Below are 71,225 nucleotides of genomic sequence, written 5' to 3'. Positions count from 1 at the left end.
ATGATTCTCTCTCATCATTGATGTTTCTATCTCTCTCTCCCTCTCCCTTCCTCTCTGAAATCAACAAAAATATATATGTTTTAAAAAGTCATATTAGTAACGTATTCAGTCCTATAAAGTACATGTGTTATCATGAAAACATGATCTTACCTAATAATAGACAAACATGTAAATTGACCGTACCTCCGCTACACCACAAGCCAATCAAGAGTGATATGCAAATCAACCCAACAAAGATGGTGATTAATTTGCATACATTGGCGCCTATTGACAGGGGTGGGACACTTTCTGCCCCACCCCCAGTCTCTCAGGGCCTCTGGGCAGCATGGGAAGGCGGGGCTGGAGCAGAAAGAGGCAGCTCCGGGGCCTGAGCGGAAAGGGGCGGGGCTGGAGTGGAAAGGCGGTGCCAGCAGGCAGGGAAAGGAAAGCCCATTCTAGCACGAATCTTCGTGCATCGGGCTTCTAGTCATAATATAATGTGAAGGGAAAAGGAACACTCTGGGTTTTATATATTGCACACTGTAATCAATAACAGGGTATACTTTTTAAAACTACATTCATAAGATAAAATTTAGGTAGAAATGACACAAACATGTGAAAATCTTATCTGGAATGATCACGGGTGATTCTCAGGTCTTCCTTTCTGCTTTTTAAATTTTTCACTTTCTGTGTTGTTGTTTTTTTACCTTTACCACATATTGCTTTAGCGCTAAGATAATTGAATCAGACGTGTATCGATTTTATAGAACCTGAATACAAACAATATCGTCTGTTAGAAAATGTACAAAGTATGTTCATAATGTTACGCTTGTAAGATTTTTTGTTTATCACACTTTCCCACAGAATATTGCCTGAGCCTCTCTCACCTGCCTATCATCTCACCAATTTTAAGGATGAGGAAACTAAGTTACTTAAACAAAGCCATCCCACTGATAGGTGACAGGGCCGTGTCTTAAATGCAGCTCTTCTGAGTTCAAGGCCATGACCCTTTCCATTGCGCCAAGCTCTGCCTCCCACTGACTCCCTGCGTGGCGGTGAGAGAAGCCGACCGAGCGTTAAACTACCGTATCGTTTGCGTTTCTATTCCAGGTGCTTCCAGGAGCCAGCCGGCATTTCATTACTTTTCATTTCATCGAGGTGTTGTTTTTTTAATGACGAATTTTGACTGCAAACTCTTTCCAAAGTGGAGAGTTCAAATTAAAATGTCAGTTTGATTCGGGGAAGATGCTTTGCTTTCAAAATATTTAAGGAAAATATTTTCATTAAAACCAAGATGATTGGATGTTAGAGGATAGAAATGTCACGGTAAAAACCACCATTAGTAAAAAGATGTCAGGCCATATTCGACAAATCCTGACACTTTCAAAGGCAGGTAAACATTCGTCTCATTTGAAAATATACCTGTGCGTACGCGTATTTACATAAGTAATTTGAAATGCATGCAAGATGTTCATGATCCTTGTATTGTAGTTTGTCAATGTCTAGGAAAACAATCCAATCCGTTGATAAGCAGTCTCGGACCATCATGGCCAGTGATAGGCTGCCTGAGAGTCTGTACAGGATCTAATGGACTCGTATCCATTCCGTACACTCATATCACTCTCACCGATGACTTGCTCTGCATTTCGCCAAGCCTCATTTCTCACCGTATACCTACGTTAACGGCTCCGCAGTCCTTTTCCTTTACAAGAAATCAGCGTAGACTTGTGAGGTCCACTTGAGGTTGACAGTCTCGAGACAAAACGTAATTTCTACATAACTGTCATTACTCAGAAAAACCTCACAGTTTATGATACCGCCACCAACCTACCCCCAGATGGCTGGGCACTTCACAAATCCTCTTATCAGAGCCAGGTCTCCTAGGCCACCGTAATTTGACTGTACCTCACCCGTAGTTGGGTACAAATCCCTTCAACCACGGTGCACAGACCAGCACCCCGGGCAGAAACAGGGTTCAAGCCCCACAAACAAGCCTGATTCTTGCTGGAGACCTTCGCTTTCCTAGAACTCTTGTGTATGGAGAGGAAAACCGCCAACACAGGGGAGGGGCCGGGAAGAGGAGGGCGGGTTAGGGGATGAGAAACAAGACCAGCCAGGGAGGTTTTGGGGTTCGGCAAAGCTAGGCTGACACCTCACTGCTCTCCCAGTGCTGGCCTCTCTGCCAGGGTCCTTGGAGATTTCTCATTCCTAGGTCATCAACGAACGCAGCTAAATCCGTGATCGGCAAACTGCGGCTCGAGAGCCACAGGCGGCTCTTTGGCCCCTTGAGTGTGGCTCTTCCACAAAATACCACGGCCTGGGCGAGTCTATTTTGAAGAAGTGGCGTTAGAAGAAGTTTAAGTTTAAAAAATGTGGCTCTCCAAAGAAATTTAAATCGTTGTCCTGTTGATATTTGGCTCTGTTGGCTGATGAGTTTGCCGACCACTGGGCTAAATGGACCGACGGATGTCCCACCCTTTTCAGATTCTGCTGAAAGCACATGGCTACCCTTGAAATTGTGGTCATTCTTTGGGGAGAGTCCTTGCCAAATATTTTAAAGTGCCGGAGGTATGTATGGGGTGCCCCTCCCTCAAACATGTGTACACACACACTTTGAACAGTTATAAAGGCGGTGCTCATTAAAATGCATTTCCTTTTCAAAACTGAGCTCTCCACTGTTAAAGGGTGTGTACAGTTTGGGGGACACCCTGTCTGAAAGAGCGGAATATTCAGCGTGCTGCCGACCTTCCTCCAGTCCCAAACCCAGGAGCCCAGCGGCTCTCAGCTACAGGAGGGGGTAGGGCAGCAAGCTATGAAGGGGGTAAGGGGGAGGGGGCAGGAGGAGCTACAGGAGGGCGGGGCAGTGGGCAGAGAGCTACTGGCGCACGGATTTGTGCACAGGGCTACTAGTAAAACATAAACAATAATATTAGAAGGGACACTGCATTGAGACTGTGCAGTGATAACCAATGAGAAACGCTGAAGGGACAACCGATGTACCAAAGCCACTTTCCCAAGATGTTTTTGACTCTGAAAGTGCACATGGGTAATACTTGTTATGGGACATGAAGTAAAAGAAAGAATATTATACACACACATTACAATCATAACTCTGTAAGAATCTGTGCCGTGGCAACTAACATGCAAAGAGAACTGGGTTCAGCAAGGGTGATATGATTTTATTTATTTTATTTTATTTTTTAATCCTTATTGTTGAAAGTATTACCTGGGTCCTCCTTTTCCCAAGTACCTCTTCCAGCCCACTCCCGTCCCCACCCCAGGCCCTCACCACCCCATTGTCTGTGTCCCTGGGTGATGCACACGTGCATACAAGTTCACTGGTTGATCTCTTCCCACCACTCGCCTCCCCTGCCTTCCCTCAGAATATTATACACACACATTACAATCATAACTCTGTAAGAATCTTTTTTCTTTTTTATTGCCGCGTAGTATTCCATTGCGTGATGTACCATAATTTTTTTATCCACTCATCTGCTGGCGGGCATTTAGGCAGTTTCCAAGTCTTAGCTGTGGGAAATTGCGCTGCTATGAACTGTCTTTCAGTTACCTGCGAAAATCTCTTTAATGTTGCATCTACTACTCAGTTAAAGGAAACCATGGAAGTCTGTGTTCGCCAGCATTCTCATGAAGAAAACAGTAACTACAGGAAGGAAAACCAATGTAAGCACATGAAGCATCCCCACCCGCCTAAGACCAAGACACACAGGCAGACTCAGCACCCATCTCAACGGGAACAAAGAAAAAGATGCAAAGAACCAAGTATTTTCATTCAAGAGGATGACACGTTCCCCACACGCTTCTTCACGACAACAAGCCCACATACAGCGTTTGTTAAAAAGTAGGCAGGCAATAAACGAGTCGGACAAGCCTTTCTTCAGCACGTGTTCCCATCCAAGGCGGCCGGAGCCCAGGCCCTTAACCGCTAAGTTGCAGCCCCCCTCACCTCTCTCTCATCATTTTAAGCAAGTTCCAGGAGTCGTCATTCTGAAATAGCCCTCTTCTGCGCTCCCCCCGGGACCCTGAGCCCCTGTGAAGCAGGGCAGCTCTCACCTGCCTATGGTTTACATCCAGAAGGTGAAGAAATGAGGGCCGGCTTGGCATCGTGCTGGTGCTGGGGCTGAGCGCTGAGGAAAACAGACACTCGAGGCTGCACACAGGGGGGACACACACATGCAAGCCGGCAAACGCAGCCTGTTACAGGAGCACCGACTGGAGGCCAGGACCTGGGCCTCCTGACGCACAGGCATGTGCGGTGAGCCATGGAGGTGAGTGGGGTTAGCGGGTGAGTGGTGCACGCTAGGAAATAATCCCTACGGAGCGCCAAGGGGGGGGTAGAATAAAAAGAAGATAAAAACTAAACGAAACAGTGCATTTCAGAACCTGAAAGGAACCGGAGAGCTGGAAGGCAATGGTAGCCATAAGCACCTGGCTGTACCTGGAGCAGTCTCGCTTTTGGAAGACCTGGAGGCGGGGATTTCCAAGGAAAGACGTATTCGCGGTATCAAAAATGCAACACACACGTGTCTAGGTTTTCTCTGGTGGCATGTGAGCAATAAAAACCGCTTTGTGAAGAAGTACATCTAAATGGTGTTGTTATGCAAATCACCCGTGCAATTAATTTAAACGTGATTGTGTCTGTAATCACCAACTCTGTGAGACGTCAGGCAAGGGATCTGGACTGGAGAATGCTCTCCTCTTCTGCAAGATGGGCTACACGCATGCTCCGTGTTCACAGAGGAGAAGGAGGCACAGCGTCAGACCATCGCCCGGGCTGGTGCCTGGGGCGCAGACGGGAGCCATCACATGGTGGCTACGGGAGGGTCTAAAAGCCAAATGCCCAAAACTCTCATGTCAGTGACAAGAAGAACGAAGAACCATGTTCTCATCTGCCTCACACTTGGTTCCTAACCCTGACTGTTCACATGTATGATTATTTTACTAGCAGCAAAGTCCAACTGCATTCATGTCTTTCCCTTGCTTCATAGCTATTCATTCACACCCACTGATATGAGAATATGTACTGCAGAATAAGGCCTCTAGGGACAGTTAGGACTACACTTTTTTTTTAATCCTCACCCAAGGATATGTTTTTTATTGATTTTTTTTTTTAAGAGAGAGAAAAAGAAAGAGGCAAACATTGATGCTAGAGAGAAACATCGAGGTGAGATAGAAATATCAATCAGCTGCCTCCCGTGCGTTCCCCAACGGGGATCCAACTCACAACCTGGGCGTGTGCCCTGACCGGGAATGGAACCCATACCTTTCCGTGTCAGGGAGGATGCTCCAACCACCTGAGCCGCATTGGCCGGGGCGGGACTTGACTAAACCTAAGAGAGAGCGTCACAAAAGCGCTCGTTCACTGCGAGCCCCCAACTGGCTTCGGAGCGGCTCGCTGTAGAGCTCGTTAGCTCAATACCAAGAGGTCTGGGGACTCAGGGTGCCCACCTGTCATGAATTCATCCTGGCCTATTTCTTTCTGAGACAGTTCATCAGTGTGCCTGTGAAACCAGGCCCTTCCTTTTACTCACAGCTCTCCAGAAGATGCTGCTCATGCACTTTCCTAAGCAACCGTGAGGGGCTCAGGCTGCTGTTCTGAGAGAGTGGGTGGGAGGGGAGAAAATGATCCTCATGAACTCTCAAGTATAAAAATAAATTTATCATCATTCAATTCGAAGAAAAATGTATTTTTTTCTCTCTCTAAAAGAAAATCGATTTTCTAAAAACAAATGTAGTTTGGATTGCTGTGGCATTTTTTTTCCCATAAAGACTAACAATCAAGATTTTGTCTTTGAAAAAAATACAACTAATATCAAGTGATATCAAATTAATCTAGGTATAGGAGGCAAATTATGTTTCCATATTAATATAGTTTGTACATGCTACGCATTTTAGAAAGTGTATGGGGTGAACACAATTGATATTTCAGAAAAAAAATCAAAGATTAGATTGGAAAACCTTTTATATGCCAATTGTGGATTCCACAAGACATAGAATAACTGAAACTTTACAATTATGCAAGTGTCTTCAGCGTATTGCTTTATATACTTTAACATAATCCCAAAACTAGAGCTCAGGGAGAAAAGAGATGGGGTTGCTATCATTCTGGGGGAAATAGCATTAAAACACCACCGTGACTAAACATTTTTAAAACGAAGTCTTTCAGCTGTCCTCACAGAAGTCAACTGCTTAGTCTAGACCGTGGTCGGCAAACTGCGGCTCGCGAGCCACATGCGGCTCTTTGGCCTCTTGAGTGTGGCTCTTCCACAAAATACCACGGCCTGAGTGAGTCTATTTTGAAGAAGTGGCGTTAGAAGAAGTTTAAGTTTAAAAAATTTGGCTCTCCAAAGAAATTTCAATCGTTGTCCTGTGGATATTTGGCTCTGTGGACTGATGAGTTTGCCGAGCAACTAATGAGTTTGCTCTAGACCAACTTTTCCACCCTGGACCTCATGCCTTCGCCCGTCAGAGGCCTGTTTCCTTTCCGTTTCTCCCCCTTGGCCCTCAAACCCCCTCCTTCCCCTACTCATTCCTACCTCTTCACCCAAGATGTTGTTTTGTGCTCTCATGTACGCCCCCAAAATATTGGTGGGGATAAGTAATCATTCTGAAGTACAAATCGTAAGTCACATGGTGTGTTTGTATGTGTTACTGGGTTCAGACTTTATCCCCCCGAAAGGACTCACTTTATGGGCACACCTGTAGTTGCATACACCCTACCATTTCGCACAGAGCAAAGCTATGAATTCTTGGCAGGAATCGTTTCAGAAGAGGCAGATACGGCAGACATTATCCCGGCTTCTCTTACTAGGGACACCGCAGTGACACGAGTAGCAGAGCCCCGCCCCCCCCAGGGTTGTCAGGCGGGCAAAGCATCAGCGGGCGATGGGATGTAATGCGAAACATATGAGGACTTCGCCTCTTCCTACCTGAATGTTTGAGGCCTAGCTGATTTTTTTTTCTTTACTTCATGTGGTTTTCAAACATGTTGCTTTTCTTCCCCCTTCCCTCCCCCCCAAAGTCTGTTCGGCTAACTTTTTAATGGTAGGGTAACAAAGAGCCCGAGGTATTGCCTTCTGGTGAGACATCACATAGTTGAGCCCAGTGTCAACAAAGCTAAACAAATTGCTACCCTCTCTAACAGTTTTACAACAGGCTGGCAGGGGCTTTTTCTCTTAGATTTTTGTCTAGATTCTTATAATTACTAGGTAATTACCACTCCCTACTCACTTTCTTTTGACAACTTAGTTGTAGCCTCTGGGATTTTAACATCTACTTGGTTTGTCTGCTAGATTGTATTCTTTTTTTTTTTAATTCTTTATTGTTTAAAGTATTACATATAGTGTTACATATGTCTCCTTTTTCCCCCATTGACCTCTCCCGGGCCACCGCCCCCCCTCCCACCCCCCCACCCCTGCCGGCATGCCCTCACCTCCCCGCCCTGGTGTTGTGTCCATTGGTTATGCTTATATGCATGCATACATGTCCTTTGGTTGATCTTTAACACCGCCCCCCCCACACCCACACCTTCCCTCTGAAATTTGATGGTCTGTTCGATGCTTCTCTGTCTCTGGATCTATTTTTGTTCATCAGTTCATGTTGTTCATTATATTCCACAAACGAGTGAGATCACGTGATATTTATCGTTCTCCGACAGGCTTATTTCGCTCATCATGGATTGTAGATTCTTGAGTCTTTCTGAACTCAGCAAAGCCAGACAGCCAAGGGGATGAGAACCAACGTAGGGACCTGCAGAGCCCACCCAAAGGACGATGGGGGCACCGCCTCTGAGCCTTCCTCGCCCTTCTCCGCAGGCCTCGGCGGGCCTCTGGTTATCAGAGGAGAGCTCCATCGGATCACTGCACCCCATAAATGTCCAAAAGCAATGGTGAGGGTTGGATGGGCCATATTTAAAATAGTCCCCCTAATTCCCCTCCTAAATCTGGCTTCCATCTTTGCCTCTTTATGGTATCCAATGATCTCCATTCAGCCAAGTTCAAAGGCATTTTCTCAGCCCTTATCTTCCTTGATCTTTCTGATGTTTGGGGCACAGCTTTTATACCTGCCCCTCTGCAGGCTGCTGGCTTCAGTTCCTGAGACAGTTCTATTGTCTTTCCTTTTTCTTCAACACCACCCTGATTTCTTCACCTATTTCTCACATTTACATGTCTTTCTTTTTCCCCCTTACACCCTTCCAGTCACTTTCCTTCCAACGGTTCTTCTATAAATTACTGTATTGCTGTTTCCCTGCTTTTTTTATTCTACTCGGATTCTTTTGTTTTCTCTAAGTTATGTAAGTGAACATGGATACTTCTCTACTAACATGGGGCCACTGTTTTTCTAGAGTTATATATACATCAGGGACACATCAGAACGCAAAGATGCAGCTCCAATATCGCTTTGATGCCGTGCACAGGAGTCTCATTTCACTCGGCTAAGGGCTCACCATCTCTTCAAAGTCACTTCCTGGGAGAAGCCTTGCTTGATTATTCTAGCTCAAGTCCTCTATCCCCTTTATCTGCTTGATTTTTCTTTTTAAATTTTATTATTGGAAGTATTACATAGGTCCTCCTTTTCCCATCATAAACCTCTTCCTGTCCCTTCCCATCTCCTCCCCCCCCCCCCCCACCCTCACAGGCCTTCACCACCCCATTGTCTGTGTCCACGGGTGATGCAAATATGCATACAAGTTCACTGGTTGATCTCTTCCTACCGCCCTCCCCTGCCTTCCTTCTGAGGTTCTACAGTCTGTCCATGCTTCCATGACTCTGGGTCTATTTTTGATCATCAGTTTATTTGGTTCATTAGATTCCACATATGACTGAGATCATGTGATACTTATCTTTCTCTGACTGGCTTACTTTGCTCAGCATAATTCTTTTCAGGTTCATCCATGCTGTTGCAAACAGTAAGCATTCTTTCTTTTTTGCTGCATATGACATGTATCACTGCCTTCATTACAGTGTGCATTTATTTGTATGAGATTTGAATGCACCACAAAAAGATAAGCTTCATGAGGGCAAGAACTGTTTCTCTCACTGCGACATCTACAGCCCGCACAGAGAATAGTGCATGGCATGGCATGGCATGGCCAGCGTGGCTCAGTGGTAGAGCGTCGACCTATGAAGCAGGAGGTCATGGTTCCATTCCTGGTCAGGGCACATGCCCAGGTATCAGGCTCAATCCCCAGTGTAGGGCGTGCATCAGGCAGCTGAAAAATGATTCTCTCTCATCATTGATGTTTCTATCTCTCTCCCTTCTTCTCTGAAATCAATAGAAATCTGTATATATAAAAGGCTAATATGCTAAGTATCCTACCATCCGACTGGTTGCTATGACACGCACTGACCACCAGGGGGCAGATGCTCAACGCATTACCTGCCATGACGCTCACTGGCCATTTACAAAGAAATGGCACCATGAACCTGGCTCCCACAAAGCAATACTCGGCTTCCCCCAAGTGGGACACAGGCCCTGCCACTACCCCAGAGCGACACCCCACCAAATCGCAGCCGAAACTGCGGAGACCCCCATGGCGCAAAATGTGGCCCACAGCCCAGCCCAGCCAGGAAAAGATGGCTGTGGGTGCTGGGTAATGGCAGAATGTAGCAAAGCCTGGCTTCCTCTCCCTAGCGACTAGCCTCCTTGCAGTTTCTTCAGCCCAGGAACAGGACTAGCTTTATAGCCAGGTGTAAACATTTTACACTTTAACCAAATGTCTGTGAAGCATTTTCCCATGCCTCATCTCATTTGATCCTCACAGAAGTCCTGGAGTAGGTAGATAGGAGACTCGGTGGAATCCTATTTTCTTTTCATTAGCTGGAAAATGGACATTTCGAAAGCTTAGAAACTTGACCTGACTAAAAAGAAGTAAGAAATGGTGGACCTTGAAAATGACTTCAGGTTTTCTCACTGCACAGAATATAGTCAAACACTGCTGCAGGTAAATATTTCACCCTTTGTTCTCCCTGCATCATATGTAATAATAATCTGCTTCGTATTGGTATTTACTGCTGTGGTGCTGACAATTACCTGAAAGAGAAGTTGGGGTGCTTCACTGGGCTGGAAAAAGTTTAGCGAAATCAGAAAGCAGGTCTAATTAAGCAAGTTTATTCTATATACATAAAAGGCTAAGTTGACTCACGCATGCACAATACATATAAAGCTCTCGCTGGCGCCAATTGCATGCATGTGTTTCGATCTGTCATTGTTGGTGGTAAATTTGGTTGACACTTCTATTATAGAGAAAGGGCGAATAGCGATATTAAAATATTTCTTCTAATTAGTTTCCTTTCAATGTGCACAAATTCGTGCACTGGGCCACTAGTACATTTATAAAACAAACAATAGTGCATGGCACGTAGTAAGCATCAGATAAATGTTTGGATGGGTTAATGAAAGAGGGAGGGAGTGAATAAATGCATGAATCATCCAGAATCTGTCATTCAGATTCAGAAACGTAGAGTCAACCTGACTTCTTACTATCTCAATGTTCTAGTCCAGCGATTTTCAACCAGTGTGCTACAGGGACTTCTAAAACATGCATTACCTGACTACTTAGTCAGGGCCACAAGCCCCTTTTCCTTTAGATTGTCAAGTTTAAAAAATGACAACAGCCAACACAATAGCCACCTGTCTTGAGCCATAAATATATACACAGAAATAAATATACACAGAAATAGAGTTGCATCTTATTGGTCATGTCACATAAAAAAGTCATGTCTGATTGGTGAAACCTTGCTACCAGAAATCCTTATATACTAGTACAAGTAGAGGCTCCTGGTTGTTGTTTTTTAAAGTCACTTTTGGCCCAGCTGGTGTGGTTCCGTGTTTGAGCATCGACCTATAAACCAGAAGGTCATAGTTTGATTCCCAGTCAGGGCACATGCCTGGGTTTCAGGCTTGATCCCCAGTGTGGGGCGTGCAGAAGGCAGCTAAACCAATGATACTTTCTCATCATTGATGTTTCTATCTCTCTCTCTCCCTCTCCCTGCCTCTCTGAAATCAATAAAAATACATATTTAAAAAGTCACCTTGGAACAAAATGGTAGGTAATTATTATTATTTTTTTTTTGCAAATCAATAAAAAATAATGCCAGTTTTTGTCAGATCGGCAAAAATATATATAGTTTCCAGTGTGCTGCAGAACTTCAGTAATGTGTTTATGTGTGCTGAGAGATGAAAAAGGTTGGAAATGGCTGCTCTCATCTTTATCCTCTTGCATTAGGGTAGGGCGAGGCTGGTGTAATAAATAAGCACAATAATAATAAGGAAGCATTGCTCACTTACAGTTTAGCTGAATGTCCCCGGCGGGCCAGCTGCCAGCTCCGTTCCCCGATGTCATTTAGGACCCTGGTTATGCCCATCCCGTGGTTCCACCACCCCCTCAGCTCGCTTCCACCAGGTGCCCAGGTGAAGCTGGCTCCCAGGGGCTCTAGCCAGGTGGAAGGGAAGAGAGAACCAGAAGAAAGCACACACCCAACCCTAGAGTCACGCACATGATTTCTGCCTGGATTCCACTGGCAAGGACACGGCCCCGTGGCCAACCCACAGGTAAAGGCAATGGAGATGTGCCCTCTGTCTCTGTGCTTGTGAGGAATTCAACCAACGCTCACAGGCAACTGCCACCTCCTGCACCCCAGTCAGCTGCTCAGACTCCTTCTCAGACCAAATCCTTCTCTTCCCAGCTATAAACAGGTCCCTCCCCTGCCCCAGCCACCATGATCCTGGACTTGCTTTCTCCAGCCTTCAGTCTTTCATCTCATAAGCTTATCTCATTCCAAAAGCCAAGCAATCTTCCCACATTACAGCTGTCACTTTTAATTCCTGGCCTCAAAATGCTGTGGCTGGCCATGCTCACCTGTGTCAATTAGGGCTCATTTGTTGTGGATCTCAGGGCTCATCCTCCTCCCCAGCCTCGCACGGATAAAGGATGAAAAGGTCTCTGAGAGAGTACAGACCCCCACACATTTTACCCACCCCAGGCCCCATTCATGTGTCGGTCTTCCCAGTTTTTTTTTTTTTGAAAGGAGCTTTCCATTTCCAGTCACATCACAACACAATTCTGCTTTTCCTTCAAGGCCACGGATGTAAGTGATTTTCAGATCCGTGTTTAATGATGAAATTGAAAAATCACAAAAGAAAACGGTGGCCTGGCCTTGACTTAAACAGAAACTGTATCTCTAGGGCAGCGATTCTCAACCGGTGTGCCACGGCACCCTGGTGTGCCGAGGGATTTATGAAACATGCAATACCCGACTCTTTCGTCACGGGCGCTGACCTCCTTTCCCTCGATTGTCAAATAAAACAATGACAACAGCCAACACAACAACAGCCGTCCAGTGTGAACGAATCACAACTGTACCTACACTTGCGTCAGTGCCGCAGGATTTTAGTAATTAGTGTATGTGTGCCATGAGATGAAAAGGGTTGACAATCACTCCTCTAGAGCACGAACAGAAGCAATTAAACTCCCCCAGGCAACAGCGTCTCTGCAACCCTTTTGTCAAAGCCCATTTTAAGGCACGCGTTCTGGGGACCTGCGAGGGGGTGTCCCTGAAACCTTTTCGGGAGAGTGGGGTCCGTGAGGCCAAGACTCTTTTCATAAGAATGCTAAGACATTAGTTACCTTTTTCCCTTCAGTCTCTCACAAGTGGACATAGAGTTTTCTAGAATCCACATGGTGTGTGATATTGCCTCAGACCGACGAAGGAAGCAGATGTGAGAATTACACTGTCTCCTAGGAAGCCAAATATTTAAAACTAGAGGCCCGGTGCACAAATTTCGTGCACTCGGGGGGGTGGGGCGGTCCCTCAGCCCAGCCTGCGCCCTCTCGCAGTCCAGGAGCCCTTGGGGGATGTCCAACTGCCCAGGGATGTCCAGGGGGAGCAGGCCTAAGCCATCAGCCAGACATCCTTAGCGCTGCTGCAGAGGCGGGAGAGGCTCCCACCACCACCACTGTGCTTGCCAGCCGTGAGCCTGGCTTCTGGTTGAGCGGCGCTCCCCCTGTGGGAGCGCACTGACCACCAGGGGGCAGCTCCTGCATTGAGTGTCTGCCCCCTGGTGGTCAGTGCGTGTCATAGCAATAGGTCGTTCTGCCGTTCAGTTGATTGGCATATTAGCCTTTTATTATATAGGATATTTGGGAAGAAAAAAAAAATAACCAAAACCCTATGCTGCCCTTCTCACTACATTTTTGTTTTGTAATCTACAGTTGTTTTTCATTAAAAAGCAGTTATGGTGCCCTGGCTGGTTTGGCTCAGTGGATAGAGTGTCGGCCTGTGGACTAAAGAGTCCCGGGTTCAGTTCCAGTCAAGGGCACGTGCTGGGGTTGCAGGCTCCACCCCTGGGAGGGGGCGTGCAGGAGGCAGCCGATCCATGATTCTCTCTCATCATTGATGTTTCTATTTCTCTCTCCCTCTCCCTTCCTCTCTGAAATCCATAAAAATATATATATTTTTTAAAAAGTAGTTATGGAAACATGTAGTATGTTATTTGAACAACTAATAAATATTTCAATGTCCTCATTTTTAATTTATCAAAAGGCAAACACTGATAGATGTGCTGCACATAAACAAAAGCTGTCTGAGACCTTCAGTCATTTCAAGGAGCATAAAGGGTCCTAAAATCCAAACACTGGAGAGTCACTGCTTTAAGAAGATAGCGTACAGCCCTGGCCCATTGCATCAAACACCCCCTCCTGGTTTGATTCCTGGTCAAGGGCTCAGACCTGGGTTGCAGGTTCGATGCCCAGGCCTGGGCAGGGGGTGTGCTGGAGGCAACAAATTGGTGTGTCTCTCTCACATCGATGTTCCTCTCTCTCTCTCTCTCTCTCTTTCTCTCTCTTTTCCACTTTCCCTAAAAATCAGTGGGAAAACTATGCCCAGGTGAGGATTAAGAAATCAAGAAGAAGATAAAGTACAGTTGTGCTTGTTCACTCGCCACCCGCTTTACCGTTCAGCATCGCCCCTCAGTTCCTGGAAGTAAGGAGAGTGACATCACTGGAAATGCCTTTGAAAGTTTCCACTCTCTGATCCCCCGCCTCCTGGCTGAAGTCTTCAGGGACAAAGCGCTGCCTCTTTGATGTTCTGCTCTTTCCAGGAAGGAAAGACAAGGGGACGGAGGGGCGCGCAGAGAAACAGGTGTTGGGTCATTAGGAAAGAGGGCCTGGCCGGCTCTCATACATAACTAATGACTGCAAAGTGCTTTACAGATGCAGCAGTTATGGCTGCGGAAACCACCGCCACACCGCGCCTGCCCCAGGTAACACGCCTCCTTGCCGTATTCCCTATAAAAAAAGATTTAAAATATTCTTCGTCCGGATATGATTCTAGAAGGTTTTAACTCGAATAACCAAAGCAGCATTCATGATGAGCAACTTTCATCGTTTTCACTGTTGGACCCTCACTCAAATCTGTGGCGTTGCAGGTTCCATTCTAAGGCCAGAGCTTTGCCCTAGAGAAAGCTCCACGCCACGGCCCAGGCTGCGCATTACACACGCAAACATTAATCTACACGAAGGAGTTCAGAGTCCACACCGCCAAATGGAAATAAAGCATCGCTCAAATGCCAGTAAATAATTCAGCAGAAATAACTTCCTACATGGCCGGTGGGGAGTGGATACTGGCGTTGGCCCTAGAGCTCACTGGCAGGTAGATAAGCTATCCCATTTGCTTGGCAGGAATATTTCTGAACCATCAGTTAACTAAGCGTTACTCCTAAAATTCTAAAAGGTGGGGGGAAATGATTTCAGGCCCCTTTTTTGTTTTTCCTATAATGTATTTGTTTTTATTTTATTTTTTAATTTTTAAAATATAATTTATTGATTTTTTTTTTTACAGAGAGGAAGGGAGGAGAGGGATAGAGAGTTAGAAACATCAATGAGAGAGAAACATCGATTCAGCTGCCTCCTGCACACCCCCTACTGGAGATGTGCCTGTAACCAAGGTACATGCCCTTGACCGGAATTGAACCTGGGACCCTTCAGTCCGCAGGCTGATGCTCTATCCACTGAGCCAAACCGGTTAGGGCTTTATTTTATTTTTTAATGTATTTTTATTGATTTCAGAGAGGAGGGAAGTGGGAGAGATAGAAACATCAATGATGAGAACCATTGATAGGCTGCCTCCTGCACGCCCCCTACTGGGGATCGAGCCTGTAACCCAGGCAGGTGCCCTTGGTCAGAATTGAACCCAGGACCCTTCAGTCCACAGGCTGATGCTCTATCTACTGAGCCAAACCAGCTAGGTCTAATGTATTTGTTTTTAAAGTCAATTCTTATCCTACCACTTCATATGCTCATTTCCACCTGTGAGACTAATATGTCTTGTGATTGAAATGATTTCTTAGGTCGTTTTCAGCCCTAGCATACTGGCAATAAAAACATAGCTGGGTGAAATATCTCCAAGCCCTGTTTTGCACATGACACATAAGGACACTTTCCATTAACATTAAAGAGACTTAGGAATCTATTGATGGGCTAAGAGAACTAATAGGTGAGTTTTTATCGGTTCAACTTCTGGTGAATAGGTAGAAAGTTGGCCATGCATACAATGCAAGAGTGACTAGTCTTTGAAGTTGTGGACTTCAAGGATACATTGAAGCCTTAAAATATGCAATGAACTTTGATACAGACACAGACGTATACATAGTCATCTCCAAAGGAGTCCTAGATGTTACTTCAGAAAGTAAATGAAGGATCTCAGAACGAACTAAGCATTTCATTCTTTAGGAACGGGCGCTCGTATTTTCCACACTTGACCTTCTTAGACATCAGCACTCATTGTGAGTGAAGGCACGTTACTGTATTTTACAAACAAAGTCACTCGTTTTGTTGTAAGTTAAATATGGAATGTGATTTAGGTTGCTAGGTTATTCTACTTCAAGTGTTTCTTCTTGACAATGGACCTCCCATCATAGAAACTCTTAGGTTACTGATATAAATTTTTAGCAGTTATATCCTGTGAGTTTAAAATGAGACTTTCACTATGTGGCTCATATATACTTTTCCCTTTGTTGCTTAGAATATAGTGTTGCGAAGTATGTATACAGTTTTCAGAAACCTAACTCATTTTTTCCCCTCCTAGTCCTACCCCCCCCAAATCATATATACCTTTTCCTTTGCTAAACTTAGTTTTAAAGTCAACCTCCTACCTATAATTTTTAAAATAAGTAAAAGTTGTTCTAATAAGTCAGTGTTGAAAATGTTAAGACAAAATATGTTTGAGGTAGGTTGGGGGCCATTTTCCTAAGGAGGGAAAAGGGAACTTATTAAAAACTAATTAAGATTGCATTATCACAACAACTGCAGGTAAGAACGTGCACAAACAACAATTGGCCAATCTCTTTACTGGATATTGAACAACCGTGTTTTATTACAGAACTGCTGGGAAGCAAGCAGAACACGTTGAAGAAATATTCATTAAAAAGCTACTGGGAAAAGGGAAAAACCTTCCCAGCCCTTGCAAGTTACTTTATCGTCTTCAGAGGCCGGCCTCGCACTGTCTCCACATACCTGCCGGTTTCCCAAGTTTCAAACAACACCCTGAGTTTGTGACAGGCCCCAATAAACAGCCCTGGCCCCCAGGAGGAACAGGGCTCTTTCCAGGAGAAAGGACGGTTGTGTTCTGGGGCGCGTGTCTTTTCTTTCTTTCTTCAATCTCCTTTCAGAAATCCTTTTCAGAAAGGTGGGTTTGGATTTTGTTTTCTTTGTGTCCGAGCAGAAAAGCGGGCCGTGGCTTTGCGGACTCCCCAAAGCCGGGAGCTGGTGAGTGTGTCCCCACCGCCCTCAGCTCCGGTTCTGGTTCGTTTCCAAGAGGCGGGCTCCCCACTCCACGCTAATGACACACACACGGTTGCTGCTGTTTGCAAACTCGAATCGTGAAGAATGAGAGGTGGCTAGGAACTCTCTCCCCCCCCCCCCCCCCACCCCCTTTTTTTTTATTTTTGAAGCAACAAAACGTGTCCATAGGGAAGGACCAAAATGACAACTTAATTTCACTCAATTAATTTGCAGTACGCGCCCCACATTCCTGGATTGTGCGCCTGCACCCGCGGCTGGGCGGCCCCGCACAGAGGGCCCGGCCAGGCTGCGCCCCGGCCCCTTGGCGCCAGGGGAGGGCGGTGCCAGGCCCCGGGGGGCGGGGGCCGGCGGCAGAACCCGGGGGGCTCCCACGCGAGCCCGCGAAATGCTCTGGAAACACCGATCGCCCCGCTCCGTCTGTGCCCGGCAGCTGGGGACACCCTGTCCGAGAGGGGGGCGCCTCTTTCAGGGTACATTGGGGCACTGAATGTTTTCACCGGTCGCCCCTGAGTCAGAGCCCACGGACCCCGCCGCCCGTTAGAGGCTGCGGCGCACGACTGTCATTTCCAGGCAGCGGGAGGGGACGCGGCCCGTCTGGGACACTCCGCCCGGATCTGCCCCACCGTCCTCCGCCCCCCGCACCTCCGGGCCGGGGCTGCAGGGGGGCCGCGGTGGGGTGTCCGCAGGGTCCCCGCAGGCCCGGCGGGGGGACGCGAGGGAGCTGAGCCGCCGCGCACCGCCCTCCCCGCCCCCCCCCCAGCACCGCCCCCGGGTGTGCGCGCCGCGCGCGGGGGGCGCAGGCCGGGCCCCGGGGCGGCTGGGGGCGCCCCCGGGAGCGGTCCCCGGGCTGTAAAGCCTCAGGTGCTGTGTGTGGTGCCGGCTGCCCCGCCGGGGCCGCAGCGCCTCTCGGCTGATTCCGGGGGCAGATAAGGAGCCGCCGAGCCACCCGCTCTGTCTAGACTCGCGCCCTCCCGGCCCAGCGCCTTGTTTGGATTAGGCCTCAGGTCCGCCCGCCCGATGGGCTCGGGACGGCCCGGCAGCACCCCCTGTCCCCGCCGGCCCTGCTTCACGGACCACGGGGTCAGGGGGCCGGGGAGACCAGGGTCGGGTCCCCCCTTCCTAGCTCCCGCTCCCCAAACCTGAGTGCGTCCAGGCGGCGCCCGCCCGCTGCACACGGGCCCACTGGGCGGCCGGCGGGGGGACGCTGCCCTCAGCCACATCCTCCGGCAGCATCACCTGCAGTGACCGGGCGCCCGGTCAGCAGGCTGGGGAGAGGCTCCACGCTGGACAGGGCTCCCGGGGTCAGTGGGCAGGCCTTTTCCCATTCCCACCTGGCTAACAGCACCCCATCCCCCCCTCCCCACCCACACACACACACACACCGCTCCCTCAAATCTAGGCGTCCCCTTTGGGGGGGGGGGAGTGGTTTTCTTTTCGGGACGCTCGGAAATCATTGCTTCCGCCTTTGCGGAGGGGTCAGCAAGCAGAAAGATCTGCAAAATCGATTTCCAAAAAACAAGAAGAATCCAGTGGTCTGGAGAGCGGCTCCGGGAAGACTGGCTGCTCCAAGGCTCAGAACCTGGCTCTCGGAGCCACAGCTTCAGCGCCGGAGAAATTAAAGGATGTGATGGCAACAAAGCTGCTCCAGCAAACACCCCGCAGCCCCCCCCCCTCCCCTCCCCTCCCCGTCCACCCCCCCCTCCCCTCCCCTCCCCCTCCCTCTGGGCCTGTGAACCAGCGGCTCTGTCTGCACTTCAGAGTCCCGGGGAGGTGTGGAGAGATCCCCCATCAGGCCTCGGGACAGTGTAAGCTGTGAAGTTTATGTTTGCGGCGCCAGGGCTCCAACAGCCATTCAGTGGCTTTGCTCCCTTATCAAGAAAACAACAATCAGGAAGGATCAGTAAACAGAAGGGGCCGCCAGCGCCCTGAAGGAGCTCCCTGCGTTTTCGGTTTAAAAACAGCCACCCCCGCGGTACCCAGTGAACAGTTTTTATTTTCAACGCCTTAACGACGAGGATTCAAGACGTGGGGTCATTTCCAGAAGGAACGCTTTCTAAAAGAAAGGCACAACAATGTCCCCCTCCTCCCTCTCCCCGCCCCCTGAGCCCCCAGAGAAAACGTGGCTTGCCTTGTAGACTGTTGACCAGCGGAGAGGAAGGACGCGGTAAATGAGCAGAACTATTTGGGTTAAATCTCTGCAAAAGCTGTTGACTACAGGAACTTTACAAATAAGAAAAGTCAGCCCTTTCTGCTTAGTTTACTTACAGGAGGGGTGAGGCTAAAGCCCTGACTGGCTGGGTTCCCACCAAAGGTAGCTTTTCTGGTGGTTTGGAGGGAGTTTTAACTTTTTTTTTTTGTTAAAGAAAAGGGAAAAGGCTAAGTAAGTCCACATGGGATTTACAAGACGTTCCGATGAGAATGATTGATCTTATGACTTAAATTTCCAGGTGCTCGGGGAAGGCAGCGTACTTCTAGGAGCCTTCAAAGCACCTTGCCTCTTTGGCTGGATGGGACGGGCCGGAAGAGAGGTCCTTCAGATCCCTTTAACCACCAGGGTACACAGAGGCAGAGCGGCACGAAGTCGCCTTTTAATATCGAATCCCACAAAAGCTGGGAAATGGTTACGTGGGTACACACCCACCCACATAGAATCTCCAGTGATCAGAAATGTTAACTCCATGAAGAAAAGTATCGTCAGGTCTGTAATTCCAGCTGGGAAGGGAATTTTTTTTTCATGGTAAGAAAAGCCAGGTCCACGTGATGCAGAGGAAAGACAGCCGACTGAAACAGGAGGTGACTGCTCCGGAACAATGGGGAGACAGCCCTGTCTGTGAGAGTGCAGAGGCCCCTACGGACCCCCACTCTGAGGGGAGCATCCTGGCCGGGTGGTGTCAGGGGCGTCACGCTGTAGCGGGCAGAAGCAGGAGGACAGGAGTCACCACGTCCAGAAGGGAGAATGCAGCGTCATGAGGGGAGGGAGGAGAAGAGAAGAGCCAACAGGAGGAATTCCAGGAGGAGAGAGGGTCCCCCGAGGGGTGCAGGGGAAAGGGAGGGTGCACAGGGGAGGGTTTGCAAACAAGGAGACATTTCAGCTGCGCATGCCGAGGAGCGGGGCGGGAACGCACCTTCCCACGAATAATACAAGAACCGGAAAGCGATCAACCCGGCCGCCCATCCTCCACCATCAGGCAGCAAATGTCTTGAATCCAGCAAGTGAAACCGAACCATTCGCCCCTCCCCTCCCAAATGACTGCACTGCGGTTCAAGCTGTGGACTTCAGGACACACTGACATCTGTATCTGTGCAACATCCCCCCAACCCCGTCCTAATCTTAGAAATAAATGTCAGGATGATGAAGCATCGCAAAGATGTGTCCTCCCGTGACATTCAAACCCTAAATAAAGTTTTTGTTTTTGTGTGTGTGTGTTTGTGTTTTCCATGTCCAGGTCCTAAGTGGTCTCAATAGTCTAGCAGAGGCTAAGGTGGGGGGGGGGGGAGGGCTTAAGGACCAGGACTCCCCCGATCAGCAACGGTGCCGTCGCGGTGACACCAGCAGGCACGCTGGACCTGCTACCCTTCCAGTTAGTTATCCTTCATCTGTCCCAGGTGTGATGGTGAGGAAAACGGAAAAGGCAGACAAATAGAGATTGTGAGCAGGAAGCTAACAGAGTCAGGTCCCCTGCAAGAAACAGGCAAGGGAGAAAAGAAAAGGCAAATAAAAAAGGAAAGGGGGGCGGGCTTTCCCCAGAGAAAATCTGTGTGAGATAAGACACGACTCCTGTTTTTCTCAACAGACGACAAGCCATTATTACCCCGGGCCAAATTATTACCCCTCGGTCAAGAATTAGACGCAACAAAGCCAGCCGGGGGCAGGTCTCAGGCGCTGCCACACTGTCAATGCAAAGTTTGTTTTCCCCCAGCCCCACCCGGGGCTGTAATTAACCCTTTCCGTGGACCAGGCCAAACAAAAGCCTAATTGAGCCTGTTTCCCCAACTTGCGAAGGTTTGGGAAGGGGCACAGCACAGCGATCTGAGAGCCGGGAGCCCCCGGCTGGCCTCCGCCCTGCTCCCTGGCAGGGGTCCCCAGGGCGGGCACCAGGCACAGACACAGGGTTAGGGTTCCCTAGCTTTCGTAGGTATTTATTAGGTATTACGGGTTGTCAGATATTTAAAACGCGACAGGACACTCCCGAGAACAAATGAATCCAGCTTCTAAAGAGTCAAAGTACCATGGGGGAGGGGCACGAGGTGGAGCCCCAAACCCTAACTCTACGCCCCAAAAGGGAGGAAGCAGCAGCAGGGAGAAACCGGGTTCTGGACGGGCCGCCGCCCTGTCCCTGGGCGCTGGCTCTCACACAGGGGCTACTGCTCGGGGGCCGGGGGACACGCTTGAGAGAGAGGGAAGTCCTTGGGCCTCGCCCAGTGCCAGACGGGCCCCCATCCCCGAAAAGGCGGTTCCCCACCTGGGCCTCCCCTGTGCGCCCCGACCCAGCCAGCCACCCCTCCAAGGGTTTTGGAATGGGCATTGCAGGAGCAGTAGGGTGGGCTGGGGGGCTTAGGGAACAAGCTGGGGCCGGGTGGGGGGGGGAGGCAAGGAGACACCCGGCCTGGGAACACTCTCCTCTCTCCGCCTGCTCCTCCCGGTCAGGACGGCAGCACCTCCCGGGCTGCCCGCCCGCTGGTAAGGCGTGGTCCGGCCCCGCTGGCTGCGCAGAAAGCCCCTCTGGGAGCAAGAGCTCATCCTTGAAATAGGGGTCCCTTCCACGGGCCTACGCAGGAGGCTTGGGGTGAAAGAAAGCAGGTAGTCTAAGAAAATAAAGCTGGGCCCTCCTCTTCCTATGTGGGTGCGATGGAGGGGGGCAGGGCAAGAAAAGAGACAGGAGGGAGGAGAGGTGGGGGGGGGGGGGGGGGGCAGGAGGACAGCATCTGATTTTCCAAAACCAGCCGCACTGCTACAGCGGGAGCTGCAGGCTTCGGGCCCCGCAGCCCTCAGCCCGCAGCCCGCATTCGCAGCCCTGCCTTCCCTGCTGGAGGGGGGGGGACCTGGGGGCCTGGGGGCCTGGGCGGCTGCCCCGAGCAGCAGCACTCCTCGCTTGTAAACAGAAAAGAGGGACGGGCCGTCGCGTTCATTTATTTATCTATGCCAAACGTTTATTAGTGAAATAGTCCTGAAGATACCATCCTACATATGGCGCTTTGATTTTCACATATTTAAGGAAAAAAAAATGACAAAACACAGAGAAGTCGACATATAATTCAAAGACCACGGTACAACCTTTGTCTTTTTTTTTACTTCAGCAAACAAAAAATAATGTCAAATGACATGAAAAGTGGCAAGTCTTCCGACAATAAATAATAAATTACTTTATAATTTTTTTTGCAATGCAAGAGCAAACAAAAAAAAGTTTCCTTTTTCTTTTCCTCTTTATTTCCAGAGAGAGAGAGAAAGAGAGAGAGAGAGAGGGAGGGAGAGAGAGAGAGAGAGAGAAACAGTCATTTTAACCGATAACTATACACATCTTTGGGGGGAAAGTCCTTGGACAGACAGGAGAGGCAAACACAATCCCGAGACTTGTGGCAAAATAGAGGTAACCTTGTTGCAATGCTTTATAAGTCGGTTTTTAAATCTGAATTCAAAAACCTTTAAAGTCGCTTCAGACTTCTTGATAGAGGATGGATCTCAAAAAAAGAGGAGGCGGGGGAGAAGGGGCCGGAGGGAAAAGGGGACATGCTAAGAAACCCAGGCTTTCAATTAACCCCTTGTCAAGTCGGCTGGAAACCCCGCGGCCAGCGCCACCTCCTGAAAGGGCCTTTGAGCTGCTCCTGCCCCGGCGGCCGCACAGAACAGCACCGTTCAGACGGGGCGCACGGAGCGCCCTGCGTCTGCTGCTCTCTGATGGGCAGTGAAATGAAAGCGCTTTTTTTTTTTTTTTTGAGATCCTTGAATATAAATCCTCTACGTTTTAAAAACGTCTTTTTTTTTTCTCAGTCCTCCTAAGGTCATTGGATAGCGCGTGTTGGGTTGGGGTTTTGCTCTGTTGTTGGTTTTCGTTCTAGTAAAATCCCATGATTGTCTTCACAGTGTTGCTACCATATTACCTTGTCATTAAAACAGACTTCGTGCATTTCATGGAGCATTCATTTTCTCAATTCAGTTTCCACGGACGGGGGCGTTAAATACTTTTGGTTCGGAGTTCAACGGGATCGGCTCCCACCGTCTCCAACAGGGTTGGGGGAACGCATCTGCGCGAATGTTCCTCAGGCCTCGATGGGGCTGGCCACCATGCTGTTGGGGGTGTCCGGGAGCTGCGAGGACATCGAGGCCACTTCGCTGCCGGTGGAGTTGGAGCCCGGCCCTCCCTCGGAGAAGTTGACCTGCGTGGAAGGTTGAGAGGTGAATGAAGGAGGCGCTGGCCGTGTGCATGCAGGAGGATCAACCAAGTGGTCTATGTGGGTGCCTACAGGTACCGGTGCGTGTAGACGGACATGCACAGAGAGCCATCCGGATACAGGACTCCATTTCGACAGTTAAAGCAAGCCTCCCGGGAAAAGGACTGGAGGAGAAATCCTCTCCATTTCCCATCTTCCAAGAGACCCGTCAGAGCGGAACCTGAATCCCCAACATTACGTTGCGTTCAATTATTTAAGAACAAACGTGTTTGCCCCCGTAAGATGGCATCGCGGCTGTCCCACGCACGCTCCAGATAAAATCACCCCTCGTTGCCCTGGGAGCAGGCGAATTCTGCCTGCAGGCATCAGAGCCTCTCCTTGAGGAGGAAAATCCATCACAAGCTCTGACCACTCAGCTCCTGTGACCGGCCATTCCCGGGGCTCCGAGGAAGAGGGTGGCCGCCTCCGCGGGCTCGCAGCCTGGGCGTCCTTCCTTGCTGGCCCTGCAGCCCGTGGGCCTTCTGTCTCAGCTCCCTCTCTTCCAGCCTGGCTCTTCCTTTCCAGAGGAGGCCCAGAGATTATAACGTCGTGGCATTATAAATATGGGGTTCCTTTGGGGCCCAGAAAGTACTGTTGCTGTTGCTGTTGCAAAGCTCCTTCTCTGCCCGGCCCCCACCCACGCCTCCTGCCAGGATTCCTACTTCTGCTCACATCCTTCACCTGCACCCTCCCCCACCTGCCCTCTAGGGTCCAGGTTTGGCCCAAATAACTCCCGAGATTAACCTGACTTTAAAATAAGTGACGGTTCCTCATTCCAGAGTCTACCTTCCTAGCCACGCCGTCCAGCTTTCCCACTGGGAGGTCAAAGGACTCCTGGGATCTTCCTAGACAGCCGACTTACAGACAGAAACCTGGGCCAAGACTTGATAACCACTGACTCTGGAGGAAGGCGATGCCCTCCAGGTAGATGTGAGGGTAAAAAGCTAACCTCAATTAAACTGTCATTTCCAAGAAAGGAACAAGCTTTTAGGACAGATCTTATGTCATACAAGATTCTCTAGGGCTGTTTACTATTTAAGCAAAAAAAAAAAAATCTTATGTGTACATATATCACAAAGGCCGTATATTTAATGATCTTCTTTATCTTGACCCTTAAGCCTTTTGTAGGTGAAAGGTGAGTTCCTTTTCTCTTTTCTGGATGTGTAAAGCATACTAAGAGATTTTCACATAGTATCTGATGGGCAGAACTCATGTTCCTTTTGCTAAATACACGTTCAACAGTATGTCATTAAGTGTGGAATTTGAACTCCTATACTTAAAAATGTTTCCACCGTCCTACATTTTACATGAAGGCAGTCCCAGAAAGAGCTATAGTAACACACAGTATCAGTCATATCTTTGAATAACTGGACTCTTTCTTGATGTATTTGAACCCGCACCCAGACAGATGCCTGCTGCCCACTGGTTAGGACACTGATTATGCATGTCAACATTACTAAAATCGCTTTGATTTAGGCCTTTAAACACCCATTCTCCACGAGCTGAGGCGGGAGGAAATATACTAATTGCTGATTAAAATGTCAAGGTGCTCTCTAAAGTCCCTCCTCACTCCGGAGTCGGAGAGGTATGCTTTTGCAACCCCGTCGCCTTCCCACGCATGTCTATTTAGTCAGCACCTTGAAGTCAATCCATCAAAGCAGGACTGACAGACAATGCAACCTGGATGGTCAAATGACGAGCTCTCACAGAAAAGGCTCACGGGAGGTTTGTTTTTCTTGCAAGCCTGCTCCTCCTCTTCCCCACACCACCCTCATCTCTGCCCAACCCTGGGCCCTGGGAGGCCCCCGCGCCCCCCCACCCCCACCCCTGGGATCTTTCATTTCGCGCCGGTTACGCCAGAACCTCCTTGCTGGTGGAGATCGCCCCGTGCTCTCGGGGAGCTGACACTCACCAGTTGCTGAAAAGCAGGCTGATCTATGTCACTCTGCAAGGCGAAGTCGCTCAGTACTTTCCACGGGGGCTGGTAGCTCTGCACCTCCACCGGGTTGGCCTGCAAGCCACCATCGTGCCTCTCGGGACTGGCGGCCACCATGGGGGTTCCTGTCATCCCCTGGATGTTCTGTGAATGAAGCCCCCACCCAATCCCAGCATGTTAATGAGCAAACGCCCTCCCTCCATTGTCTGCTCGGCTGAACAAATACACCCAGGCATTATCTTATCTCTCTTGTGGCCTTTATTGATTCCCTTAATCGGCCGCACCCATGGATAGCAGCAGGGGTTCCGTGTGGTTTCCCTGTGTTTTGTTTCTCTGCTTCTGTGGGCTGGACTAGTAGGTCTGCTTGGACCTCATTAAACCCAATTCTCCTGTAATTTCCTTCGTTCCCTCACTCTCACGGCGGCGGATCCCAGTTCCCAGCCAGCCATCCCGGGCCACAGGCTGGAGGCAGGCGAGGCCTCCCTCCGGCGGGAGACAGGGTGGCCCCCTGGGCCGTTTCACCGAGCTTTTCGGTTAGGTTTGCTCCCAGCGGCTCTCCCTGCAGGGCCACCCCCACCCTCCAGCCCCTGGGCCTGGCGGCTATTGTACTATTAGCTTAGAAAGTGCCCTGGCCCAGGCTGGGCCGGCCTGCCAAGTTTAATGACAGCGGGTTTTATGGCATTTAAAAATAGGGCCAAAGCAGTAAAAAGCAAAAGAGAAAAAAAAAAGGAACTCTTGAGGTTCTTTTCACCAGAAGGCCCGTAGGTGGGAGCTGCTGTGACCAGGGAGGGGGGGGGGGGGGCAGTGCCAGGGCCTGACACCTCTGCAGCCTGGGCTTGACCTTGAGCAGAGGGTGCCCTGTCTTTGCGAGTCACCTTGGGGGACCTCGCAGGCCTCAAGGTGCTGCAGAAGGCCTAGCCGGTGTGGGGCAGGGGGCTCAGGGGGGTCTCCACGGTAAACCCCCCCATACCCTGGATTTCATAGAAAGCCAAGCCTTGTCCCTCCCTCCTCTCAGGGCACCCAGAGCTGAGGACCTGTCAAACCCAGAGCCAGGCCCTGCCGCCTCCTGCCTGCTGGGAGGGGGGTCGCTGTGTGGATGGGAACGAGGTTGAGGGGCATGAGCCCACCCGTGAAGGCTGGGGTGGTGGGCTGCCCCTCCCACCCGTCCCCCACCCTAATCAGGCTGGCCCTGGGGTGCGGGGCCGCCTGCTCCCAGCAGGATGGACACCGAGGCCAGCCCGCCCGCCTGGGCAGCCCGCAGGCCCCCGGCGCCCTCGCCCTCCCCCTCCCGCCCGCCCAGCGCGCTCACCGTCTTGTCGTTGGGCTGCTGCTGCTGCAGCTGCTTCATCATGATGCTGCGCTTCTTGTCCTTGCAGCGCTTGTTCTGGAACCAGACCCGGATCACGCGGGGGCTCAGGCCCGTCATCTCCACGAGCTGCTCCTTCATGAGCGCGTCGGGCCGCGGGTTGGCGGCGTAGCAGGTCCGCAGGGTGTGCAGCTGCTTCTCGTTCAGCACCGTCCGCACGCGGGTCGTCTTCTCCGGCTGCTTGTGCACGTGGGGCCGCAGGGCCGGCTGCCGCGCGGAGATGGGCTCGGCTGCGGGGCGAGGGGCGCCGTGAGCGCGGGCCGGGGGCCGGGGGCCGGGGGCCGGGGGCCGCCCGCCGCCCAGAGCCGGGCAGCCCAGGCGGAACCAAACCTCGCCCTCTAATCTGTGGTGGACACTGAGCCACCTGCGCCCCGGCTGCCCTGTCCCTGCTCTGTCCACGCCGAGGGACAAGGGGCGCGCGTCCCAGAGCCTGGCCCCTGCTCACAGCCCGGGCGGCACCCTTCGGCGTCCTTTCTCCTCCCTCCTGGCCTCCCCTAGCACCCAGCGCGGGGCCCAGGGGACACCCAGCACCTCCACCTCTGGACGCGAGGGCGAAGGTCACAGAGGGCTCCGGGGAAGCTGACACAGAGCACGCAAGGGCGGCCAGAGGCCCTGCCAGCCAGGGTGCCTGCAACCCAGGGCAGTCCTGCCCGAAAGCCTCGGACTTCCAGCCGGAGGGGCCGCTCCTGCCCAGGGGCTCAGAAACGGGGCATTTTGGCCGGCTCTCCAGTCCTTGGTCTTCCCTCGCCCTCCTCTACCTGGGTGTCTCCGAAGTGGGCCGAGCCCCGGCAAAGGAAAACTGAAACCCTGCTGGGCGCCGGGCCCCAGAGAAGGAAGGACAGCTGGGAGGTGCGGGCTCCTGACTCTGCCCCCACACCCTGGCCCCTGGGTGCCCCCCCACGCGCAGGGCACAGGTAGCCCCGAGCAGAAGCCGCCACCCTCCGGCTCTGTCCCCGGGCCAGCAGGTCGCACATGCCCTGCAGAGCTCTCCCAGCTGCCAGGCGCGGAGGGCTGAGCTGCTGCTTTCTCAGCCAGGGTTTAGAGGGAATCGATACTTCAAAACTGCACCGGGCAGAGCTGTTCCTGACCGGAAGGCAGGCTGGGAAACAGTGTCTGCCTTTGAACCCCCTCCCCCCTCCCTCCACCCGCCGGGGGCCAGGCGACCTGGCTGTTTCTCCTCTCCTTCCTGGGAAAGGGCTCCCCGACCTGCAGGGTACAAATCCCACACCTTCCAGGACCCCCTAGGGGTCAGGTCAACACCTACGGGGTCAAAGCAGTGTTACCGCCACCGGCCCCAAGATGAAATTCCCACCAAATCACTTGGCAAGGCCCGGTTTAAAGAGGCAGGCCCCCTTTAAAAGGCAATTACTGCAGATTAGCTTGTTGACAGTTTTAAATTACAGCTCTGCGCAAGGGCCTGCCGTTACCAAGACTATCTTTTCATGTGCATTTCCCCACAAAAGGCTAAAAATACACTTTTTAAAAGGCTTTGGAGTGTGGGGCAGAAGAGGGCTTTGCGAAGCGAAGCGACTTCAGGCCCCCAAAACCTCCTTGGCTGGGTTCGGGGAGGAAGCTGGGCGGCCCGGGGCTCCGCCCCTTCATTAGGCGGCGGCGGGCGGAGGACCTGGCGGGAGCCGCGGCCCGGGTTCAGGAAGCCGCGGCTGCAAGGCCAAGGTGAACCGAGCCGCTGTCTGTCTGGGCGTGTGTCTACCTGTGTGCACAGGGTGTACATTCACGTGTCCCCACGTCGGGAGCCGCAGGCCCGCAGGCGTGCTGGCGGCGGCAGAAGGGACAATGGGGCGCAGGGAACCTGGCTGCCCCCGAGCCACGCGGCGCACCGTGCGCTCCCGCACTCGGGTGCCCCGCGCGCGGGCCGCCGCCGCCCCAGCGACCGGCCCGAGGCTCCCGGGGTCGCTCGCGGCCGCCGCCGGGGCGCGGGCCGGGGTGGCGGCCTGGCCCCGCGCCTGCCTCCCCGCCGGCCTCCTCGGGCCCCGGCGGGCGGCCTCCTCCGGGAGGGAGGGAGGGGGGGCCGGGCGTACCTGCCATCTGCAGCGGGCGCGCCGGGTGCAGGGGGCTGAGCGGGTCGCCGGCGCCCAGGCTGGCCCGCTCCACCACGTCGTGGTCCGCGCGGCAGAAGAGCCCGTCCTCGCGCAGCGCGAACTCGTCGCCGGGGATGAGCTGGCGGCTGCAGGCCACGCAGCGGAAGCACTCGATGTGGTACACCTTGGCGCGGGCGCGCATCACGAAGTCGTTCTTGCTGAAGCCGATGCTGCACTTGGCGCATTTGATCCCGTACAACCTGGGCGGGCCGGGCCGGGGCAAGCACAGGACAGCGGTCACTTGGGCGGACCCTGTCCCGCCGGAGACCCACGCTACGGGCCCCAAGGCCCTGCGCCCCGAAACCGGCATGCACAGGCCCCCTGGGGTCGGGAGAACAGGCGCGATTCGGTCTCGCTCCCTCTCCCTTTCTTTCTCTTTCTCTCTTCCCCTCGGCCTCCTTCCGAACCCCTCTCTGGCCTCCGTCGCCCCTCGCAGCTCGCCCGGTCCACACCAGGACAAACGCCTCCTGCTGAAGCCTGGGCCGCGGCCCCGGCCAGCAGTCACAAGTGGGTGCCCCCTGGCCCACACGTTCTAGAAGTGGCTCAAAGCCTGCAACCAGAAGGCCTCCTCCATCCAACAGGGACAGAGCCTGGCGCGCCACTCGGCCTGCACACACACTCCCCAATGCACAAGCAAAACGACAAAATGAAACCGGGGTGTGCAGATCCGCCCGCACGAGTCCGCGGCGACCTGACCGGAACTGGAGGTTCCCCGCGGGCAACAATGGAACAAAGTTTCCCCGCGGGAAGTCGCCCCTCCATTCCTGTTGTCTAACCCGCGGCGGCCCTGGCCCCGGTGCAGGGGCCGAAGCATCTACCTCTAGTTCAGGTTGCGGGGAGCCGGGCCTCTTCCCAGCTGCGGGCCTTCCCTCCGGAGGTCCCTTCTGGGCGGCGGGGGCCTGGGCCCTGGGCCTGCATCAGCGGCCACAGAAGCGGGCATTGCTGCGGAAAGATCCGCAGAAAGCGGGGCGGGGGCACCTCACTGCCCCAAGGGGAGAAGGCACTGGGAAACCTAAAGGGCCTTCTGTTCTGCTTTCACAGCTACAGGATCTCCACGGGAGGAACACGCGCGCGCGCACACACACACACACGCGCGCACACACACACACACACACACACACACGCACGCCCAGGGGTTGAGAGAGAGCATGGAGAGGAAGAGGGAAAAGCGATGGGTTCCCTCTACAACGTGTCTCCAGAGCTAGGCACTTGCAGGTCGGTATGCGAGCGAGCACAACACTCTCCCCACGGGGCACAGACCCTGCTCCCCGAGGTGCGCAGTGAGCGCTCCCTCGCCAGAATGGCCAGTTCACACACCGGCCCGGTAAACAATGGGAAAAGGGCTCATTTGTCAGGGGTTAGAAGGTAGATTCCAAAGTTTGCCTCCCTCCGCCTACTCTGTGTGAGATCTCCCGTTTCATAGGATGAGGGCTTTACCTTGCTGGTGACCAAACAATTTGGAAAACCCCTCCCCCTTCGTGGGTTCCCCGATTCCCCACTTCCTCCCACTCACCCCCCACCTCCCTCAAAGTCTTCATAACTTCTCTTTGCACTGCTCAGTTGGATCTATCAAGATTCTACTCACCACTTCATGCTTTGAAAATAATTTTAAAAAAATCCTGGATACTAAGCGAGCGGGAAAAAATTTAAGTGCATACTTAAATTTTGACTAAACTTTAAATAAGTTCTCAGCTCCAGAAACGGCAGGACTTACAAAAAGCTAATTTTTTTTTGTTAATAGCCACTAGAGAATTTTAAAAATATATAATTTTGATATTTTTAACATAATAGCAAAGGTTATTATCTCTCCTGTTTGTTATTGAAACAATAAAATTTTCTTTAGACATTCGACTGGCTTCCTAAGACAGGAAATGAAGTTTCTCACACATATATACCCAGGTCAGAAGAAAGTATGAGATTAGCAAAGCATGAAGTTTAGACGCAGAATAAACTGAAAGAAAAAAAGAAAACTCAGAAAGTCCCTTATGTGGTTTTTAGTCTTGTCAGAATGGGCAATGGGCTCATTTTATCAGTTACCAGATTTTAGTGTGAGAAGGGAAGCTGTTCAATTATCTAAATATACCAATTGTTCCTAGACAGATGATGGGCAATTTGATCTGCTCTGTCTAATTCATCAGCTCAGATAAGATAAGAAAGAAAAGACAGTCAGATGTCACCAAAGGGTTAATATTTAAAAAGATTAAATTTCCGGTCTTTTTGCAGGAAATATTTGGGTTGGTTTTTAGATTTTCAAGGTAGAAGCTCTTAGCCTGAAAGTAAAAGGCTATTTGCTGTTTCAAAATGCATGTTTAGGTCAAACTTTTATTTTGCCCATGACACTGACATCTCCAAAGACTTTGTAAGTTACTAATAAAACCCTGAACTAAAACATACAGAAAAGAAAAATACTGCACGATACAATAAAAAAACAATCTTTTTAAAATTTAGAAAACCCCAATTTATCCCTCTACGCATTTTTTGTTTGTTTTTGGAAGAGGGAGGGTGAAAAAGAAAAATACTTTGAGCGCCATAAATTCCAAGAGCAATTAAACAAGCTTCAATAACACACAACTTATGGAAACCACTGTCAAATTTTGCGGGGGGTTTTCCGCTAAAAAGTAAGATGAAGAGCTTGGTTTCATTTATGCAATGCACGTTCTGGGTAACTTTTGCACGCCAGACCCCACTCAGGCAAACTACGAAAACAGGCAAAGTCACGCCAAATAATAAATAAGGCTCGGGGAGAGACAGGGACATCTCACAAAATGAAGGAAGCGGGAGAGACGTGGCATACCTGATATAGTCTCTCTTACAGTAGGTTTTCCCATCTCTAACAAAGCACGTACAGCTCTCATCCAAATACTGATTACACTCCGCGCATTTCAAACACGCCGCATGCCATTCCAAATCCGGAGAAACCCGCAGGATATACTGATCGTGAATTTGATTGCCGCAACCAACACATAGGGAAATCAGGCGTTTTTCTGAAATGAAAATAAATACATGATTGACTAACCGTTTGCTTCCTACAGAGATAAACACACTTTTAGGATCGTTCTCTCGGAGGGCGTACTCTGCGAGATTTCCTCCTCCCACCCCTCTTTCTTTCTTTCTCTTTAAAGAGTATTGCACTTCGGAATGGTAATTGAAGCGTGCCATCAAAACCCTGACTCATTTCTCAAAAGGAGGTGGAATATATGTAAAATGCAGATCTGAACAGTCCACATTTGTGAGCCCAGCACACAATCAAACCCGTTCATTTTGGATTTCTTTCTCTCCCCTCCTCCCTCTTTGCCCTAACCACCGTGCACGGTTGTGAGTAAGTCAAGTCAAAGAAAAGGTTTGACTGGAAGCGTTCAGGGATCGCAGGGATGCCTGTGTCTTCCGCGCAGCGCGCTCTGGAACAGTCCCCGGGGCTGGATCTCGTTAGCCGGAGCGCACAGCAATGCAGTTGTCACTCGTTCTCTTTTGCAAGTCTAATGCTACCTCACCTCGCCGGGGACCGTGCGTGCAGGCGGACCTTTGCAACAGAATAACCTTCTCGGAGAGCTCAGGGTTCCCGGGGAGGGAGCCACCACTTAGCGCCAGAAGGCCGGGGCTTCGGAGGGCGCCCGGGCGACCTCAAACCCAAGGTGTGATCCCCTTTCCCGAAGATCAGAACCGACAGCAAAGCAGGCAGGCGTGGCGGCCAGGAGCCAAAGCCACCGTCTCCGTGCGTCTCTCCAGGCAATCACTCCAACTCCGAGGAGCCCCCCGGCACCCGTGCCAGAGAGACCCCCGCACAGACCAGCACACCGAGCCCCACAAGGTAAAAGAGCCTCTTACTTTTTGGTGGATCGCCCATGTCTCCCATATCGGTAAGAGGGAGTAGTGTCCACAGTGCAATGGTGGGTGCACAGTTGGTGCACAGCCCACGGAGAGGATGCTGGAGCTGTGGGCCGGGGGGGGGACCGTGGCCCGGGGGCTGCCCGGCCGCCGCGCCCTCGCCGATCGGGGAGTCCAATCGGAGGCGGCGGAGCAGGCGGAGCGGAGGCGCTGCGGCGGCGGCGGACTCGGCGCGGCTCGGGCACTCTCTTCCTTATCTCTTACTCAAACTTCTCTGCTCCAACTCAGCCCCATCGCCATTGGTCTGACGCAGCGCGCGGGGACGTCAGGCGAGCGCCGCGCCCATTGGCTGCGGGGCGCGCGGCGCAGCTGTTCTGATTATCATATTTCAGCCCCGCCGCGGCCGTGCGCCACTGACCGCGCGGCGCGCCCGCGGGACGGGCTTGGGGCTCCCCGGCCCCCCGCGCTGGGGCCGCCGCTCTCCCCCGGCGCTCGCCGCCCGGCCGATCGGGCCTCGGCCTCCCTCTCCGGCTGCCGCTCCTCCTCCCGTCCCCTCCCTCGCTCCTTCCCGGCCGCGCCGCCGGTGCCCTCGCCGCCGGTCGCGCCGCTCCTCCGCCCAGCGCTCCTGGGGTGCCCGCCGGCCGTGTTGCGCGCCGGGCTCACTTTTCTACCGCCGTGGGCGAGTGGCTGGTGGGTAGGTCTTCCCGAGGATGAGGTCCCCCTCTCCCCCCGCCCCGGGTTCTAGCAGACGGGCCACTTGGAACAGCCGGTTTGGCTGGGTTCGATCTCGCACTGGGGCGCACAGCTCCGGGCCTGGCCGCGCTTGGCTGCCCGGGAGGGTGAGTTCCCCAAATGGCCCCGCCTGGCCCGCTAGGAGCTGAGTCGGGGAAGAAGGACCGGGCATGGGATGAACGCACCCAGAGGAAGTGTTCGCTACTGCTCCCCCGGGACCCCGTTCCCTCCGACCCCAGATCTCCCAAAACGCGGGGTGGAGGGGAAGGGGCGCTCGGTCGGGCCTTAGCGGAGAATCTGGTTGGAGGCGCGCAGGTAAAACCCAGTTGGCTCCGCGAACTCCTCTCTCTCCTCGCGACCCGCGACGTCTGCTTTGCCAGTTTTACCCTGGAATTAGGAAGCTAACAGGGGCCCCCAACGGAACGGCCTTCCAGTAGTTTCGAGTTTGTACCGAGGTTAAGTCCTGCCCGGTTTCCCTCTCTGCTGGTCTCCTGCCCTTTGTCTTTGAGCAAACGTGTACAGTTAGCTGGTGGCGTTTCGGTAATTATAAAGACAAATTTCCATGTCTCTCTAGAGAGTTCTAAAATGCATTAGTCTAAGGGCGTGAACAGGGAGGGGTGTAAGATAAAACAGTGAAATGGGGATTTCACTTAACCGGGCGTGTATCTGCGATCATTTTCTCTCTGAAAACAACCTGGAGAGGGATGAATGCCGGCTGCAGCTCGCCCGTAACCCTTTCCAGTAAATTCTTGCTATGTTCCTGGCATCTTTCCGTCTCCCTAAGACAAAGTTTAGGGGGGGTGGGGGGGAGACGAGGGACCCCCACACTTCCCCCTAAAGCTTCTAAATCGTGATTCCTTATCTAACGTGGCGGCCAGGTTTATCTGAGAAGGCCCACAAGCTCAGGCCGCAGTGGGAGAGGGTAATTTCGGTGTCTCCTTGGAACAAGGCCGGCGGTTAGGAAACTCCTTCCTTTGTATCTTTCCCCAGATCGCACCCTTGATAAGAGCGGGGAGCCGCCAGCCGGCCTCGGTGGCTGGGTTTTGCCTGAAACTCAGGAGAAGCCAAGATGCCTGAGTGAGTGTCCGCCTGGCCCCGCGGAGGCTTTATGGAGAACATGCATTTGTGGTGTTTTCTTTTCTCTCAAGGAGGATCTCTCACTGGATCTCGTCCCTTTTATTTTTATTGTAAGTTCTGTGTGTGTGTGTGTGTGTGTGTGTGTGTGTGTGAGTGTGAGAGAGAGAGAGAGGGAGAGAGAGAGAGAGAGAGAGAGAAATCGAAAGTCGGATGCACAAATTGGTTGGCCAGTTTACCAGGTTTTTGGTTTTGGTTTTTGGTGATAGTTTCTAGTCTCTGCGGTTACATGCATGGAGCCCTTTGTCAGCTGCTTTTGCAAAACTGCCGCTGGCTTCCCAGGACACGAGCACGTTTCTCGGGGCAGATTAACCAAGTTGACTCCAGTAAAATAAAAGAGATGCCAGTGTAACCCCGGAGAGTAAACAGGATTCTAACCGATCACATGCCCTCCTGCCACTTGTATACCATGGAATCAAACCACGGAAGCTGCCAGAAGCCCGAGGTTTCCTATTTGAAATTCACAAAGCGCCCTCCTTCACACCAGCTACACACTCAGTGTGGCATTGTAACCCCCTAAACGAATGAGCTGTTCCAAAGAATATTGTGCCGGCGGCGATAGCAGTTCCACACAGAGAAGCTGGCGTGTCCCGCGGAGGGGAACCGCTAGTGATGGGCAGTGTCATACTAACGGGGAGGACAGTGTGTTTTGCTTGCGTCAGCCCACGGGTGCTGTAAACAAGTATCGCTAACAAGCTCCTAGGCCCGTGGATGTGAAGATTAAGCAGACGCTGCCCGCTGCCCGTGTCTAAGGGGACGGTGTGAGGGAACCCGGTGGTTACATTGTTTCGCTCTGGAGTGGTGTCTGTTGCTAACACAGTTGGTATCAGAATCCCAGTTTGGATACAGGTATTAATTGTTTCCCGTCGCCTGGAAGTTCCAGTAGAATCACAGATTATTCCCATTTCCTTCGCTGATGTGTGCATTTAATGCATTAGATGTATCTGTTAAAAAAAATTTGTACTATATTTATAGAATATATCAAACAGTGATTAGCAGTATTTCCCCCAGTATTTGGTCATAGGAGCGACCTCTTGTGTTCAAAGGGGGGATTAGACCCTCTCTTGTCAAAAAAAAAGGGAGGCATTTTGACCTTTGAATATTCCTTGGGTTCAAAAATACATCCTTTAAAACAGCAGTGGTATGGATGCCCTGGTGGGAGGTCTCCTACTGAGGAGAGAGAAGGAAGAATACGAGTAGTTGTGAAGTACAGTTCCTGTTACTGCCAGGCCACCCAGGTATACTTGACCGTGTACTTGAGAAGCTAAGATTTTTAATAAGGTTCCTCTTGGTTCTGTGGCATCTGCCCACATGCACCTTCCAAAACGCAGCCAATACACCTAGAACCCGTAGGCCTGCATTGTGTGTGTGTGTGTATGTGTGTGTGTGTGTGTGTGTGTGGTGTTGTTGCTGCTTTCTTTCTCTTCTTGACTTAACATTGAAAAATTCCACATCAAACTTAATGCTAGATACAGGTCCCTGGACAAACAACATGTTCTCGAGATACTTTTCAAAAAATCTAAATAGGTTTTGATTGCAATGGAAAAGGAGCATTACACATTTGGGTTTATTTCTTCCCCCACAACCCCTGGCTGGTAGAAGTGGCTTTTCGGTTGGTTCTTAGGGGAATGATGCACGGTACGGGACCACGCTTTTCCTACCTCCGCTAACCAAGAAGGGGAAGAGCGGGGCTTCGGGCCGCGTGCCCTGATCTGTGGGTTGGTTTGGACACGTCCTCCCAGGGCCGTGATGTTGGTGTCGCCCGCGTCTGAATCCGTCTGAAAGAGGAGACTCACCGTTGGGATGCCAGCTTCCAGAAGTAAGGTATTCCGAGAGGAAAATGGCACAACTGGAGGATTTATATTTTCTAATATCCGTAGCACATAATTTGGGGTGGGGGGGAGGGGGCGGTGTCAAAATGAAATGAACCTATTTTATTCACCTCGGGAAGCAGGTATAGGTTATATCTCGTTCTCCTTATTTTCACTTTTTCTGTGTAGTCCCATCCTGTAGATAGAGCAAGACTCTATAAAGCACCCGTCTCTCCAGTCAGGGCCAAGAGTCAGGTACAATTTTACGCGTTTGAAGGGAGTCACCGTTAACCACTCACACCCCACGCCCAACACGGGTGTTCGGCGCTCATCTGGCCGTGGCTCCTTGGGGACGAACCAGGAAAAACCGGGGCTCTCCCTGCAGAGAACCGGAGAAGGGACTTCTTTATGTACCTTTGGGTCTGAAAGGGTTCTCTCCTTTTCAGCCCTGTTACTTGTTCTTTTCTCTTTCTTTTTTAAGAAGACCAGTAATGCTAATACAGGCAGTTACACCACCACAAGCTTCTCCCTTCAGGGCCCAGGACTCCCGCGGCGCCGGGTTTGCCGAGTGTCCACGGCTTCATTCACCCGTTAGAACACCCCGTGGGTGAGCGGGACCCAGCCGCCCGGCCGCTCCCGGCCCACGGAGCCCGGAGGCCGCCGACCCGCAGCCGGACTGGGCCCGCGGGGCAGAGCTTGGCGCACACACACACACACACACACACACACACACACACACGTAAAAGGGTGCTTTGGAAGCGTTTATTCTGCTCCCCCCAAGCGGCTGGCCGTGTCCTGTGGAACCTTTTTCTTTCTTTTTTTAGGTTTTTGGTTTTGTTCTGTGTTTTCCTGTTGCGGCCCCGGTGACCGGGACTGAGCGGGCGGCGTGGCCCGGAGCCCGGGCTGGAGCGGGGAGCGGGCAGCGGGCAGCGGGCAGCGGGGAGCGGGGCGCGGGGCAGACTCCGAGGCCCGGCCGGACCCGCTGAGCTGGCGCGGGGCACAGCCTCCCGCACGCGGATCGGGTTCTCCCGGCGCCTGGAGTCCGGGAGGCGAACAAGCCGCCTCGCCAGGTCCCGGCCGTGGGGTTCCCAGCTCCCCATCCGCCCCGAGTCCCGCAGGCGCCGCGGGCCCACCGAGCTGTCGGGAGCCCCGAGCAGGCGGACTCCCCCAGAGAAGGGACCCCCCTCCCGCCGCCGCAGCCGGCCCCAAGGAGCCCTCCCGGCGCCGGAGGTTTCGGGGAGCGGGCGGGAGCGCGGGGAGGCCCCTCCGGGGCGGGGAGCGGGCGGGAGCCGGCCGGGCACCGGGATCTGCGCAGCCTCCGGCTCCGAACCCAGCGGACAAACAGCCTCCGTGACAGCGCCCCGGGCCGGCGTGAGAGCTGGGGGGGCGGGGGGCGGGGGGGGGCGGGGGGAGCCGCTTTCTGCGTTAACCTGGAGACTAGCGCGTGGGGCGTGGGGAGGGGCGTGGGGGGCTGTTTTTCAGGGGGGCAGCCGCTGGATTTGCGGTGCAGCACCCAGGCGATCCCGAGAGGACAGGAGGAGGTGGCTTCGGGCTGGAGAAAGCCCCGGTCCTGGGAGAGGCTGGTCTTGGGGGGTCAGCTTGCAGGCCCCGCAGCCCCCGCGGACTGGGGGTGAGTGGGAGAGGGGAGCGCGTTCCGGACCGGCCGGCCTGCGCCCCACGCGGTCAGGAGACTCCCGGTTCTCGGTGACTTCCCTGCCCTCCACCCGCTGCACCGACCGAGAAAGGGGGGCGGGGGACAGACCCCTCCGACCGGCTTCTGGTCAGCCCCAGGCGTGAAGAGCTCGCTCCCCGAGGGCCGAGGGCCGAGGGCCGGCGCCTCCCCTGCCCGCCCCGCAGCCCCCAGGGCACCGGTGGCCTCGCAGGGCCCAGCCTCTTGTCCGGCGGTCCTTTTGGGGCGCAGAGCCCTGAAGTCCAGTTTCTGGACTTGGACGAAACCCACCGCCAGAGTTCAAAAACGTGTGTGTCTAGGAAGTTCGCCTGGCTGGGTCCAGGGGAGAGGGGAGCCCGGCACAGAGCGCCCCCACCCTCCTCGGGCCTCTGTCCTCCTGCGCAACCTGCCCACCTTCTGGCTGGACCACCCCGACCCTCCACCCACCCTGACCCTCTGCTGCTGCGCTTCCTGTGTCATCTCCCCATTCACCGGAGTGGAGCAATCCAACAGAACACACACACACACTACACACACACATCACACACACACACACACACTCATACTCACACACACACACACACACAACACACACTCACATACTCACACACACACTCACTCACTCCCACACACTCACACACACACACTCTCACACACACACACTCACACACACACATACACTCACACTCACACACTCTCATTCACACACCAGCTCCTGCCAGATTTAAGGGAAATTAACAATCAAGGCCCTGAAGATCCTTGTGGGCCGCCCGCCTGGGAGAGGCCACCCAGGCCTTGGTGGGACCAGAGGCCCCAGGGCCTTGTTTCCGGAGGGAGAGAGAAGGGGGGGGTGGTGGCCTTCATCGCTAAGGGAGGCTGGTCCTGCCTGTCCCTGCGGGGTGCCCGGTGGGAGGCCGCCCAGCCTGGAGGCGCCAGGAATGGAGAAATCAGGGCACCTCCTGCCAAGGACTCTGGGGGACTCTAGAGATGCCCCCTCCCCAAAGATTAAACTCTCCGTCTGAGGGGCCCCTTCTCCGCCGGGCCCCCCTCCTCCCGGGCTTCTCCCCAACGAATGCAGCTGTAGAGAATGAAGGCTCCATCTCAGTGGCCTCCACCCCTGGGCCAGCGCCCCGTGAGCCCTCTCTGCGGGAGGGAGGCCGGGCTCCCACCGGGCAGTCCCAGAGACTGGGGGGCAGGCCTTTCTCCCAGAGACTGGGGGGCAGGCCTTTCTCCCAGAGCTTGGGGGGCAGGCCTTTCTCCCAGAGCCTGGGGGGCAGGCCTTTCTCCCAGAGACTGGGGGGCAGGCCTTTCTCCCAGAGACTGGGGGGCAGGCCTTTCTCCCAGAGACTGGGGGGCAGGCCTTTCTCCCAGAGACTGGGGGGCAGGCCTTTCTCCCAGAGACTGGGGGGCAGGCCTTTCTCCCAGAGACTGGGGGGCGGGGGAGCTTTCTCCGCTCTGTCTGGGCGCAGCGTCGGGAATGGCAGCCCGGTGACTGGTCTAATTGTGACCGCCACCCCCACGGACAGACCAAGCGAGGTCCTCCTGGGCGGAATGTGTCAGGTTTGTTTGTCGTCGCTTTGTGTTGCACACGTTTGAATGGGAAACGAGAGAAGCCCGCAGCTTGGATGCGCTGGTGCTCGCCCCTCGGCGGGACCCACGTGGCCGAGGGTCCTGGGGCCAGGCCTTTGTGGATTTAGAGTTCACCGGGCAGGGCAGCGCCATTCCCTTGTTGCCTTTTCTCAATTGTCTGTTGCTGACGCCTGTGTTGGAATGCCTCCGTGGTACAAAATTCGATCCACACAGGAAAAATAAAAAATTACTGTGGAACGAGGTAATGATGGTGACAGGTCTTTGTCTGAGGTTATGTGTGACTCACACACATATAGGAAAGGTATTACCAGTATGTGCCCTATCTTTTATACATCATTTATGTTATAATTAAATGCTAGTGAGAACATCATGTTAATATTGCAAGGTAACTCCATAAAGAAAAGTTTGAAATGCTATTTCTAATACACATAACACCCTCTTCCCAAGAAAAGAATGAGCAGGCTTCAAAAGAATATTCAGAGGTGCTTTTATAGGAAAAAAAATCGGAAACTTCATGAACCAAAAATCCTGTCAAACATTGATGGTCCAATACGAGGTGCCACAGGTTAATACAAGAAAACACGCTGCAGGCTCATTTTATTACAGTTGTGCATTTAATGTGTGTATTTTACCACGGACTATATGGAAATCACATCATATGAGCAAGAAAAAAAACCTGAAAGAGTTCGAGAAATAGCTGAGAAATGACTAGAATTCACCCTGGCCAGGTAGCTCAGCTGGTTAGAGCATCATCCCAATACTCCAAGCTTGCAGTGTGACCCCTGGGTCAGGCACATACAGGAAGCAGGCAATGAATGCACACGTCAGTGCAACAACAAACCAGCATTTCTCTCTCCCCCTTCCTCTCTCTCAAATCAATAACAAATGAAATGACTATAATTAAATTCTGTGGGTTGGTAATGTTGTGCTTCTTTATTTGCATATAAATATTAACACATTTAAATAAATAAAAAACTAGATATAGCCACCTCATAATTTACAAGAAATTAATGTACAGTGTAAGAACAAGTGTTGCTTACTCTACTGTCTAGAATCTATTATCAAAATGTCCTGAAAGTAATATGGTTCATCTGTGTAACAATACGGTGCTTTCCACTCCGCCGTCAGAGTGCTCCGTCCAGTTATAAAAACATCGAACCATCATGTGGTGTGTGCTCTCACTTTTAAATGGAGCTAAATTGTCGTATTTTAAGACTCCTGTCCCCACACCTGAGCTGCACATGCCCGCCTAGACAGAGCGCTGCACCTCGAACCGTTATGCTAAGTCAGAAGTTACATGACTGCCCACCACTAGCATCCTGCTGACCTCCGCTCACGCGCAGGACCCACAGTATCGTATGTTCCGCTGCAGGGTGGTGCCACGTGCGTTTCATTCCCTCGGCCCAGTCACAGAATTTATGATGCTGTCCTTGTTACGAGCTGCACGACCCATCCGTGATGTGAGGAGAGGCACTGGGGACAGCGGCCCTGGCTTTGGGGTCCCCTCTGGTGTATGAAGAAATAGAAACCGTGTCATCTAGGTGGTGGTGGTGTGTTCCTTCCATCAGGGATGTTCATGTAGCTGTCCCAAATGTCCCACATGTCCCATGATGCACCTCTCCATGTTCCCCTACCCAAGCCATTGCAGGTCTGCTGACATGACTGGATACGCGGTGCCAGGCAACTATGTTCTTGTGAACTGTGCCGGCCGTGAGGAGGAAACTCGGCACAGAAACACGGGAGGGGAGGGGAAGCGGATGCAAAGCCACCGGTGGAGTGGGGTGCTGGGGAAAGACGGGGGGACGTGCCTTTGTCGGCCATCGGGAGAGAAAATGAAAGTAGGTCTGAGAGGAAGATGAGACGAGCATTCAACTTTGTGAAGAGAAAGAGGAAGCTTATCGAGGAAAAGAAAAAGATGACAGATGGGTCGTTACCAATCAGTCCCGGGGCGGGAGGCAGGAATGCGGCCAGGAGTGGTGTCGTAGCTCTGTGTGCTGCAGGTGGGCGCGGAATGGCAGGGGGACGTTTGTAAAGTGTGTGCTTGTCTAAGCACTAAACTGCACCCCTGAAACTAACGGGAAATAATGTTGAATGTAAACTGTCATTGAAAAAAATAAAAAATATATATGCCGAAATGACAAGGAGTAGGCTTTGCGGCCCAGGTCACCCTGATAGGCCGTGCATTTGAGGATAACACCCAGATCTCTCCTAGGAGTGGCTGGAGACTGGGAGAACAGATGGAGACCAGGAGAAAGTAGACTCTATAGTTATTTATATGACATTTAAAACTGTAAAGCTGACTTAAGGGTTCTTTTTTTTTTTTTTTTGTAGAAAACTAGACTATTTGGCAATTATTTAAAAAAGTTGAATTGCATCTTTAAACAAATAACCCTAAAATGCTTACCAAAAGTAAACTCACTATTGGTAAACTGTATCAGTACAGAAAATGCCAACTAAAAGTACTAGCAATACCATAAAATGGATTTCTACAATTTGTGTGTGTGTGTGTGTGTGTGTGTGTGTGTGTGTAACTAGGTTCATTTAACAACAGGATTCAGGACTCAAATAGGAGAAAAGTCTAGACCTGAAAAGAAGCTTTAAAAAACGGCTGCAGCGCCAAAACCGGTTTGGCTCAGTGGATAGAGCGTCAGCCTGTGGACTGGAAGGGTCCCGGGTTCAATTCTGGTCAAGGGCACGTACCTTGGTTGCGGGCACATCCCCAGTGGGGGGTGTGCAGGAGGCAGCTGGTCGATGATTCTCTCTCATTGGTGTTTCTAACTCTCTATCCCTCTCCCTTCCTCTCTGTAAAAAATCAATAAAATATATTTAAAGAAAAAAAAAAACACAAACGGCTGCAGCCGTGGCCGGTGTGGCTCAGTGGTTAGAGTGTTGTCCTGTACACTGGAGGGTCTCAGGTTCAATTCCTGATCAGGTCACATGCCCGGGTTTTGGGTTCGAGCCCCAGTCAGGGCTCACATCGATTTTCTCTCTCTCTCCTCTCTCTCTCTCTCTCTCTCTCTCTTTCTCTCTCTCTCTCATCAATGAAAAACTTTTAAAATGCAAGGTTTTCCAGAGATGTGTTAGCCCTTGCTACAGATGGATCATCCCAGGAGTGTAATTCCCATCTTTGGAGCTGCTCGCTTACACCACAGCCAGACGGACAGATGTGAAAACACTGCCCTCCGCTCCAACTCGCCCCGGGCCGGGGAGGGCTGCCCTGGCTGTGGCACATCGCTGTTGTGTGGCCACTTCTGACCCGGCTTCACATTCTGCCTGGTTCTTCTGATGTGAGAGGACGTCAGCAAGCCCACGGGGGAGCACCCTTCGCCCCCGCGCACTTGGGGGGAGTTGGGATGTCCAGGATGCTGGCAAGGTCAGACGCAGTTGCCCTCATGCGCTCTGTTCTGGACGTGCAGGTCAGCGTGTCCGCACAGGCGCACAAGCCCACGGGCCCGGGAGCCGGGTGGGGGGCAGCAGGCCCCGGGCACGGCAGCCAGCCAGCAGCCGGCGCTTCGAAGGCATCGCTGCGGAGCAGGCCTCGGAGCTGCCCCGTCCTCTGTCCTCGGAGGAGCTGCGCGGGGAGAGGGTGGGTGTGGATTCCTCACGGTCAGATACCCAGCAAAGGAGACAGCGCCTCCTGCCAGCGTGAGCTCTCCCACGGCACGTGCTTCACCGGGTGCACCTGCCGAGGACCGGCCGGGGGGCCCAGGTCGGGTTGCTCTCTGCTGGGCGACCAGAAGCAGCTGTGGAGTGTCCCAGCGCCAACTGGAAACACCCACGGGTTTTTCATATTTTTTCAAAGGGGGGGCGGTGGATTCTGTGTGGCTCACAATAGAAAGACTCCTGATAACACATGGCCGTCGAAATTGTGTTTTCTCTCTCTGCTCGTGCCGTTCACTTTGGGGTAAAACCGACTTGGAAAGGTGAAGGGTAGCCATCAGCCTGTGGCTCTCCAGGACTTCTCTCTTTAAGGTGCCCGATACACACCCCTGTGTTTCTAGACTTAGCATCTTGTCTCACTTCATAACCTCTTCTCATTGAGACACCGTTCGGATAAGGAAACATGCTACACGGAAGCCTTCGGAGGGATGATGCCATAGCCGGACTGGTATAGTTCAGAGGGCGCTGGGCAAGGCCAGATTTACTTCTTTTGACACTCAAAGTTCTTTTATTATTTATTTATTTATTTATTTATTTATTTGCCATCACCATTTCTCCACTGTATGCCCTCTTCTACCTTCCTCCCCCCTGCCCTGAAATCACCACACTGTTGTCCATGTCCATGCGTTCTCTTGCTTTTTTTTTTTTCTTTTTTGCTCACTCCCTTCACCCCCCACCCCTCACCAGAGCTGTCTGCCTGCTCTTAGTCTTCAGAGATTTTTGCTTAGTTTTGTTGGTTGGTTTTTAATTAAAATACCGACATTTTCTGTAGGTGATTTTTTTCCCCCTACCCATTTGCACTATTCTAGAAGTTTCTGTAATAAGCATGTTGATAATAAAAAAGTAAGAAAGGAAGGGGTCAAAAAAGGATGACAAACCTAAAAATAAGTGGTTTGCAATGGAACACCAGTCCACAGTGAAAGGGAGTGGACTATCAATACACAATAGAACACGGTGAAGCCCAGACTAAATACGCTGAGAGGAAGACCAGCAGAGGGGCACCCTGAGTGTGGTGCGCTGGGAAATACGAACTACGGTACGTGACAGAAATGAGACAAGCAGGGCCCGGGGGTGTGAGGTGACCGGAGAGGCGGCAGAGAGGTGACTTCTGGAGGTGATCATCATTTGGGGGTTCATTGTCTTGATTGTGAGGATAGGTCCGTGGACGCACACACCTGTCCAAGCTTCCCAAATTCTACACTTTACGTATGTGCACTTTATTGTATGTACGTTACACTCCAGTAAACCTATTGAAAATAGACCTCAAAAAAGAAACTATTGTCTTGCCCTATTTTTTATTGTTGTTACCATCACTATAAACCCTTCACCGCGAGATGCTGGGGGGAGGGGCGCGTGCACAGCATTGTATGTGATGAAATGGGGCGCTGAAGGGGGAGAAAGCTGCCGGCACCCTCAGCCTGACCGGTGTTCACCAGGCGTCGCCAGGAGCACCAAGCTGAACCTCTTACACAATCCCTTCGTTTTAATCCCTGGTCCTCCCTCCTGTCGTGTCGCCATAGTGGTCACAACGTACACTATCAGGAAGGCTTCACAAATGGCCTCCTTCCCCCAAAGCCAAATTAGTTCTGTAATTTCTAGCACTTTGTGGGTAAAAAAATTTTTATCACTCCTACGTTGTTTAGGAATAGGCCTTCCCACCATCTCCACACCTCTTATGGTTTTTGTTTGTTATTGTTGTTGTTGTATTTAAGGAGAGAGCCCCCTCTCATCCAATAGTGTAAACTCTCGGCTCTCGGCAGCTTTCGACATGTTTTGGTGAATTATCAGATGGCCCCCCGCTGCGTTGTTGGGGTCCTGCTGCCTTTGGCTGACCTTCCTCAGATGTCAACGGCCGGTTGACCTGGAAAATACACTACTTCCTGCACACCCTCTTCTGTCACCAGCGCGTCCCGGAGTCAGCCTGATCCATGTCTGCGATCTTCAGGTCCTTCGGGCACTGCCCCCAGCACCTGCCTACAGCCAGGCCTGTCCGGACAGGCTGGCCCTCCTCCTCTCTCCCTCCCTTGTGGCTGGGCCTCTGGCACATCCCCAACGCGCTCCTTCTCCTTTGGAAGCCTGAGTGGCTGTGAGCGGCCCTCAGCATCTGATGTCCAGGGGCCATTGGCTCTGCCCTTAATCACTCTGTGAGGTAGAGAGGGGGGAAGAGAAAGTATCTCAATGTGATGGTTTGTAAATATAAGATTTGATTCTCCTCATGGTTTGGATTTGGGGTTTAAACATCATTGTTCAAGGAAAGGATCAGGCAGTTTCTTTGCCTGTGGCAAAAACATATGGTTGTAAATTTAAAAAAAAATTAGAGTCCAAAGAGAAAACCCTCCTTCAACTACCCCAATATCTCTCTGCGGGCCCTAGCCAGAGTCCTATTTCTGTGCATCTACACACGCACGCCCATATGTATGTGCCTTATATAATACCACGTGTCATTGTAGCTTTATATGTATATACACATCTATATTTATCACAATTGAATCATACAATACACAACCTTATTGTAAAAGTTATGCGTACTTATGTCAATGCCTTCATCCTTCCGGAGACCGCCCGTCGAGCAGGTTGGGTTCATTGCTCATGCAGCCAGGGAGACGTGTGGCCGGCCGTCTGCCGCCATGGGAACGGTGCGGGTCTGAGAGTGGTCTCAGAAGGGGTGTAGAGGATGTGTGCTCTGGCTGGGTGATGGGGACGAGTCCAAGGAAAGGGGGGGTGCTCACTCTGGACTGGATGCTGCAGGAGGTGGGGATAATGCCCGGGTGTCTTCGTCTTCTCCAGAGGAAGGGCAGGCGGGCAGGGAACTGCTGTTGCTTGTGGGTCAGGAGGCACCATGACTCCCGTTACCAGTGGCAGGTGCTCGGTGTTTCTGAGGTTCACACCGGGACCTGGCGTTGGTCCTGCGCTCGCTCGGGAGTGCTGCTGTTCACTGTCGCGGGAAAGCTCGCCTCCTGGAGACTCCTGTGAGGCTGTTCGACGGGTCCCGCAGGGGAACACCACGGCCCAGGGGGGCCAGGCCAGCTCCGAACTCGCAGTACTGGGCCCGGCTGTTAGTGCTGCTGCTTTCCTCCCGGAGAATCGCTCTAGTGAGAGCAACGGAAAGAGGTGAGCGAGGGGCCCTATTGCAGGGAATTGGGGATGGAGCTCTTACAAACTGCCCATGATGCACATAGTTCCATATGTAGGCGCATAACGTATAGATCACTCCAGACTTCACCAGACACAGTTCAATGTTATTGAAAGTGTCCTACATTGATAGGATACACACACACACACACACACACACACACACACACACACATGAAATAAGTTTTATGTACGTATATATACTTCTTAAGAGAAAGAATTACTTTAAAAAGTATACGAACATGTTTTTAATACAGATTCTTTTTGAAGAGAAAGCATTATTAATGACCAGTTCCTGAATTGGTACAATAGTTAGAACTCAAAGGATTTTTCTCGATTGGTCTTTGTTTCAAACTTGTGTAACATAAACAACCAGCTGCTGCTGCTAATATCAACAGCACTTTCTGAAAGTATGCTGAGTGTGTTGTGTCCTTCTAAATATTTATCTTTCTAAAATAATCTCAATGAGCTATATTTGGGGAAACTTTTTGGGTGGGCACAGAAATGCTCCCCACTGCGCCGGACGAAGAGCATCCGCCTCCCCTCGGCACGGACAGACGCTCCCTTCTTGTCTAATGTCCGTGTCCTTGGTGCGGGACGGAGCCAGTGTGGGGAGAGTCTCTCTCTGACGTGGAGGAAGGGGGTAGTGAGTGTCCTTGGTGCGGGACGGAGCCAGTGTGGGGAGTCTCTCTCTGACGGTGGAGGAAGAGGGGCAGTGAGTGTCCTTGGTGCGGGACAGAGCCAGTGTGGGGAGAGTCTCTCTCTGATGTGGAGGAAGGGGGTAGTGAGTGTCCTTGGTGCGGGACGGAGCCAGTGTGGGGAGAGTCTCTCTGACGGTGGAGGAAGGGGGCAGTGAGTGTCCTTGGTGCGGAACGGAGCCAGTGTGGAGAGTCTCTCTCTGATGGTGGAGGAAGGGGGTTTGTCCACAGCAACCCCCGGGTTCTCCTCCTCCCATTCGAGAAAGAGGCTCTTCCCAGCTCATTCCGACGTCCCAGCTGGAGTGGCGTGCATTTCTCACATTTCCTGCCTTCCACGTAAGTGTTACAGCCTCGTCTACGCAGCAATGCCAGCGTTACCTGCCAGGGGATGTGGACGGCTGGTCCTAGTCAGTTAGGGCAACTTGAAATTTCTTGGGGGGAAAACATCAGAAATGGAAGCTTATCTCTGGATGTTTGGATTGAATTTCACGAATTCAAGGACGTTGGGGATAGAGCTGCCCCAGATCTCTCCATTCCGTGTTGCTGAGAAAGGTGGAGGCACAGTCCTGCCCCTTCGAGCCTCTGGCTACTCCTGGAAGGCTGTCCTAGACCAGAAGTTTCCATCAAGTCCTTGCTTGAGGTGAGGAAGCAACCATCAGCCATCTGCTTCCAGCCACAGGGGACCAAACTCACCCTTCAGTTTCCTGGATCCTCACGCCTGCCAGGTTTTCTGTCCTCTTGCCTCCCACAGTCTGTAAAGCGAAGCGCCGCTGCATATCCAGGTCACGTGGTGAATCCAAGGAGAAGGCGAATGATGAAGCAGGTTGCTTTCTAGCACCGCCCACTTCTCGTGGTGCTGCTGTGGGGGTGCTGGGGGAGCCTGCCCAGGCTCACGCTCCGACCTCTGGGCGGTGCACTGGATACCAGTGCTGGTCCCGATGGAGCTCAAGGGCCCAACATCGTGATGTGGCTGCCACGGCGCCGGGCACGTTCTCCCAGCCCGGCCGGGCTCCCCGGCGTGTCCCCGGCCCCTCGTTGGCCACCGAGGCGCTCCCATGGCTCTCAGCTGATGCCTCCGGCGGGCTGAGGAGCCCCACGTCAGGGACGTTCGGTACCGACCCAGGAAAGGCATGTTGACAGTGTCTGCTTCAGATCCAGGAAGGCGTGCGCGGCAAGTCTGCTCATAGAGAACGGATGTGTACGTCTTAGGGACAACAGGAGAGAGACATAAGCAAATCTAAGTTTCCTTTCCTGTCACCTGCAATGCACACCTCTAATCTTACAGACTACATTTTACCAGTAAAGCTGGAAGTCAAAATAATAGGATACTTGAAACTGGTTTGTAAATATGAAACAGATTGTCGTTACAGCATTCTTTTACCTGCATTCTTCTTCTTACTCCAGTTATTATTGGTGGTTGTGACAGTCGTAGCGTTAGGGGGGAGATGGTGGACATGCTCTTCTTCAAAATGCAAAGGAATTAAGAATGTGAAATACACTAAGGTTTTAATTACTAGTTAATTATTTGTTAACTAGAGGCCGGTGCACGAAATTTGTGCACTTGGGGGTGGGGGGGGTCCCCTTAGCCCAACCTGCACCCTCTTGCAGTCCAGGGGCTCTCTGGGGATGTCTGACTGCCTTGGAGGCAAGAAAGGCTCCCGCCACCGCCGCTGTGCTCACCAGCCGTGAGTCCGGCTCAGAGCTTCTGGCTGAGCAGTGCTCCCCCTGTGGGAGTGCACAGACCACCCGGGGGCAGCTCCTGCTTGAGTGTCTGCCCCCTGGTGGTCAGTGCGCGTCACAGTGACTGGTCATTCTGCTGTTTGGTCAATTTGCAGATTAGCCTTTTATTATATAGGATGATTATATTTACATAGCTTTGTTATTGTTTAGAGATGCCAGGGGAATGTTTTATACTAATACTAGAGTCCTGGTTCATGAAATTCATGCATGGGGGTGTGTGTCCCTCAGTCCGGCCTGCACCCTCTCCAATCTGGGACCCCTCAGGAGATGTCCGACTGCTGGTTTAGGCCCAATCCCACAGGCCCAAAACCAGCAGTCGGACATCCCTCTCACAATCTGGGACCGCTGGCTCCTAACTGCTCACCTGCCTGCCTGCCAGCCTGATTACCCCCTAACCGCTCCCCTGCTGGCCCAATCACCCCCAACTGCCCTCCCTTGCCGGCCTGATTGCCCACAACTGCCCTCCCCTGCCAGCTCTATCATCCACAACTGCCCTCCCCTGCCATGACCCACCTCCTCCACTGGGACCTGCCTCCTCTGCGCAAGGTGGCGGAGATGCTGAGACCAGCCTCCTCTGCACTGCGCAGAGCCGTGCGACCCCCAGGCCTCTCTGTCCACCTCCGCTGTGCATGCGGCCATCTTGTGATGACATGAGGGCGTGACGCCACCTAGGCTATTATTAATATAGATATACATGGTGTGTGTGTGTGTCTATGTACATATATATTACACACATACACCATGGAAATGAATACTAACATTTTCATTCATATTGTACATAGATTTTATAAGTAGTATCCATGATGTTTTATATAGCTTTATAATGTTGACTACACACATATTATAGTGCCCATCAAGTTGAAGAGGAACTAATACCTTATACCAAAAATAGACCAATTATCATACATATTAATTAGAGTCCCATCTCTCCCATCTCTAGTTCTCCTGTAAAGTACAAATGATTTATTGCAATATTGGTAAAAATGTTAAATTGACCTTGAAAATGCAAGTATTCACACACACTTGTGACTTCAAGCACATTATGTTTTACTAACAAGTACCCGTGTTGTGAAGGCAGCTCAGGGTGGTTCAAACAGTCAGACAATGTGAGCGTCAATGTTTTCTGCTCTTAGCGTGCCTCTAGAGGTAGGAAGCTGTTTGATAGCTAAATGCCAGGTGCTAGAATTATAAGCTTAATGTGCATATTTAATTAGCTTCATATTGTCACAGCCTTTGATGTGAGGGTTTTTTAAAATATGCACTGTTTAGAGAAGGAAGCCTGCCTTGTATCTTTGTTTCAGAGAAAGTAGGCCTGCATGCTTGTGTCTCTGTGTGCACCACTCCGCGGCACTTCCAGGGGCGAGGTGGATGGAGCCCCCTGCGGCCCCCAGCTCTCCGGGAGCCAGCCACCCGGGAATGAGGAGGGAAGAGGGTGCAGTGTGGACAGTGGAGGTGGGACCTGCGGCGTAATGGCAGCCAAACCAAGGTCAATTAACGCGAGAAATCTCAAGCCACTCGGCGTGGAACCTGGACTTCATTTCTCAGACTCGCTCATCATCTGCCTGCACAGCGCAAGCCATTTGTAGGGTCTGATATTGTGGGATGGAGAGAAAATTTCCTGATTTGCAAGAAACCCAGTTATTTAACCAGCTGGAAGGGCCTGGGGGAGGGTTTTTGAAATCATGCTATTTTATGACTTTACCTTCATTTATCTAAGTCAGTGAGGTCTGGACGCTTGTGATTTAAGCCCATCCAAAGGGCATTTCTTCTATGGGCGACTGGGACCCGCTCTCCCTTGCCTACTGTATAAAAGGGCCAGATGTTAAGCGACAAATGCATTTTTGGACACCCGTCATTTGGGATATTTATTTCCCATCGTAGAGCAAATCTCCAGAAGTCTGACGAAGTACTTTTAAAATTTGTCTTTATTGCTGAAAGTATTACAGACGTCGGACAAAGTATTTTTGATCCATGCAGATACTGGCCTTGCCTGGATGTAGGGTCTAAGCGCAGCCACGGTAATAGCTTTGACGGAATATAAACAAAACAGGTGCGCTTCTGATGGGCACACACATTTAAAACGTTAAATTCCGTTTACCATTTCTTTGCTCTTGTAATGCTCTGTTCCAGCTCCTCACCTCCAATATTGCAGGGAATTGTGCTGCTTCATGACAAGGGGCGCTCCATTTTTCTTTCTGCCTGGGCTTAGTTCTAAAAGAGCCTAATACACATTTTTTTGCTCCTTGAAGGTATTTTTGTAAATGTTATTTTTGTATGTAAATGTGAATAACCACTATAAATGTATTTTGTTGTTGTTGTTGTTGTTCAAATGGAGGAGGATGCAGTGGAAGACTTGTTACCACTCAGTTTGCAGGAGGAGCGCATTGAAATGTTAATAGACTATTGTGCTGTCTTAAACTTTCCTACCCTGGGTATTCCTTCAGAGCAGCTCGAGGAAAATACAGTTATGACAAGACATTCTGTGTTGAATCAGAGAGTTTGCTGGCAGCGAAGGGATGGCAAACCCCAAGGGCTGAGCTAGAGAACTGTGGGTGAGGGGACTGTTTAGGGAGGTGTGAGCGGGGCGCCCACGGGGACCACGAAGCGTTTGGGACTCGCAGCCGTGGGAGCTGCGCCAGCCCTGGGCCTGGGATCCCGGAGGCTGTGGAAGGCAGGGTGCCTGTCGTGAGTGGAAACTACAAGGAAACACCCTCAACGGTCAAAGCTGTGGGGGTTCAGGGATAGATGCGCCGGCCCCTCTCTCTCCTGCCCAGGGCCTGCCCTGCCTCCCCTTCCTCGGCCTCAGCTAGCCGCCACCGGTTAGCCGCCCAGGCACAGGTGCAGACTCAGACTGTGGGACGTGGGTCTGAGGACTCAGAGAGGAGCATTCGTGCACACCCTGTATTCGTTCCTTATTTCTGCTATCACAGAGGACCACTCACTTAGTGGCTTCAAATGACCCCAGATTATCACCCACAGTTCTGCAGGTCAGAAGCCCTCCCTGCGGGGTGTCTGGAGGGCTGCGTCCCCTCAGGAGGCTCTGGGGAGAATCCGTTCAATTGCCCTTTGCAGCATTAAGGGACCACAAGCATTCCTGGCTCATGACCCTCCTCTCCTCACTGCACCCCCACCCCCACCCCCCGGGATGCTGCATCTCCTCTACGGGGACATCAGGCCTCCCTCTCCAAGGAACCTGGGGTCCACCTCCATAATCCAGGATAGTCTCCATTTCACAGCCTTGCTACCTCCGTCAGAATGGAAGGCAGCGCAGTCACTGCTCTGAGGATTAGGACATGGGCGTTTGGGGAAGCCATTGGCCCGTCTGCAGACCACAGACCCCAACTAGCTGTGACTGTGAAAGAAGTGGACGTCTCTGTTACAGAGAGATTAAAACTAAGACTGGCCCCAGCCAGTGTGGCTCAGTGGATAGAGCGTCGGCCTGCAGACTGAAGGGTCCTGGGTTCATTCCGGTCAAGGGCATGTGCCTTGGTTGCAGTCTCGGTTCGGTAGGGGTGCATGAGGCAACCGATTAATGTGTCTCTCTCACATCAATGTTTCTGTCTGTCTGTCCTCTTCCCTTCCACTCTCTCTAAAAATCAATGGAAAAACATCCTCAGGTGAGGATTAATAACCAAACAAATAAGCAAACAAAGAAAAAACAGCTAGACACTGCTTGTTGCACAACTGAGAAAGAATTCCTTTTTATAGCGTGAAAAGTCTTTTCTTTTCTGAAGAATGCAAAAGGTGTCAAAGTCATGTCCTATTTAATGCTAGCATTGTTGTGTATATTTAGGCCTTTCTGTTTTGAATAGCTTCAAAATTTCCAACTTCAACTCATGGTATGAATACTTTGACATTTTTCTTAAAAATACTACTGACTTGGAAAAATAATAATGGGTAAGGTTTATGGAGTTGTTATGATTTTTCTAGGCATTTTCAGACATGATTTCCACACTACCCCTGTGAGGAAGACGCTCTCATTAACTGTATTTCAGAGATGATGAGACAGGAACACGGGTTCAGTAGTTATGTGGCAGGTGACGTCACTAAGGGGTGGATATGACGGGCATCATCGTCCATTTGCCTCCCTCCATTAATTCCCCACTCACCCTGGGGGGGTGGCTGAACTTCTAAGCTGCTCCATCTGGGCTCCCTCCCCCTCCCACCCCCCCATCCCCCACCCCCACCCCCAGCAGCGGAAGGGAGGCCAGCAGGAGTCTTCAGGGTGGAAGGAGAGAGAAACGTGTAATTCCTTCCCTCCTCTCCCTCCCTGCTCCCTCCCGGCTTTGCTGCTGGGCATCCAGGGTCTGTGTCCCTCTCCAGCCGCGCCCCTCCTGTCTGGCCCTGTCTGTGCTCCCCGAACTCTGCCAATGCGGTGCCTCGGGTTCTTGGGGGTAGCGATGGCTTTCCAGTTTCTGCTGGCCCCTGGGTTCTTCCCCATCCCTTGTTTTCTTCACGTTCCCCGCCTCTGCGAGTCATCTGTCCGTTAAATTTGATTTAATTTCATTGATATGCAGTGAAACTCCTTTGAATGCGCCATCTTTTTCCTCCCTGTGGAAGTTAGCTGCAATTTGATCACAAGGATATCTAACTTAGGAGACGAGCCCTTCATCATTTGGACTTGGACGAAAGTACATCCCCCAAACGAATATGTGTACATCTTGAAATAAGTTAGCTGCATTTAGCCAGCTGCTTATGGACTTGTTTTACTAAGTTTAGAAAATGACTGAATTAAGCCAGATGATGAATTTTCAGGGGTGGACATGGCATACCTTATGGGGAGTGTAATGAGCAGCTTATGTAATAAATCCATGTGTAAGTTTCAGCCAACTGGCCCTTGTTGTTGCTCTGCCATCGCTGAGCATTGTTTATCACTTCTGTGTCATGCTCAGGCTTCATGCTCCGCGGTGAGTTTGGGTTTGAGTCATTCACACTGGAAATGCATCACGTTCTCCCTCAGAGAAGGGAACTCTCGCTCCCACAATACGAAATCTACATCTGTTCTTTTACAGACTTCTCTGCAACACTTCCTATGTGATGCGGATGTCTGTTTCCTTGACAACAAGGTAGGGTGAGCGCTGAAACCAGAGCGAGTGCGTGCCAGATTTATTCTGAAAGTGAGCTGTGGCTGCTCAGAGGAAACAGATCAGAGCAGCCTTGTCTTCTTCTGCGAGCAGAGATGCTGATCAAGGAGCTCCACGTGGCCGGGGGTTTCCATGGAGTCGAGGGCACAGATCCACATGATACTCGACACCGGCCTATCGCATTGTTGCATTTGTTTACCAGGATTGTTCACAGTTTGTCCCAGTTCCTCTTCGGTCACATGTACCGACCAACTAGTTTATCATTGGAAAGCTAAACAAACACTTCCTCTTGTCCTTTCCATTGTGTGATGCAGTTAAGGGATGGCATCATGGTCTCTGGTGGTCTTTGCATCTGGAACGTGTAGTTCAAAATGTGTTATGATGTAATCATTCTGGAATCCAACAGCAGGTAGGTCAGAAGGCTTCCTTATCATTTGTCCATGCAAGTCTAAATGACAATGTCTGTATTGATAAACCTCTGATGTAACAAGATCCTAAAATGACTTTTGAATCATTTAAAAAAAAAAACTATTGAATTATTTTCACAGTCTAGATAAGTAAATGACTTTAGCAGACTCTCCACCAAAATTAATCTTCCAACCCAAACCCCAAATCAAGTGTATGCCTCCCAGTAATGTTTAGGTAATGAGGTTGGAGCCTCCTCCACTGAGCATTGGGATCTGCGTACACAGGCTGGAGACCATGCTGCAGTCTGCCTCCCTGTGGGAGCCAGGCTCCTGGCTGGTGGCAGAACAGGCCGTGGGTTTCAGGCAAGTGGAGACTCACACAGGCAGGGAGCTCTCCCTGGTGCTGCTTCAAAACTCGACATGGGGCTGCCTCCTTTGTTTAATTTTCCCTCTAACACAGCTCATCTGATTGGTGTCTAGTACATCTCACTTCAGAGGTGATCTATCTTGCTTCCTCCCAATTCCACCAAATCTCTTGAAAAACCCTGTTGCAACTGTGATGCGATCTGATTTTTAACATAGGCCTCGCTTCAGCCGTTACCTAGACCTGCCACCCAATGGCCTGTCCCATCATCCACTCACCCTCTATTACTGCCCAGGACAGAGAAACCATCTATTGAAACTAACGTTATGTGCATTATTCTTTAGAAAAGTATGAAATTCATTTAATTAAACTACAAGGTTAGTCAGTATGGAGAGTTGGGCTACCAAGTCTCAAGATCAAAATGCCCTCTAAGCTAAATAATTGTTCAGCATGTTACACAGCAGGAACAAAAGCCATATAGCACACCAAGCAAATCAAAATTGAGATATGTTAGGAGACACTCTTCCGTCATATGTTAGCTTTTTTTTTTTTTAAATGCCACTCATTACCAATATGGATTTAGCTACCTAGTGTGTCATTAATCCATGTACATCCCTTTAACATCCAGACCGGGATATCTTTTCACACTGGGGAGCTCTGTTTCTCTGTCACAGGCCTTCAGGTTTGCTACACTTCACTGCTAAACGTTCAAGTGCTCACAAGGATTTTGACATCCAGATATGGTGCGAGGGCATGCCAGAGAGAGCGAGTGTGCGTTTACGAGCAGATGCGGGCCAGCATTAGCGCATATTTAGGACATCCTGAGCCGAGAGTATGGTTGGAACATCATATCCGGCACCCTTGCGGGAGGGAACACAAGATACGTGTAGACAGTGATAAGAGTCCCAGAGGCCTAATGCCCAAGACAATTGTTAGTCAAGAAAACTGGCGAACAAGGGGAGAGATGTAATATCAGCAACGGCAGTGGGGGAAGAGGCGCCTAGCTCTGGTTATCGGACTGTCAGAATGGACTCTGTGTGGACTCTTGAAGGCATAACCTAAGATTTTGTCAGTAGAGATAAGAGGATAAGTGGGGAAGACATTCAGGAATTAGAGCTAACAGAATCTGGTGACTAATTTCAAGGGGGAGACTGTTTTCATGGGAGCACAAGTCAAAGAAGGCCAGCGTTTTTAGCCTGCGTGACTGAGCACGCTGTGAGTGTCTACGAATCTACATGGAACGATTATGCAGAATTTGGTTCGGAAGCGACGGTTTTTTTGAGGGACAGCAAAGCACCAGGTGGGAAAGTGAGCCAGGCCGTTGGGGAGAGAAGACTAGTGTTGAAGAGAGAGGCTGGGTTATTGAGTTGTGAGCAGCACAGAAATAATAGTCCATCTCGAGTCAGTGAAAATGAAATAGGTTCATCTCCTCCTCTTCCTTGGATCCATCTGGATCTTGGGCTCCTGTGTCTGTAATTTGAAGGAATTTCCACAAGGGGGTGATGCATTCTTATGAGGTCGCATAGACTTGCGACTCCAAAATAAATACTAGTAAGAATCCAAAACCAACTGTTTTTTTGCTCCCTCTTTGGAAGTTTCAGAAGCTACCATTTGCTGTGTTGTATGAAGTGTTCTTTGGTGATAAAATATAAATATATAATTTATCTTATTTTCTAAGACGTATCGAAAGTGTAAAGGTTATTTGGAGTAATCATTAAACCAATCATAAAAAATCTAGGCGCATATAGGGCTGTCCCAACTTTTCATGATCTATTTCCAAAATAAAATGTTTTCTCAAACGTTTGGCATACTTCACTATATAATCACTCTTCGGTCTGCTTTTATGACAGAACACTCAGGTTATTTTTTATTTTTTAGATCAATCATTCTTTATTCACTGGTCACATATTTTTAAATGTAAATAGCATTTTCTTTCTGGGTTTTCAAGCATTTTTCTACCCACACTCTCAAACTCAAATCCTCCTGACTGGCATATCGCACTCCCACTTGCTTAGAGATCCAAATAGAAACATGTTCTCTTCCCATGTAAGTGAGTCATCCATGAAACATAATGTTGCAAATGTACATGTATCTCTCCTTATCTGAACTCTTAACCACATAGTCACTGTACAAACTCATAAAATTGCCCTCAAATTCATTATTAAAACACAGTCCAGTAAAAACATCTACAATAGATAGATGATGTGTCATAGAATTGTACACTTGAAACCTTTATAATTTTATTGGCCAATGTCACCACAATAAATTTTTAAAAACATTTAAAAATCATCTAAATTGCTCTCAGAGTTTGAATGATCAGAAATTTGATGGAGACAGGCATCTCAGTCTACGTGGCCTCAGCTGGAGCTACTTAAAGACTGGGGAGTAGAATTATCTGAAGACCTGCTCCCATTTCTCTCACATGCGAAGGTGGCTCCTGGCTACGACTTGTCTGGGATTAGTCACTGGAATGTACACGTGGCCTCTCCTCCCACGATTCCTGGGCTCTGAGGCCCAAGAGAGAGAGAGCCTGGCTGAGGCTGTTGCTGTTTTGGACCTGATCTCAGAAGTCATCCCAATGTCCTATCTCCTGCATCCTGCTGGTCATGTACCGGGCCAGCTCTGGTTTTACATGGGAGACAATCATACATGAACATTATTACCAAGAAGTGTGACTCAGCGGGGAGGGGCATCTTGGGAACTGGCTACCTCAGCTTAAATGTAGCAGAAACATTTCCAGATCTTGAAAACATTGTGTTAAAATAAAACAAAGTAGCAGAAGGAACGCTAGAGCAAAACATTTTTTACAAATTTAAAATACATAAACATAAAACCGCAATATACATCTTATAAGAATGTAGACAAATGAACGGTTATACATTAAACATGTAGAACGGCTGGTTCTATGGAGAGGGAAGCAGAATGAACATGGGAAATGGTCATAACATTTTTTAAAACAAAATATTTTTATTCTTAATAAATGTTTAATTTGAATATAGTTTTCCATTTACATGTAAAAATTCATATTTCAAAACCATGTCTATATGGTAAGATGCAAAATACTATTGGAAGATGGAGGTGGACTACAACATTATTACTTTCCTAGGAGCAAGAATTTCATGCAGCATGAAATTCTCCCAATGAAACTTTACTTTAATTTCTATTCAAGCAGTTAATTGGTGGTCTGGAGATTTTGCAACTGGCCCTTAATTAAAGTTCCTTATTTGTTGAAGACTGGCCAACGTCTAGGTTCAAAATCAGCATTAAACCCTGAGTAATGATGATTTTCTGGGTTTTGAGTTTAATTACTTGTATTATGTAAATGTAAAATTTGAAGATTGTAAATGTAAATGACATTTTGCAAGTGAGAAATTCTTGCATTTAGCCTGTAAATTCATGTAGATACTACTATTTATCATTCATGTATCTAATGCATAGATTCATCATTTGTTTACTTGAATAAACAAATAGACATTTAAGAATAAATTAGAAGAGATTTGTGGATTGTAAGGACATGAATCTCTAAACTTGAACATTTTCTTAGTTGTGGCTATTTCCCTTAAAACAACAAAAAAGTGATAATTTATGTAACAGAATAATGTAGTTCCTCATCTTTAACAGATTTAAATGCACACCTTCCCATTAGCAGGGTGCTTCTCTTTCATTATAAAGGTGTAGTTCCGCAGAGAGTTATAATAAGTTATACTAATTATTTATGCATGTGTGTATTATCTTAATACCTCACCTTTTTAAACCTCTGCCCACGAGTCCCTTTAAAAATTCCTCAGTTTAACAGTTGGCCACTAGTCAATGCTGAACCAGCTTCCTGCAAAGGGACATTTTTTGCATGTCCTTGGAGACTGGATAATTAATGTGTAATGTTTTACTTAAAACTCTAATTAAGTTTAAATTAAAATTCTTTGGGGTTTTAATAGAGGAGGAAGCATTTGGGTGCCTATTTCACTTAAACGTTGTATTTGCCAGCATGTCTGGGCCAAACCACCTCCACTTATATATACTTAATATTGTTTTAATGTTGGCATTTGGTCTGGAAACTTTATGAAACTGTTTTTTTTTTTTCTTACCCTCTTCTACAGTAGCTTCACTTTAGTTTGAGTGGGAGATATTATAAAACACACTAGAGGCCCGGTGCATGAAATCATGCACTGGGGCGGGGGGGTGGGGGGAGTACCTCAGCCCAGCCTGCACCCTCTCCAATCTGGGACCCCTGGAGGGATGTCCGACTGCTGGTTTAGGCCCGATCCCACAGGGACTGCTGGCTCCCAACCGCTCGCCTTCCTGCCTTCCTGATTGCCCCTAACTGCTTCTGACTGCCAGCCTGATCACCCCCTAACCACTCCCTTTCCAGCCTGATCAACACCTAACTGCTCTCCTGCTGGCCTGGTTGCCCCCAACTGCCCTCCCCTACAGGCCTGGTCCCCCCCAACTGCCCTCCCCTGCTGGCCCAATCACCCCTAACTGCCCTCCCCTACTAGCCTGGTTGCCCCTAACTACCCTCTGTAAATATTTCTCTCTTTTCCACGTCTAGCGCAGCTAGAGAGTGGTCCGGTTCCTGAGTAGGGGCTGCTGGGGATTGAGAAAATGAAAGAAAGAGACAGACACAGAGATAGAAGGAAAAAGCTGGGGTTGGGTGGGACAGCTGTCCTCTGATGGAGAGACAGTGATCCAGAGCCAATAAAGCACATTTATTTTATACAGCAAAAACCAGGAAGTTTTACTAAAGCCCAAGACAAAGGAGATTATGTGCATTCTTGTGGCTTCTTTGTAATCATCACTTCTGGGTGGGCCCGGATAATCATGTTTGTTCCTGGTGCTTGGCTGGGTTTAGTAATGAAACCCACCCCCTGGCGCCTGAGCTGAAGGTCAGGCTGACAACACACCTCCCTCTGGCAAGGTGTGTTTCCAGGACATGGCTCTGCCAACGCCACTGGATTCAGCTGACAATAATTAAAGAAATGCTCATGTGCCTTCTCAGGCGCTCTCAATAACCCTCCCCTGCAGGCCTGGTCACCCCTAACTGCCCTCCCCTGCTGGCCTGATTGCCCACAACTTCCCTCCCCTGCCGGCCATCTTGTGGCAGCCATCTTGTGACCACATGGGGGCAGCCATCTTGTGACCACATGGGGTGGCCATCTTGTGTGAGGGCATGATGGTTAATTTGCATATTACCTCTTTATTATATAGGATAGGATGCTCATTGTCACTTGCTATGAAAAACTTGAAAAGTAGTACTTATTCTTTCCTCCTAACTTCATTTATAAATACTATCAATTAAGACTCAGCTTCAAGAGCTTCTCTTTCTATTCTCCCCAGAGTCCTAGTCGATCAACCTGACTTCTCCTTCCTGTTGGCCAGGCACTGTCTCTGTTCTGAGGACCATATGGGTGGGAACATCTACGGCAAAGCTTCATCTGTGGACATACCAATTGGAGAACTGACATCCTCACCAGTCTTCTCTTTTGCTTGTCTTCCCCCATCTCTGAGAGGTACCACATATTCTGAACATGAAGTGTTTCTAACTCAGACTTCACATTCAATAAGCTATGTTAATTTTACTCGATTCTTCCTTTTCTACCTGCAGTTCTCAAAACTGGGAAAACGTTTTAACTTGAAATTACTGTTATTCACTCTTATTCCTTTAGAAGCGTCTCAGGTCCCTGTCTCCAGCATGTGACAAAGCCTTCACGTGGACATTTCCAGGAAGGCTCTGTGTGGATGACTTTCTTCCATCGTCTAAAGGGGAGACTGTACTATAAGCTTGGATATCACGCCTTGCATGACAAAAGGAGTTTGGGGTCGCCCTAGCCGGTTTGGCTCAGTGGATAGAGTGTCAGCCCCAAGAATTAAGGGTCCCAGGTTCGATTCTGGTCAAGGGCACGCACCTTGGTTGCAGGTTCCCCAGGCCCTGGTTGGGGTGCGTGCAAGAGGCAACCAATCGATGTGTCTCTCTCACATCGATGTTTCTCTCCCTCTTCTTTCCACTCTTTCTAAAAATCAGTGAAAAAATATCCCCAGGGGAGGATTATCAACAACAACAAAAACAAGTGTAGGGTTTTTGGTGTCCCTGAGAGGACTGTTTTATTTCCTTTTGTTTTTATTTGGACCTTCCCTCTCTTTGTCTTTTCTTTGTCTTTTCGTGTAGACCTGATATTTGAAAGGACAGATGAAGCTAACGGTGTGATGTGCGGCTTGTTTATGCATTATTTGGGGGAGCTTTTCCCTGGGTTGGGAAATGGAATCATGGGTTCACTAGGCCATGGTGGCACCCACACCCTTCACCCTTTCCCTCCCGTTCAGTCCCTATTGTTCCGCCTTTCAAATATGGGATTATACAGACTCTTTTCATGTGAAAGATTTCTTCTTATTTAAATTGAAAAAGGAAAATAAATCGGAAGTAGCTGGTCATGTGTGATCTCTAAAGAGTAGGCCACGTCCACATGAAATCCCAGACATGAACGCTTGTTCACTATGAACCGGTGCGCTCACTAAATCGTCAAGGCGGCCATGTGCAGCGACCTGGGCCTGAGAGGATGTACTTGCCCAGGGCTCACCCCTGCAGGAAAGCAGGTCCGGGTTGTACCTCCAGGTTAGTCAATACATAGGAGGCAAAGAGAGGGAGGGAGGGAGAGAGAGGTAGGTAGGCGGAGAGGGAGACAGAGAGGAAGCTGGGAGCACCATGTTCATTTTCATTGGGACTTGGAGTTTCCAGATTCGGAGAATGTAACAATTCTGGTGCCTGAATGAGGACTTGTTTGGAAGGCATTTTCTGGGAAGAAACGTTGTTGTTTTTCTTCTGCCCAGAGCCACGCTCAGACAAGTTTCCCTCAGTGTCCCTTGAGGCAGGCGTCTTTCCAGTTTTCCCACTGCAGGTGTTGCTTTTGGGAATCCTGCCTCTGGGCAGAGGTGTCTGTTGTACTGTCTCTCCCCAGCGGGTCCCGGGCTTGTCTTCTGGCCACTGTGGTGCCTGCTGAGGATGGGAGGCATGAGGGGCCATCGTGTGCCCTCACAAGACGTGCTGACTCCAAAGGACTTGGCCCTTTGAATGAGAGCGTTCTCCTTGCCTCTGATCTTGGACAACATTCCTCAGTTTCTTATCACCTAAGCAACACTTTCCAAGTAACTTCAAAGCACCAGTTTCCCCAGAATGTTGGGGCACCTGTAGGGACCTACCTTGGGTTAAAAATGGGACACCTGAGAGAAATGCTCCATAGCAATTCATTGACCGCTTTCACTAATTCAGAAAGAAATCTCTTTGAGCATGAACACTCATGAAGAAGCCACTAACATTCAGCACAGACTTCCTTATTTTATCAGGATTATTTTTTTCCAGGTCGGAAACATGATTACTATTACATCTTATGTCAATTGCACTTAGCTAAACTAGTGGTACTAAATGGGAAAAAGTGACTGTGAGTTCTAAATATTTTACTGTAGAAAGCATTCTTCTATGTTATCTGGACATAAATCATGATTTTCACATTGTCTTCCAAAGTAAAGAAGAAAACGATTCCTTTATGAAGATTCCCGCAACTTTAACCTCGCCTAATCAGCTCTCTTCAATACTTGTCTCGCACCCCGCATATCTCCAGATTCTACAGAGGGAAACAAACCCCTGTCCACGCTCTGAAAAGCAACAACACTGAGCTTTCATGTAACCGTGACTCTGCCGCATTCCATAAATCGCGAATTAGAAATGTGTATTGCAACACTGAACGTCCAATAATCTCTTGGCAGCTTCTTTGGAACAGAAAATCTTTTTGCGAGGCGAGGCTGTGCTGGGGCCTTGGCTTGCGGGAGGGATCAGAGGAGTTTGAGGACATTTTTCAGGGTCCTGGGTTTATGGCCCTTCTCTTGGCCAGATCGACCATGTAATCTTTAATCCCTGGAAAACTTTGATTTAACATGTCATCTCAAAGATATTACTTTAGGATTTCAGTGCCACAGCCAGAAGGCCAGGCATTGTGCGGAGCCTGGAAAATTACAAACATCTCTGCATATTTAGGTGAGAGGCTCCTTTCATTTCTGTTGGTCTCTCTCTCTCTTTTAACCCTGTACATTAAAACACTCGAAATATAATGGCAAGTTTTTAGCAACTTAAAATTATGTATGTAAAAATTATATATGAATACTAAACATCAAATGTCTGCTTTACTTTTTATAATTAGGTATGTCTCTTTTTTAGGTTTATTTCTTACTGTTAAATGCTAGTATGTTGTCTTGAAAATATGAATTCTGATTGATTCAGAGATGCTTGCATTTTGGCTTTTTCCCAATGACTTGATGGGGTCATCTTTGCTTGTATGACACATAAGAGTTTGCATGCTACATATGCTGGGTAACATTATAGTCAATTTCACAATGTTTGCTAATTGTCTTCTGAGGATTGGGCTTGAAATTCCATACCTTCAAGATGTGGAACTGCCTTTGGTATGAAATAAAACCCCCAGAGTAAAGGAATTTTAGAGTGTTTAAGATTCCATTTCATTTCATAATGTCCAAAGAGCTGTAGGGAAAAAAAATGTTCATAACAGCTCAGAAGTATGACCTTGAAATTAGTCACATGAAATTCTAGGTATGAACAAGTAAATTAGCTCCGGACCAAGCTTTTCCTGCAAAAAATAAATGCTGTAGTCAAATTTCAAAAGCTGCTCAATTGTGAAGCTTTTGAAAGAACTCGTTATCCACATATTGATATGGAAGGTGATTCTAGAAACGAAATGAACTGTGCCGTGTTGAGTTAAGGGTTGGCTAGAATGTTCCGGCTCTTCGTTCTCGAAGGTGGATGCTGTTAGGATGTCCCATCAGCTGTTTCTCTTGCAATGGTCGTGCACCCCAGCCTTCTGTTGTTTCTTGCTTGATTTTCCGAGTACCAAAAGGAATTTTAAAGTTGGTAGGTTAAGATTAAAAGTCCCATATCTGGCTAAATCAAAGTCTGACCACATTATTCCCTTCTCTAGAAACCCTTCCGAATTTCCAGTGTTCCACATGCAACCCGCCTCCGAGCTCCTGTCTCCCTTTAGCTAACCCCCACCTCACCTTTAACCCTTTAGCAATGCCAAGGGCTGTGCAGCTCCACGTACACCCTCTCCTGCTTGAACAAGCCCCTCGTGCAGGCTCCTTCAAGTGCAGGGTGAGGGTGGGAGTGTGCTTGTGTTCTTCTCGCGTGCACACGTGTGCACACTGACTCACCCTTCCTCCTTGAGTTCCCTCTCTATATCATTTTTAGGTTTTATTTAAAACAAAACAAAACAAAACACAAGAAACATAACCAAAAGTTTGATACCAGGAGATACCCTGCACCAGCAATAACCAATCTTTCAGAGAGGTGACACCACCCTTTCATTTTCCTGAGGCTTTGAGATGCGTGGGAATGAGTGTTGAGAATAGTTATGAAACTGAACAATTAGGAAAGTCTATAGAAATATTGGGGTGGGGGCCAGTAGGACTGTACATGCCTTTTCTTCTGCTGAGAATCCCGAAGCATGAAGAACTGCATGATGCCCAAATGAGCTCCGAGTCAGACCAGACGTGTCAGTTGATCCAAGTTCCTGGCTAGGGACCCATTTCCTGGGGGACCTGAGGGAGGAGGGCATGACCTCTACCAAGGATCCCGTTCTGTTCCCACCTGTGATGATGCATTTTCCACCCTCCTATGCAGCCACTGTAACCATTTCATTTGTGAACATCTGTACGCCCACCACTGAGATGAATGCTAATGAAAGACAAAACCCACGGAGGACATGGCCCTTACCATTGTGGAGTTCAAGGTGTAGTTGGTAGCACTATCTATAGATTGCAAACAACTAGGAACCAAAATAGCAGTGTGTAATCATGAGATAGATTGTGTGGAAACATACCAGGTGGACATGGGAGGATAAACAATCCTTGGGCTTCTCATCTATAGCAGGCAGATATTCATGCTCACCTCACAGGTTGTTATAAAGATTAAAGGATGTAAGTATAGCTAACAGCCAGGCACATTATATGTCCTTTATACGTGTTACATACAATACCCACCTGGGCTTGGAGTAATTTAAAAATATGTTTCCATTCATTTACACGGAGGTCCTTTCATGTACCAAGTATTGAGGATACATTGGTGAGTAGAACCAGAGTGGGTTCCACTTCCACAGAACTTAAATCTGGTTGGGAAAGAAAGAAATAATCACATAAACATATAAGAAAATATCAATGACATGCTAATGGGCAATTAAAAAGAAAAGTGATGTGTTAGAGAAAAGGAGTTACTTTAGATCGGGTGATCAAGGAGCACCTCTCAAATAACTCCTATTTTTTTCTTTTGATTGATACAATAAATAATATTAATAGGTTTTTATACTCAACTATTGAAAGTTAAATGAGAAGAGGGAACCAGCTACGTTCCTATAATGCAATAATCAAATGATACATTTTAAGAGTTCCTAATGAGCATACATTAATTATCCAAATGCTACTTCAAGATCACGGATGTTGACTTTCCCAAAATATATATGCATCCCATGATCTCACAAAACCCAAAGACCTGGTACTTCCTTGGGGAATTTTACATTTCCTTGTGTGTGTGAGGATATACTGGGTGTGTGTTTTACAAAATGCAATTATTGCTAAACCTGCTTGGTTTTCTACTGAAATGATTATTCCATGCAATTGACCTGTCACCATGATGGCACGTTTTAGAATGCTAAGCTCTGTTGACTAACATGACATTTTTATTCTCAACAATTGGTAGCACTTTGTCTGACGGTGGCCTGGTCATCATGCAGGAGTGAGCACGGTCCCATAGCTCTCTGTGGTGTCATTCCTCCAGCATTTGTGTTTTCCTGCAGTACTTCCATGAGTTGTTTGTATGAGGTGTTGCCTAGAAATAGAAGTTCTGTCTGTGGCCTTGAACTGACTTGGAGGGGAGGTTAAGAGAATGAAAAGATGAAAAGAAGGTACATGTGCTAAGATACACATTATAATCTGATGAGGCAGCTGCATATCCATGGTGGTGATCAAGAATCTCATTATTAATCCACTAGAGGCCTGGTGCATGAAAATTCATGCACTGGAGGGGGGGGTCCCTCAGCCCGGCCTGCCCCCTCTCACAGTCTGTGAGCCCTCAGGGGCGGGAGGCAACCTGGCAACCAGGGGAAGGTGATGCCCCATCACACCTCTGCTGCTGCCACTGCCGGCAACGCAAGCCTCAGCTGGCCCTGGTTACCTGAGCCTCGAGCAGCCCTGGGCGGCTGAGCAGCTGCCATCTGAGGCTTGCCTCCACCTTGGACTGGCCCTGGGTGGCTGGCAAGCCGACATCTGAGGCTTGCCTGCACCTCAGGCTAGCCCTAGGTGGCTGGGGGGCTGAAGGGACTGGGGGATTCCAGAGGCAGGTGCACGGAGCGGCTGGGCCTGCCTGTGGGAGGGCCTGGCCTTGTCGTGCAAGTCTGCTGCCCTGGCATGGCTAAGGGGACTGGGCACCGCCATCTTGTGGCTGTGGGTGCTACCACCTTTGAGAGTGTTGCAGTCAATTAGCATATTCCCTCCTTATTGGCTATGGGTGCCGCCATCTTTGAGGGTGGGGCAGTCAATTAGCATATTCCCTCCTTATTGGCTGTGGATGCCGCCATCTTTGAGGGCGGGGCAGTCAATTAGCATATTCCCTCCTTATTGGCTGTGGGAGCCACCATCTTTGCAATGGTGTGAGGGTCAATTAGCATATTCCCTCTTTATTAGATAGGATGTTGACCTGATAGGACCCTCCCAGGTTTGGATAGTATCCTTGTATGAATGTGTTAAAGAGTTTCCTACTAACCTCTTTTGCAATAATGAAATCTATGGAACACTTAAATAATCAACACAATCAATTGAGTTTAAGAAATTTCTGAAGAGGTCCCTTTATGACATTAACTAAATGGTCAGATTGTAAGGATAATACAGATAGCAAAGCTTGTCCTGAATAGGATTTGTGTTATAACTGGTCAACAAGTTTGAATAGGATTATCGTCACTGACTAAATTACTTCGTTCTCTACATTGCACTGTTTTTCTGAATCAGGCACTATTTCATGATATGTTTCATTGCCTCCTTCCAGACGTGATTAAGGACATGTAATGCAAGTAAGAACGTAATATGAATATACTGTTCCATATGTTCTTTTGGGAAGTCTTTATTTCAGTCCCAGTGCTGCTCTGTGGCTGGCCCAGAGTCAATTCCAGTTTCCAGGCTGCATATGTCTTGTCAGTTTTCAGGACTTACCTGCTGCGGAGCTGCTTCCCCTCTGGGGGTTTAACACCAGAGCAAATGACACAAAGCATTTTGGTGACAGGCTGTACTTTCTTCTGTGGGACTAGGACTGGCAAGTGAGGAGAGCAATGAGCCTCTGAAGAATCGAACTGTGGAAGTAGAGGGTGAACATGAGGAGGTGCAGAACGAATGCTCCCATATGTGTTAACAGATGGTGCCAGCAGAGAGGCAACGCCTGGCAGGTTTACTAGTAGGTCACGTATTCCTCTTGGGTTCCTGTATCCATGTGACGTGATGGCCTGGGGTTAGACTAGTCCAAAAGCAAGTAATCATGGGTGAAAGATTTGAAACGTCTTCCTTCAGATGACTCGATCAACAGGAAACTCTTGTTTCACCATTGGAACTTCCATATTTTAGATGGGTGGCAGCACAGTGGTTAAGCGGATTGACAATTAATAGGAACAGGCCTGTGTTAATATTTCGACATTTGTTAGCTTGGTGACATTGGACAGGCTTTCTAGAGCCTTTCTAAGTTTAGTTTCCTCATCCACAAACTAACAAGAAAAACGTCCATCTCACAGGGGTATGAGAATTAAAAAGTAATGTAAGATGGTCTAAAATGGTGAGTATATTTAGATGTTCAGTAGTTGGTATTCATCACATGATCTTTGTGTTGTTAATCCTCACTCGAGGATATTTTTCCCATTGATTTTTAGAGAGAGTGGAAAGGAGAGGGAGAGACACACAGAGAGAAACATCAATATAAGAGAGACAGATCTTTTGGCTAGCTTCCTCATGCACCCTGACCAGGGCTGGGGATGGAGCCTGCAGCCCAGGTACGTGCCGTTGGCCAGAATCTAACCCAGAACCCTTCAGTCCACGGGCTGATGCTCTACTGAGCCAAACCAGCTAGGACTTATCTTTGGCATATAGGAAAAGTTTTGGAAAGACTGCTACTCAGTTTAATTCACATATAAGCAGTGTCATAATAGATTTCTTCCCGTTATTTTCATTTTTCTAACTACTTTTAAGATTCTCTCTTTTTCCCTGGTCACACACACACACACACACACACACACACACATTTTTATAATTTTTCTCTTTGCACTTCAGCTTTCATCCCGGTGGGGCAGGTGTAACAGCTCCCTCATGTCATCCTTAGTCTTTCCAACTGTCCCTCCTCTCACATCCAGCTTCCCTGCTGACTCCTTCAAAATTCCAAAAATAGTTCTCATCTCCTGTTAGAAAAACTCACTTCTCATTGATTAGCACGGGACACCCTCTCCACTGTCTTCCCACTTTCTCAACAATACAGTCACACCCTCCTGATGCCAGAGATCGTGGACAGTCAGCCGAGGTCCTTGTGACTCCAGAGTCAAGGATTTCTCCATTTGCTGACACGTTCTCTCACAAAGCTTTCATTTCTTTTTTTAAAAATATATTTTTATTGATTTCAGAGAGGAAGAGAGAGGGAGGGAGAGAGAGAGAGAAACATCAATGATGAGAGAGAATCATTGATTGGCTGCCTCCTGCACACCCCCTTCCTGGGGATCGAGCCCACAACCCGGGCATATGCCCTTGACCAGAATCAAACCTGGGACCTTTCAGTCCGCAGGCTGATGCTCTATCCATTGAGCCAAACTGGCCAGGGCAAAGCTTTCATTTCTTAACCTCATTAGGCCATGCTCTGTCTTGTGCAGGACACTTGTATAAATGCTCTCTCGCATTCTATAATTATTATCTCCTCTGAATTCTTGCTGTTACTAATTAATTAGGAAAGATTAACATCCAAGTTTGCCTGTTGCTAATACAGCTTGAGTTCTCCAAAGCCAACTTTAACTTGAGATTGAATATGCAGAACGTATAGCAAGAAGTTCCCCTGGAATCAAAACCTGTAAAACTGAGCCAAGAAGCAGGGTTGGGCCACGGGAAGAATTGAGGCGCCCAGCAGGCCCAAAGCAGCCTCAGCAGGCCTCATGGGGAGGCCGGAGCTAAAATGACCCATCACAGTGGTCCTGAGTTAGGTTGTCACCTTGCTTTGATCTATCAGTTAGCATAGTCCTCTCTCTACAAGGTGTGCATTTGGCCCAGGTGGCTTTCTGCAGCTGAGGCAATGCCTGGAAGAGCAGGCAGGTGAAGGTTGACAGCACTCTCAGTAGCTGGGACAACAGATTCTTTATCGAAGGGGGATCTGGGTAGTGTGTCCCCTTGTATGTCACAGACCCAATAAACCAAGCTAGCTAATTGAGCTGAACAGCATCCCTTCGCGATTTGCTGTCTTCTACTGACCAGAAGCACCTTACAATGTCAAGGACAAGGGTCTGTGCTCCATGCTGGAGAACAGAGAGCCCCAATTGGGAGCAATCTGTGTGATGAAGCGTGAACAGAGAGTGAGTTTTATTCCAGAAAATGACGCTCTTTCTATCCTGTGGACTGGTCGAGGAAGCAGCAAGGTTATCAGGGAATAACAAAGACCTTCAGTTCCTAGCCATGCATTGTAGTGCTTGTTTGAATGCCAAAACAAACTCCGCACAGTTTGGGGACATAAATCAGACGTGTGTTTTTCTTATGAACTTAGCATTTGCCCTAAGAGACCCCAGAGAAGACAACTTATCACCTCAAGACATCACACAATCACACTGTTCCCTGCAGAATACTACTGCTAATAACAATTTTAAATAGCTCCTTGAGAGCCTTAACCTTTTCAAGGATACACATCACACTGATTCCTCAATAGTTGGAATCTCTGTATTCTCTCTGAGTTCCAGTATTTTACAGTGACAATTTCTGTCAGACAATTAAGTGTATTTATCTGGAGCTGAAATCATGCATACAGCACATCAGCCTTCTACTCAGCATTTCCACTGGCTGTTCACTCATCTTAGTATCTCTTTCAGAGTGTATTTTCAAATACTTAAAAAAATCCTCAGCCCAGCCAGCGAGGCTCAGTGATTGAGTGTTGACCTATGAACCAGGAGGTCAGGGTTCAATTCCAGGTCAGGGCACATGCCTGGTTTGGGGGTCTTGGGGTGTGCAGGAGGCAGCCGATCAATGATTCTCTCTCATCATTAATGTTTCTATCTCTCTCTCCCTTCCTCTCTGAAATAAATAAAAATATATTTAAAAACAAAACAAAACCCCCCTCAAACCTCAGGTATTGTGCTTCTCATTCGGTAATCAAACACTGCCACATGCTTGGAGTTGGTGCACTTGTTCTATCATGTTTGATCATCATGACCCCAACTCAGCAAATTCAATACATATTTATTTATTACAAGGCACTGTGCTAGGCACGTAGGGCATAATACAGGCCTGGGTATTTATTGAACTGAGTTTGTGAAAGCAATTTCTGAGTTTCTAAGAGAAGTAAGGTATGTATCAAACAGCTGTAATTCCAATGAGAGTTATATCTTATGGCTGTCACTGTTGACTGAGGGGCTGGTAACAGCTTCATGGAGGAGATGGTGTCAATGTTAGGCCTTGAAGATTGGTTGACGGTTTATTTATTTATTTATTCATTCATTTCACGTTTACAGGTAAATAATGTTCATTACAACAAAATTAGAAAATACAGAAAGCTAGAATAATAAATAAAAAATATGGGCAATCTCAGTATTCATGTTTTGTTGAGTCTTTTACTTGATACTATGCCTGTCTGTCAAAATGATGTCAAAACGTTTACTCAAACCAGGTGACCCTCACCAACCTTGTTGATGATTTGGTACTAAACCTGGACTCAGCGATACAGCATTTTTATTATTTCTTATTGTGGTCAGCGCTGGTCCCACAGTGTTTGGATTCTATACCCAAGGTGATATTTTCATTTCTAGACGTAAGTCTCAAGCCAGAGTGTGTGCTATCCTGAGTTTATCAACCCCTCAGCCAAGGAGCTCAAGTGTGTGACTTTCTATGATCCTGAACTCAACTCATGGGCAAGTTGTTGTCTCTGCACAAAGTACTGTAGATTTCTCAGGAAAAACCATGAGGCAATAATAACATAAAATTGATATATTGTATTCTGGGTTGATAGGCCACACACAAAAAGGACATTAATAGCTAATTTTCTAAAATGCAAACACAGAATGAAAAAACAGATGAGTAATGATTAATCAGTAATGACTCTTTTGTGACCTTTCTCGATTTATAGATTTTAATTTTTAAATGTCTAAATTGGAATAGTAATATTTGAGATATGCTCAGTTCCTTCAAATTTTAGAGAGATTCCACATGCACTATTTCATTAGCCTCATAATAAGTAGACTAAACAATGGTAAAAATTCTTAGTTTTACATATGAGAAAATGGAGATGTTGGAAGGTCATGGGAAAATGTATTGTCCAGTAGCAAGTTCTGTGTGAAACTTACACTAGAAATCAGGTCTGTAGCTTCCTTTTCAGTGTGCTCCGGGAGTTTTTAGATGCAAAATCAACCAATTTTCTTCTCACGTTTGAATACTAATGTCTGGTGAATCATCTGAGAAGAGGAGCATTTTCCTAACTCTCCCCTGAA

At 49.7% G+C, this 71,225-nt stretch overlaps 1 protein-coding gene and 1 long non-coding RNA gene across 3 annotated transcripts; one reads left to right on the top strand and one right to left on the bottom strand.

Moving 5' to 3' along the window:
* Positions 1 to 22,794: 22,794 nt before the first annotated feature.
* On the bottom strand, positions 22,795 to 32,517 carry ISL1 (ISL LIM homeobox 1). Its single transcript, XM_008154807.3, has 6 exons — positions 32,454 to 32,517; positions 31,423 to 31,612; positions 28,569 to 28,828; positions 26,473 to 26,759; positions 25,140 to 25,307; positions 22,795 to 23,173 (listed from the first exon to the last, which is right to left on the bottom strand). Exons 1-6 carry the CDS (start codon positions 32,479 to 32,481, stop codon positions 23,057 to 23,059), a joined length of 1,050 nt encoding a protein of 349 aa, XP_008153029.1. The 5' UTR covers positions 32,482 to 32,517; the 3' UTR covers positions 22,795 to 23,056.
* A 363-nt stretch (positions 32,518 to 32,880) lies between these two features.
* On the top strand, positions 32,881 to 34,350 carry LOC129148748 (uncharacterized). Of its 2 annotated transcripts, none has more exons than XR_008555726.1 (2): positions 32,881 to 33,143; positions 34,176 to 34,350. It is a non-coding gene; the product is annotated as an uncharacterized LOC129148748 (long non-coding RNA). The 2 variants fall into 2 exon arrangements; XR_008555727.1 differs by having other exon boundaries at positions 32,881 to 33,147.
* The last annotated feature ends 36,875 nt before the right edge of the window (positions 34,351 to 71,225 follow it).

Source organism: Eptesicus fuscus, chromosome 4 (assembly GCF_027574615.1).
Source record: "Eptesicus fuscus isolate TK198812 chromosome 4, DD_ASM_mEF_20220401, whole genome shotgun sequence".
Taxonomy (NCBI): domain Eukaryota; kingdom Metazoa; phylum Chordata; class Mammalia; order Chiroptera; family Vespertilionidae; genus Eptesicus; species Eptesicus fuscus.
The sequence above is the reverse complement of the archived record's forward strand: the minus strand, read 5'-3'. Positions and strand labels throughout refer to the sequence as shown.

Bases quoted from the DNA above. Each gene is read 5' to 3' on its own strand.
- ISL1 (XM_008154807.3), bottom strand. From the start codon at position 32,481: ATGGGAGACATGGGCGATCCACCAAAAA. The intron at 25,308-26,472 runs GTGAGCGCGCTG...CTTCATTCACAG, and splicing joins AGCAGCCCAACGACAAGACG to AACATCCAGGGGATGACAGG. The intron at 23,174-25,139 runs GTGAGTGTCAGC...CCTTCCACGCAG, and splicing joins AGCCTGCTTTTCAGCAACTG to GTCAACTTCTCCGAGGGAGG.